Genomic DNA, 66,423 nt, shown 5'->3' with positions numbered 1-66,423 from the left:
TTTCAGAACGAGAACTAAAATATTTCAAATATAACATTTCCGTACTCCGATATTCACCACAAAAATCATTATTGAGGGATCTTAACTACTCACTCACTCTCATTCATTTTCTACCGCTTATCCAAACTTCTTGGGTTACGGGGAGCCTGTGCCTATCTCGGGCGTCATCGGGCATCAAGGCAGGATACACCTTGGATGGAGTGCCAACCCATCGCAGGGCACACACACTCTCATTCACTCACACACTCACACACTACTGATAATTTTCCAGAGATGCCAATCAACCTACCATGCATGTCTTTGGACTGGGGGAGGAACCCGGAGTACCCGGAGGAAACCCCCGAGCCACGGGGAGAACATGCAACCTCCACACACACAAGGCGGAGGCGGTATTCGAACCCCGACCCTGGAGGTGCTAACCACTAAGCCACCGAGCCCCCCGGATCTTAACCAGTGAGAGAAATTAAACTGTTTCGCTTTCATCAAAGCATTACCTCATGAATGTTTTATAAACACAGGATGTCATGCCATTGTGGTATTATTAATAACTCACACACACTCACACACACACACAGAAAGGAACACAGGAAATTTCAAAACAACGGAAGAAAACGATTTGTTTCCCTCGTCATTTCAAACCACAGGGACGCTACATGGACCCGACACAGTTCCCTCTTCACGAAACAATTTTAATTTCGAGGAATCGACTAAATAGACGGGTTTGTCATCATCTGCTCTGTGTTGCTGATGTTAATAAAGACCGACCGACTCAGTAGACAATTCAATTCATCCCAATTCTATTCCCTGCGGATCTGCTCTCACGCTTCATCCTTTATCCTTTGCTCTAATCTAATTCTACATGAAAAACTCATGACAAATTCGTTCATCGGGTTTCGACTCAAGACCTCCGACCAGACATCCGAACTCCTGATTTACTCACCTCTTCTGCTCGAGACTCATTCATCCTAAAGATTAGCCCAAGATTATCAGTTCTCCTGCTGTCAGTTAAAAGACCAGAAAGATCAGATGAGCAGTGCCACGTTTCTTGGGCAGCATCCCAGATACTACAGCTACCTTTCCAGCCCACTGCTGTTTATCTTTTTGTCTACAGAACACACAAATCTCGATGCCAACACAAGCTGCAGCCTTTTCAAATAAAGTGCGTGAATGTAACGCTGTGAAGATAAAATAAAGTTTACACATGTCTGTTTACTGTAAAAGAGTTTAGGCTGAAGCTGGAAGAGATTTTGTTAGCATGAGTAGAACAGACGAGCTCACGTCTTTTGTGTGTGGTACAGGTTTAACTCTTCAGCTTCCAGAACCTGGTTGTGGGTTTAAGACCTACATTCCTCACTGTCATTACTGCAAACATTTCCTGTTATATTCACTTTATTACTAGCTGGCAGTATTTTTCACTACTAAATCATAAGATGGGTTTAAGGTGGTAAATTCATTGTTTTTCTGCCCATCACAGGGCTTCTGTTCATTGAGATTTTGCCCAACACGAGGATGCTGCAGAACTTTTTGTACAGCATGGACATGCCCAACTAACAGTGCTCTACCTGGGGCTTCTGCTCAACATGGAGCTTTGGCCTGCCAGGGTCTTCTATCCAACTTGAGGCTGTTCTGTACATGGAACAATGCCCAACTATGAGCTTTTCCCAGCCAGAGTTTCTGCTCAGTGTCAGGCTTTTATCCAATCTGGCACTTTTGCCTACCAAATAACTTTATACAGAGCATCGAGCAATTAGGGGTTTCTGCCCAATATGAGACTTTGTCTAACCAGAGCTTTCAGAAAATATGAAAATTTTCTCAAACAGGTGCTTCTGCCCAACATGGGACTTTGTCTAATCTGGGGTAACTCTGAAATATGTAGTTATGCCTAACCGGGGGCTTCTGTCCATCATAGCACTTTACTAAAGCAAGAGCTAATGCTCAACAATGGACTTTAACAAACCAGGGGCTTTTGTCCAGTTAGGGGCTTCTGTCTAGTCAGGTGCTTCTGTCCAGTCAGGAGCTTCTGTACAGTCAGGGGCTTCTGTCTAGGCAGGAGCTTCTGTACAGTCATGAGCTTCTGTCCAGTCAGGAGCTTCTGTCTAGGCAGGAGCTTCTGTACAGTCAGGAGCTTCTGTCCAGTCAGGAGCTTCTGTCCAGTCAGGGGCTTCTGTCCAGTCAGGGGCTTCTGTCCAGTCAGAGGCTTGGTCAGCTCGACTCCAGCTGGATTCCACGCTGCAGCTGCTGCGTATAAATCCCGGAGTCTCGCGCTCCTTACACGAAGGCAACGCTGCTAAACACAATAACTTCAAGAAACGCGTTAAAAAGCCGCCACCACGTTCCCTCCTATGTTCTAACCCGAGTGTGGACTTGTTCACGCTCCTTTACACCACAGTGAGTGTTTAAGGCGGTAAAGAAAAGCGTCAGCAGCCTCTTCACACTGTTTACCGTTAATCCACGGCGGAGAGTCAGAGCAAGAACCCCGGCCAGATTGTCTGAAAACACTCACAACTGTAAAACTAGCTGTTTTAAATAAAAATAATAAAAAAATAAGGGATTTTTTTTATTCTTTAATAGAAGAGATGTTTATTTCAATACGACCAAGAATCACTTTTTTCCATCTTATAAAAGTCTCCTGACGTCGTCTCACGTATTAACACGTAAAATTCCACTAACACTTTCCACTCAGAAACACAGAAATGTCACTAAATAAGAAGGAAACGAAGCCAGACTTACTGATCATTCATCTCCGTCATGCGTTTGATCCCAAATCCACACAGAAACACGTCGTTACTTTGTTTCAAACCCACTGTTTGTTCTCCAACACTTCAAAAGGCTCCCAGACCAAAGCGCTCATTATCCTCAAAGCCGCTTCATGCGAGGCTCCGGGACGGAAACCAGTGATAAAAAGGGTATTTTTTACATTAACAGGACATCATTAGTCATTAAATACAGTTACGGTGATGTTCCAACTCCTGAGAATATATGAGGAGAGATGAAGTAGGATTTTTCCCATTTGGGGGTAGAAGTGCTTGGAGGAGGAGTCGACTTTTTTCCAGCCAATCGGAAGCAGGTTTTGTTTACGCCCCGCCTCTTTACAAACCTCTGCCAGCTCAGTAATGTGAAATATTACCTGTATCTCTATAAGGAATGTATACATGCAGGTAGAGCAGAATGTAAATGTTTTTACACTCTTAAAACATTTTTTATTGAATGTGCAGCAGGATCTAAACAATACGCCAAGATAATAGTGAAATGATTCTTCTCGGCAGGGGCGGCGCGCGGCGGCGGCGGCTGTCGGCGTGCGGCGGCGGGGCGTCGGCGCGGCAGAGGCGGCGGCAGCAGCGGCGGCAGCGGCGGCGGCAGCGGCGGCGGCGGGGGCGGCGGCGGCGGGGGCGGCGGCAGCAGAGGCAGCAGCGGCGGCGGCGGAGGCGGCAGAAGCGGCGGAGGCGGCAGCGGCAGGAGCGGCAGCGAGGGGCGGGCGGGGGCGGCGGGGGCGGGGCGGAGCAGCAGCCGGCAGCGGCTGGGGTGTGCTGCGGCATCGTGTGCGGGGCATAATGCTTCTGTCGCTTCTTCATCTTCTTCTTCCTCTACCTCTTTTTTCTTCTTTTTCTTCTTCATCATCTTCTTCTTCTACTACTTCTTCTTCTTCTTCTTCTTCTTCATCATCTTCTTCTTCTACTACTACTTCTTCTTCATCATCTTCTTCTTCTTCTTCTTCTTCTTCTTCATCCTCATCACCTTCTCCTACTTCTTCTTCTTCATCCTTTTCTTCTTCTACTTCTTCCTCTTCTTCAGTAACTTCTTTATCCTGGTTGGGTTCATGTTGGATCTGGAACAATGGAGTGAGCTGAATGTAATGTGAAGTCAATTACAGATCAACGTGTACAACACAACAATGTGCAAATTTGTTAAAATCCACCTATATATTTTATTGGAAGGTGGAAGGAAACTGGAGAACCCAGAAGAAACCCACACAGACATGGAGAAAACATGCACAGTCAGTAAAAATCCAGCTCAGACTGTAACCTGAGTTTAGGATCAAACCGTGAACCCTGGAGCGCCGAGGCAGCAAAGCTACCCACTGTGTCACCGGACACACATGCAGTAAAAGAGGATGTGCATCAAATGGCTTTTACATATGACTCATTCAGACTGTTTGTTAAAGGCAGTGGTATATATGCTTCAGTTGTGGATTTAATTTACCATCCTGCAGGCTACACTTTTAATGAAACCTATATTTTTGGGGAAAATCTCTACTCAAAAAAAAAAGCATGTACATTTACAAATGTAAAGTTACTGTACCAGATATTAACTGATAGTAGTTATATAGAGTCAAAATAATACCTTATTGTAAGGCACATTGTTGTGGGGAAGTCAAGCAATACGTACATGATTAACTCGGTTGGAAAGCTGTGTTAGAAATATTTAATCAGTCCTCTTTATCTGACAAACTACAAGTGCTTCCAGTTCTGGAAAATAACTCATCTTAAAGGAAAATACCCTGCACATGACCGAACAAGTCATACAGTTAATGAGATGCATAGCCATGAACCCAGATGGTTTCGATTAGGAAGCTACTTACATGTGTGATTTTAGATTAGAGGACGTAAAATCAACTCGACAGACGCCGATGCTGCTCTAAGCTTTTGTACAGAACTAGATTATGAAGCATGGTCGTCTTGCTCGTACATTTAGAGTGTGAATTGTAATAAGATGGAAAAGGCAGCTGTTTGGTTAGTTTGGGTCAGTTTGGGATTCTTGTTAAAGTCTCATTTTGGAAATCTACCACAATGGTGTCATATGTAGGATGTGGTGGATCAAAAGAAACGATTTAACCATCATTATTTTTCTATATCTAACACTGCCAAACTAAGTGGAGCAAAGATTTGAACATGCCAGGACACAGACGTCTCCATTCAGACTTTGACAAAACGATTTGTGACCGTACATTTCTCTCTGACACATGAGTTAGTTTTCTCCTTTAATAATCCTTTAACGTGCTTGCAATCTGCTCATCAAATTCACATCAGCACATAAAGATTGTCTCACTCAACAAACAAAAACACCACACACAAGAGACCATACACATCGTTTGAAACATGTTGCTTTTAATTCTCCGGTTTAATTCTTCTGTTCCTGTACACTTTGTATTTGCTTTCCCTTAAGGCTCATTTTTAAACATTGTGAACATGTCGCAACGTGTCATAGAGCTTTCTCCTTTCTAGTTCTAAGCCATATTTTTTAATACATGCAATAAATAGATCTATGAGTCATCTGTGAATACTGCGCTCATGCTTTAGCTTAGTGTAGAGGTAAACGTAACACCTCTTCCTTTTCATTCTGCTCAAACACAGCCTGTGCACTGAGCCATCTGTGGAGCAGATGCTAGGTAGATCATGTTAGGCCTTTCCTTTATCCTTAAGTCTTTAAAATGTTGGTATCCAAAGTGATTTCTTGCAATATACTGTATACAACATGGAAGGAATAAACACAATCAAGCATGCTGTTATATTAACAGAATTAATGACAGAGTGGTGTGATGCTGTTACCACACTTAAGTTGTTTATTTTCCAGCACATCCTGAAGTGTTCAGCAACTTGCCAACAAGAACAACTTTAACATTATTAATGACAACATTTCTATCTGTCTATAGTCACATCCAAGCTGTAAGATAGTTCCTGTCATTACTTATGTTATAAGTAGATCCCAGCAGTTATTCAAATAACCTCAGTGCAAATTGCAAAAAAAATAATATTTATTTATTTATTATCCACAAATATCGGGGGCACGGTGGCTTAGTGGTTAGCAGGTTCGCCTCACACCTCCAGGGTTGGGGGTTCGATTCCCGCCGGTTTCCTCCGGGTACTCCGGTTTCCTCCCCCGGTCCAAAGACATGCAGGGTAGGTTGATTGGCATCGCTGAAAAAATTGTCCGGAGTGTGTGAGTGAATGAATGAGTGTGTGTGTGTACCCTGCGATGGGTTGGCACTCCGTCCAGGGTGTATCTTCATGAAGTGATGGGCTAAAAATATAAAGTCAACTTTATACAACAACAACACTGTATAATTGACAGTTAGACAGTAGATAAAATTACCATTTGGTATCCTTATTATTCTGATTAAAATACTACTAATAAAACTATATGGTGTATGTAGGTGACAAAGGAAAAGTTGACATAAAGTGTAAAAACTCTACAAGTCTTTGTGGAAATGTAGTGGAGCAACGAACACCATTCTTTCAGATGATATTTCTCTCAGTCTGTGTTTTGATGATGATGATGATGATGATGATGATGATGATGATGATGATGATGAAGACTGCAGTGACCATAGCATATGGTTTACAATATTTTTCTCATGTTCCGTGGAGGAAAGTGGGGGATTTCAGAAGAGATCACTCCCATTATCTATACTGTATATAAAACAAATAGATAGATAATGGCAGATTGTGAAAGGGTTAAAAAAATGAAAGAAAGAGCAAAATAAGAAAATGTAGTCTTCATTTCTTTATGAAGTAATAGCATGTTGACTCATGTTGACTCGTTGCACTCGCTTGTTAACTCACCACACAGATTTCATCCTCATTTCGAGTGTCAGTGTGTTCCACCAGAGTAGGAATGCTTAAAGAACACATTTCACATTTAATTCTAATTAGCTTCATTAAACAGAAATGTACGATCCTGTCCAAACATTGCCCTGTTTACATCAACTGGCTTTAAATGGTGACAATCCCAGAACAAACAGGTCTAAAAGACAGTAAATCTAGCACACATGTATTATACTGCAAAAACAGATTAAGGTTCTGCGTTAGTAGTTCTGTTTTTGTGACCAGAAGTTTATGAATTCAAATCTAGAACTAGCCTTAAAGGTGCGGTGCATGATGTTTGAAAAATACTTCAGAAAACCGAGTCGGGCTGACTAACAAAACAAACGTGTAGCCAATGAGCAGAAAGGGGTGTGTCTTGTCAATATGCGGAGGACAGAGTATTCAGTGCGCATGTCTGACATTAGCAGTAAGCGATTGAAACATTGACATGGCGGATACCTGCCGTTACCTCTGCCTCGGGTTCTAGGTGTTGAACGTCGTCTTCCGTGTGAAAGGGAGCTAAACCTTTCAACACACAGTACTACAAAAACATTTGTATTACTATAGTATTTCTCATTGAGTTCATTTATTGATAAAAAATATCCCCTCAGCCAGCTGCCCCAGCAGGTTCCACCATAATAGTTGCGTTAGTTGCGTATATGTGTGGGGACGGAGCTATAAAAACAGGGGTGACACCCATTTGGGTTAGAGGTGTGTTTGTTTTGGTGATTTCAAATGTCAACATTGGCTTTCAAACATCATGCACCCCACCTTTAAGCGCTTAACTCTCAAATGTTGGTTTATACAGGGTGTTTGGACAGCATCAGTCAAACAAATCAACACAACGAACAGTTCTACTTAGTTTAAAGAGATTGTGTAGAAAATAAACACAGTGCTGGTTAGGTGGTGATTTTAGATGGGAGGCTAAACTCTAATATTTATAAATAGCTTGACTCTTAATACTGAGCATGTTGTATTGATGGCATCATAACAATATAGGTTGACCTGAATGTCTTTGAAGAGTATGGCTGCATTTAAGTTATTACTTGTTCGTAATTACTAGTTACGGGCAATTCTATATAAGACAGTTTTGCTTAGAATATTTTCAACACACTCCCTTTGTCGGGGGTGTAACAGTGCATCCCAGGAACATGGGGTATGAGGCAGGAGACCACTCATTGTCTCATTCAACTAAAAACTTTTATCTTAGCCATTAAACGTCTGGCATGTTTTGGGGAATTGATAGGAAACCAGAAGAAACCCACACGGACAAGAGGAGAAGATACGCAGAAGCTCCACCCAGCCAGCAACCCGAGCTCAAGATCGAACCAGGAGCCCTGGAGCTATGCTGAGAGGAGGAAATGCTATCCGCTCCATCAGCCTTCCACCCTGGGATATTGATCTGCCATTTAAAAATCAATATCAGCAGTGTGATACTACTGTGGTCTTTAAAACCCTGCAGGTGATTGACTTCCTTTTAAATATGTAAAAACATGCAGCTTTGCCAGATATTATCACATACAGTATCGGCTCAGCAGTAACACCGACTCGGTAGCGTATGCTGCATTGTCACACACCTCATTGTCACGCAGCTGAGAAACAGTCCAACCGAAAGGGGTCCTGTGGTTAAAGGTCAAACCCTGACATTGATCCGTACACACTGTGCCTGTATAAACTGAGTTATAGGCTGAATGTAGAGCAACAATTCGGTGTGCTTAGAATCCTCAGGTGTGCTACTACAGCCTGAAAGATAATATCTGACTCCGGAGCTGTCTGTAATTGTCACCGTGCCATCAATAACTGTCGTCACAATAAATCTGTACCATCCAAAAGGAAATACATGACTTTAAGCTTGTTTTTATGTTGAATTCAATTCACTTCAATTTAATTTGTATAACATAAAAAATGGAATTGCCACAAAGAAATATCCCTATACAGAATCGCTATACAGATTCAGATCCCTAATAAAAAAAAAAGCTGAGTGAGAGAGGCAAGGAAAAAATTCCCTGAGGCGCAATAAATACCAGCAGTTAAAGGAAACCCGTTGCCTTCTTTGTAAATCCTAACAGTGTTATTATAATATTTTTAAACTATACAGACATAGGAGAAGAAAAGTGTCCTGAAAGGATGTCCAGTATGAGCAGCTTGTGAATAAGAGACGTGTGAGCTTTAGGAATACAGCAGCAGTTTTTAGGTTCATTTCGGGGGAGGCTAGTGAACTATTTTGGGAAGTGCAGATGTTTATAGCGTCCATGTTATTTTCCTACCTTCGCCGTCAACCCCTACTTGAACTGCATCTATTATTTTTAAATCGGCTTCCTGCCTCTTGACTTGACTATCGACTGAAATCCAAACATAATTCATACAACCTCTCAAAGAGTTAGTGATGATCTGAGATCAGCTGATGGTCCAGAACGATCTCTGGATCGTTCAGCATGTGTGACTGGTTAGGAGTACAGCCTCAAGTTAAACACCACAGTCACATCAGTGCAAGTGTTTCACTCAGGATCATATGCTTGTTTATAGCCATTAACGGTTTCCAGGTGTGACATGGCTCCACAATGGTGGTGTAGAGAAAGAAGACTGCATTGAGACTTGGTGGTTAAAGCTGAAGGTTGAGGGCCAGAGCAAGGGGCCCTAAACTGTTATCTAATGCTAGGAGTGTTATTTGCATATACTTACAGAGTTTATACCCCAGTTGTTGTTTTCTTCTTGATTCTGCTTGGCCAGGAGATGTTTATTTTCCATAACGGCAGTACAGTAAATTTATATATTAGCTTATTAATACGTATTGATTTAATTGTAACAATTTAATTGTACAAGCACTCGTATGGTGGACTCTCTACATGAACAGATTTAAGAAGCGTGTAATTGTTGTGGTTTTTGGGGGGAATCTCAGAGTAAACGCTTATAACAATATAACGGATGGACTTCAGAGACAGAGCTTTACTTTCTTAATGGTAAGAGACAAAAAAATCTGGTTAGAAAACAATGTTTAAATTTGTTATAAGTGAGAAATTGCATCAGACAAGATTAAAACATTATTAAATATAATATGGGACATGTCAAGTCAAATAATAATTAGAATCTTTGGCAACAGTGTTGTAATAGCATGAATATAACCTCATCGATAAGTGTTTATAACAGCAAGCCCAATCAAGTATTATTTCGGTATCTAATATATGCACAGGACAGGACATGCAACCTAGTGGAGAATTATTCATGTTTTTACAAAGATTTCTGAAAGGCAGATGAAACACTACATACCGACTGGTGTGCTAATAGAAAAAAATGGAGACAAAAGGGAAAGATGGGCTTTCATGGTGAGCTCATGAAGATGAAAGAAAGAAAGAAAAAAAACAACCACCACACAACAACAAAAAACAGCCCATGCACATACACATTCTCTCACAAAAATGAACGACAGATGAGTGTAATTGAGGCACTCCCAATACCTTCATTTATTTGGTAATAGGAAAAGTGTATACAATATAGGACCCTTCATCGTGGGCTCTAAAGTTACACATGATTTCAAATTTTCTTTGCCCAAAAAGTATTCGCTACATACAGGTACAGAAGTAGCTGCAAAAATAAGCATTAATCACGACGGATAACAAATGAAGCAGAAGCGAGCGTGTAAAATTATTGCTTCCTAAATGAGTAAAAAACATTAATTTGGGAGCAGAAAATAAAAAGGTAATGAAACATGAAGTTCGGCAGAAAAAGGGTTTCATCAAAGGCATCCTCAGTTAACATTAAATGCAAAGTAAAATGTTCACTAAGAGAAAATACAGTACAATGCGGTTACGAATACAGATGCTTACTGGATTACCTGCTAGCGGACACTACAGATTTAGCTGGAATGTGTTGTTAGGCTTCTGTGCAATCTGCCTCTATCATTAAACCAAAAGATACAAACACATTAGCATTAAATATAACAGTTACGAGGACTAAAGTAAAGCATAAACGTGAGTCTCAATCAAAATGTTTGAGTTTTTACTTTATTATTTGTCAATCAGTTTGTAAGAGAGGAATACATAAACATGAAAACTGGGGAAAAGTAGTAAACTTATATAGACCAACTTGGAACATTGATACTGGCATCAAATTTCTCCTTGCATACTCGATTTAAACCCCTCTTTCTGACCGTACAATAAAAACTAACGTTAATATAAAGTAGTTGTGAAGATTTTTTGTGGAAATCTTGGGCTCCTGTCTAAATAAAGACAGTGATCTGTTAAAAGTACTCTACAGAGGCTGGTAGATATCTGATAGCAAAATGAAACAAAGAATCCGTTCTTCACACAGTGTAAGCAAAGGACAGGAAAGAAAAGAAAATTGAAGCCTAAATACCTGACATTCCCCTTACACATAAAATTTAAGATTAGGGACAAATCTAGGATTTTAAAAGCGATTCGCTCAGTGTTCATGAATGTCATGTCGAGGAATAGCTACAGTACGTATCGTAACGTGGAGGTCACAAGTCCTGTAACCGAGATTAGGCACATAACAGTGGTGGCTTCACGTATTTAGAAGAAAACTGTAGAATAACGACGCTAAAGTGACAGAGCCAGAGAGAGGCAGTTAAAACAATAAAGGGTAAAGTGTGAGAGGTAGCGCTCAAAGTATTGGTGAAGTTCATGACGGTGAAAATTACAAACATTTTATGCTACTGCTCAACATAAATTTGGGAAGGTTGATCCCAGGGAACAACTTGGAAAGAATAGCAAGGGCTTTATGTAGTTAAATATTTTCTTCATTCTTTCCCCTGGGAGGATCCACACACAATCATCAAGCTTTGGATTTCCTCCGCATTTGACTGGTCAGATACACTGACGGATTATGATAGTTGGCGAAGCTGCACCGTCCATGAGCTGACTCCATTATCAAACTTAAAAAAAACTCCATTATCCCAAAAACAATACAAAAAAAGCCCCAACCTTACTTCGGGGCTATTACTACCATTGCACTGACGTAACAATACAGGTCTGGAGATAATCTGCTCCCCAACGGGAGTATTTGGTGCTTACTAATCTTGTGGTTTCACTGGAGCTCCACAACATTTGAACCAAGACCGCCAAGTCTGGCAGAGAATAGTAATCCGAAACCATTCGACTTTTTCCATATACATCACAGACTCAAACCCTCCAGTTCTTTTTAATGTCATTCATATTGAGTGTTTGCACTTCTATCCAAATCTCAAAAAAGAACAGTAACACAGCTCTAAAATGGGAAGAGACTCACTTTCTCATCTATAATTTTGAATTTGAATTAATCAGTAAGGGCAGAGTACTGAGAAATAAGGGGAGAAAAAAAGCCCACTTGTCCAATTATGCAAATCGTACAGATTGCTCCTGTGGGATCTTCAGACAGTCCAGAAAGAGGATACCCCTCATGCATTTAACTGGACAACATAAGAATGAAAGAAGGAGGGAAAAGGCAGGCATGCTTTCCTCTGGCCAGATCAAAGCTGTGTAGAGAACATAGAAGGGAAGCAAGTAATCGGCAAGGAAACGGGAGTATGGGGTGGCGTGTGTGACAGACAGCTCTGTAGAGAGTTATCGTTCATTTCAGATACAACCCTTTTAGCCTTTTTTTCAGGAACCAGTCAAATGTTTGTTTTTAGTGCTTTACAAGTGTATCCTCATTTGGTGAAGGCAGCCACGACGGCCCACAGTAGCTCGTTGGCGTTACTCTTCAGGCTCTCGCCCTCTGGCTCGAGGTCAAGCAGCTGTCGCACCCTCTTCATGGCCAGGTCGTACTGCTCGTCCAGCAGAGGTGCGAACGCGTTTTCCAGAACGTCGGACGAATGAGCCAGGAAGATGAGGGCCAACAGACGCTTGTCCATGCGCTGTGGGTCATTTACCCACTTGTCCAGCACGGCTTCTTGCACCTTCTTGATGAGACGCTGCTTGATGTTGCTGTTAGTGAGAGGGTGTGTCGTCATGTCGAACAGCAAGAAGTTCTGCTTCTCTGTGGTGAGCACGCCCTTCTCTACCAGGTTCTTGGCGAGGCGTTCACGCACGTTCCGCAGCTGGTAGTGGAGCTTCAGCGGGTTCCATGTTTCACCTTTGGGAGACAGCATCTCATTAGTAAGAAGTGATCATTTTTTTTAATAAAATAAAATAGGAATGAATGAATGAATGAATGAATGAATAAATGTTCTGCTAAGCCGCACCACATACTGCTACAATAAAATCTGAAAGTTTAGAACACTGACAGCAACATGACTATAATCAGTGAATGACTAAACATTACAGCTTTCTGGTTGATAAGTAAAGCTGCATGAACCGTTTTGCAGACTAGGGTTGGGTATCAAAAGAAATTTTCCGGTTCCGATTCCAGGTTCTGCCTTACGATTCTGATTCCATAATAAAAGAATAATAATAAAATAATGTGAAACATAATGCACAATACTTAAACAATTCCATTTGTGTTTATCACTCTTTAAATATTTTAAACAGAGCATTTCGATTCATATCGATTTAAATTTAAATAAATCCAACATCAAATTTCACATCCAGAATTACAACTTAGCAAAACAGTTAGCAATTTCTCTGAAGAAAAATTAACATGTCCGCTTTCTCTGGGAGAAGACGAGACCTTTCCTGGCTTAATGTATCTCCAGCTGTGGAGAAAACCCTCTCAGAGGAGGTAAATTTGCTTCATTGTTGTAGCTTTGGAAATGAATCCACATTTTAGACTTTTTTTTTTTTATAGACATGTTTAACACAAAGCGTACCTCAGCACAGCAGCACGAGTGACTGATTTCTGTGGTAAGCTGCGTTCATTTGGTTGCAGTGTAAACAATTAATATTCATGAGGTAAGTGATCGGAACCGCGTTTGGAACCAAAACTTCAATTCTGCGCGGTTCTGATTCCTGCTAAAAAACAGAACCGGTTCTGAATAAGAACCGGTTCTCGGTTCCCAACCCTATTGCAGACACGGACATACTTATTTCTTTTTCTCAAATTAACTAGTCCACTTAAAATATGCATAAAATGCCATATATATCAATGCAGTAAACTAAACAATTGTTATTTCATGGCTGAAGCTTCAACACTCCTCAAAAACAAACAGAAATACTCTTAGAAAAGCTGAACACTAAACTGTAAAATACATGAGGTACTAAACAAAAGAAATATTTTTAGTTTAAATGAGTAATCTGTAAGTAATGCATGGTAGGATTTAATCCCTACCACTAAGGAGCTCGATCCAGCTCTGGACGGTCTCCGGAGGCTGGGTCTCTTTAATGTGTTTCAGAGCTTCATCCAGGAGCACATCACCAGTCGGAGCATCAGATTTACAAATGACCTGTTAACGAAAGGTGACAGACTATATGCTATCCATTTCATCATCACATAGAGTTTCACTCAGGTTTCAGTGCACCGGATTACATTAACACGAGCAAAGTCAATAACAAACCAACTTACAATTATAAAGATCTAAACGACACAGCTCAGGTTTTGTAAAAAAGATCGAAATTCAAATGAGAAGGCTTTAGTGCCTTGCTCATACATCCCTAAGCAAAAGTGGAAGAGAAGGTATTAAAGAGCGCCCCCTTGTGACACACCACTATATCTCAACACTGTTTTCTCCTAAAAACCTCGAGAATTTATTTGATAAATTGGATTAAAAAAAGATGATCTCACTATTTCACATGGTAAACTGACACACCTTTCCTGTTTATGAAACTGTTTTGGATTAAGCCGTACCCATTAGACAGCTAACATAACTAAGCAAGAGAAGCCAAGATGACAGAAATCATTATGGAGCTGTATTTACTCCAAGGACCCCACCTTTCTGGCAAGAAGGCTTTTTCTCCTCATGCCACAGGCCTCCAGCTGCAGCCTTCCTCGTAAGGCGAGCTCAATGAGCATGCATCCACGCAGCCCTGAGGATATGCAGTCATTCCAAAATGAGGTGTAGCCCTGTGAGGTAAGACCAGGTTAAATCAACTGTGTTGGGAAATAAACAATTTATCTAGTGAAAACATCTAGTTAAAACACTAAACTATGTATGTTTCTCAAACATGACAGTTAGACAACTCCTTAACAGTGTCATGAACTGAGAGTCCATATAGATAAATATATATCAGATCAATATTCTTTCATTCATGTAATCAGGAGCATTAGAACTATTCATTTCATTGATAAAATGATGCACTTAACATATATGGCTTAAACTTTGTAGACACCTGAAAATAATATGCTTATAAAAGTGCTTATTGAACATCTTTTTCCAGATATCCCCCTCTTTACTGTCATAAAACACTACACACATCTGGGAAGGCTTTCCACTAAATTAAGCAGTGTGTCTGAGGGGATTTACCCATTCAGCCACAAGAGTATTAATGCGATCTGGCACTGATGTTGAATGAGAAAGACTGGACTGCAGTCTGTGTTCCAGTTCATCCCAAAGGTGTTCAGTGCTTTTGAGGTCAGAGCTCTTTGCAGGATACTTGAGTTCTGCTACTCCAATCTTGGCTGACGGTGTTTTTTTGTGCACAGGGGTATAATCATGCCAGAATATGTACAGGCCACTTAATTCTAGCATCACATGCTTAAAATCCTTTATTATAATTCCTTAATCGATATATTAATTTTATAATCTCTAAAAACATTGAATGTTTGATTTCTTATCCGTTTTTAGAACCGCAGCAAAAAAAAAATAAAATTGTTACAGTTTGACAGACATCTTAAAAATGTCTTTGTGCATCACATATTTTCCCAATTGATGTATGACTTATTGTTCTAGCATTAATGAAACAGAGGAGCATGCTATACGTGGTATGGTTTATGGCTCCCATTAACACTAAATTTCAAGTTCTAACACTAAACAGGGCTGTTTAATATTATGTTATATACTGAACAATTAAATGCTACCATACAGAATTAAATCTGATACAATCCCTATACACTTAGAGTACATCAGTACAAGAACTTGCCATGCTCTCAAATCACTTGCACCAACTGGAAAGACTTGTTCCAGGTCATTGAGCTGTTGGATGAAGTCATTATCTTTGTTTCCTTTGCATTCTACCCCTCCTTGCACTTTGCACAGCTATATTACAAACCATTTCATATTCTATTGTAAAAGATTTAGAATTATTTAGTTCATCTAAATTTAATCTGTGTATCTATCACATTTATCGTAATATTTGACATGGACCAAAATTAAGACTTATATAGTCATAAGGATAAAGCCTTTTCTAAAAAGAACTTCCAGTAAAAATGACTTTGTGACCTTGACAAAAACAAAGTTGTTGGCCAGCTTCTGATTATGAGCTGTAGCTGAAGCTGTACAATAGCTGAAGCTGAAGAATAGGAGTCTTTATTTTCAACATGTTTAACCTCAAGCAGCTCTGACTGTGTGTAGTAAGAAGCAGGGACAGTATTATAAATGTAGTCTAGTTAATAAACTATTAACAACTAGGACAACTTATTAAGGCATGGTGGTCACATGAGACACTTCTTATATCATTGTCAGTTATTTCAGTAGTAGTAATAATATTAATAATAATGATAATAATAATAATAATATAAAAAAGTGTAGTAGTCAGATTAAAATGACACTTCAAGTGTTGTACTACAACAATAGCTTTATGTACCAGATGTGGTTCAAACCAAGCATATCTTAAGCCAGTCAGCTGAATCATGTTTGTTCCTTTACATATACTTAGAAAATAAATATAATTTCTCGGTTTGTGCACATTTCAGGGCTGCATTAAGACAGAGTTCAGAAGGAAGGCCCTACTCTTTAAATACAAGTTCACAAGTGAATAAAAAGTTTGTTTTATTGGACCTGGAGCAAACGCTACTGTTCATTTACCAACCGTCTAACTCAGGAAAAAAGTATCATGACCAAAATGTATTGCACAGCACATAATTTACTACATTTATCGGTCTTTAAATCAAATTGCTATATAATAATGTGAATAAAGAGTGTACATTACGTGCCAGATATGTCTCGCCAGAGACAGCAGTACATGTATGCTTGTATACGAGTATATGACAGGATTAAGAGTTGACAAGAACAAAATTTGTGAGGTGAGAATAAGAAAAAGTTTTAGCACAAAGGCCATGCAATTAAATCATTCAAGCCAATCATTCTGATTTGTCACTTTATTGTGTCACACCTACTTTGTAAAAAGTAGAGAAAATCTCATCAGGCATGTTGCGCTGTTGCTGTGATGCTAAAATGTGGCTCTGTGCTGCACAAATTCAGACAACAAATGGTTACCTGTCACTCCTAGCTCTCAAATATACATTTAACAGCATACACAGAGTGAAATTTCGTCTGCCAGTTGATCTGGATTTCTTTAAATTAATGTGATACAGGTTACTATTCTATCAGTTTCAGAGTTGAACAGGACATGAACACTAACCCTTATACACGATACTACTTTAACAACCATCACTGAATAAACATAACTTCCAAGAGGCTTGTTCAAGAGGCCCGAAAGGTTTCTGTGTTCAGATCTAATAAAAGTGAGAGCATACAAGTAGTGATAGATTCAAATAAATTCTTACCCTGATTGATACCAGTCTGAAAACTTTATGAGATCTGTTGATTTAATTGTGCAATTACATTATTGTTTTAATCCCTCAAGCCTGGACAAAACGCCTGGTTTACATTACACAAGAGAGACAATTTGTGCGCATCGACCCTTCAGAAACGAGCGTGTTTAAATCTCTACAAAGTGAACGATGCAAACTTCTGAAATTAAAATGAAAATAAATGACACCCATATTTGTAGATGTCAGAGATATTTAAAAGTCCAAGGTGTTTAAATTACTAAAATTTAAAAAAAAAAAAAACTCCTGAAAAACGCAGCCTTAAAGTCAATACTTTCATACAAACTCAATATTTACTCTGCAGCCGAACAGAAGTGTTTGTCTATTTTACAATCATACTTTCTACATAAAGCGTGAAGTGTGTGTGTTTTACTTTTAATTCAAGTACAAATTAAAGAATATCAAACATATAAATTGTACGATATTAAAGTTATTATAATAACGATTGAATCATTAATTTGGATGACTTATGTCCATGAAATAAATAGAATATGTGCAAAATGTGCAGAAATATTAACAGCCCTTGGTTTAGACTTATATACAATCAGATATATAATGTAATGTAAAATAATAATATAAAAATGTTACATAATATAATGTAATTACATTTTATTATATTAATGTTATATTACATTATATAAGAACATAATATAATGTAATATAATAAAATATAAAATAATATAATGTAATATTATATTATATAACGTAATATAATATAATATGATATATAACACAATCCAAGCGACATTTGCACGGATGTAAAAACTAAATGTTTTAGTGAAGAGTGGTAACAACTGACTGCTAATACAAGTTGATTAAGCTAATTTCTGCTAGCTGGCTAGTTTTTCAGCAAACAATCCCGATAAAAGTTTTCCGTTACACCTTATATACAATAATGACTAATAAATCTGCCGTTGTTGACGTTAACAACCTCACAGATAACAATTGTTGCGTTCAGGAGTCAAACTGACGTCCGTTTCCTCCGAACATTAGCTAGCTAATAAGCGACGGCTAGCTAGTTAGCTGTGTGTCAATATCAAACGTTAGCATTTATGCTATTTATTTAAATAGTAACGGATTATTATTATTATTAGCTGGTTAGCATGTTGTCGTTAGCTCAGTGTGTAAAAGTTAGCCTTGTTTATTATTAAACCCGAGCTCAGTAAACTAACCTCGCGGTCTTTCAAGCCCAGAAGCAGCACTTCCTCCATGAGGGTCAGACGAGTTTCTTTGGAATCGCCGGTGTCGTCGTCTTCCTGCTCGTCTCGGCGGTGCTCATCGTCGTCGTCGCGCGAGCTCTTGTCTTTGTCGGCGGCGGCGGCGGCTGTGGCGGCGCTGCGCGAGGCCTCGGTGCGTCTCTGCACGAGGCCCGAACTCCGCTGAGTCAACGAACTCATAGCGTTAGCCTCACACAGGAAAGAAGAAAAACACGCACACGCACACACACGCCAGCTTCTCAGACAAACTCCTGTCTGAGGTTGGAGTCTTTTGGTTTAAATCTGATACATAAAAGGTCACCGAGCCCTTATTAACATCCGAAAGATGTTCGGTTTGGATAAAGAACACGGTGTAATTCGTTACCGAGTTAGCTTCAGGTCGCACTTTCCCGTCGCCTCAGTCACAGCTGCTAACATGGCGGCCGTCGCTGACGTCAGCAGTGGATGTGGCACTGAGCCTCAGGTAACTCCTGAGAGCACAGGTTTACTTTCCCACCATAAACAAAAATCTGTTAGATTTTATTTCATTCGCGCATTTGTTTAACAGCTCATAAACAAACAGATACGAACTGAATAAAGCGGTTATAGCAGATTCATAATGACATAATGGGAAAAGACTTTATTTGGTCATTTGACATTTTATATACTGTATATTACTTATGTACATTTTTTATACTCCTCATTCTCTACACATTGTGCCTTATATACATCTGCAATATTTTATTTGTGTGTGTGTGTGTATATATATATATATATATACACACCTTACTGTACATTTTGCCCAATATTTCACATTCATATATATACTTGTATATATGCTTGTTGTTCCTTTACAACAGTGTCTGCACATTTGAACCATTTACTTGTACTTTTCAACAGAGATCCACACATCTCTGCAATTTATATGTATTCACCATACGTTTACATTATTTATTTATTTATATATATATATAACATTTGCAGTAATGTGTGCAAATGTAAACATAGTATGTAATATATATTATATAATTTCAGCCGTTTTTGCACATACTGTACAATATCTCAGCCATTTTGCCCATACTATACAATATTTCAGTCATCTGCTGTTTTTTGCACAATTACAAATATTATCCCAAGGACCTGCTGCTAAGAAACTGTGTTCATTATAATGTTACTGCACGAAATATTGTTTGAACATTTAGTATTCACATACAGTATATACACTGGTCGGTCGGCGCTGTTTCTGTTAGTCTTTATTGTATTGCATTTTTTGTACTTTTTGTATTGTCTTGTGACTTTTTGTCTACACTGTCTTTTGTCCTGCACTGTCTTGTCTGTCTTGCCCTGCACTATTTGCAGCAGGTCGCACAGTTGTACTTTATGAGGATACTTACTACTGCTTACATGTCCTTTGACCTGTCTTTGTTTTATGTAGCACCACGATCCTGGAGAAACGTTGTCTCATTTCACTGTGTACTGCAACAGCTATAAATGGTTGAAATTACAATAAAAGCTACTTGACTTGACATATATACCTCTATATATTACATACTATGTTTACATATATACCTCTATATATTACATACTATGTTTACATATATACCTATATATACACACACACATATATATATACACACACACACACATATATATATACACACACACACACACATATATATATATATATATATATATATATATATATATATATATATATATATATATATATATATATATATATATATATATATATACACACACACATATATATATATTACATGCTGTACACATATACCTAAATGTACTTGTCTATTTGCACAGTTGCTACTCTGTGCTTCTGGTAGATGCAATAACAAAGTTCTTTCTTTCTATCCGTCTGTCTTTCTATCTATCCGTCTGTCTGTCTATCTATCTACTCAGATATGTTTCTAAATCAGAAGCGTTTTCTAGTCTAGCTTTTGAAAGACCGTTTTACACCAAAATGGCATTTAAAGTCTAATTTCAACCTTCATTCCAAAGTTTAACTAATCTCCTTCACTCCCTCACTCACCTTCAGTAGCTGCTTTATCCTGGTCAGGTTCATGGTAAAGCTGAACCCTGTCCCGGAAATGCTGGATGTGAGCCAGGAACACAGACTGGATGAGACACCATCCTCAGACAAACAGGGGAATTTAGATCCACCAATCCTTATTCCAGCATGTTTCAAGAGGTGGGAAGAAACCTGAGACCCCATATGTACATGGGGAGAACATTCAAAACAGCATACAGACAGTAACCTGAGCTCAGGATTAAACTGAAAGCCCACAAAATTGCCTACAGCACCACTGTCACCTAATTTACCTTTAAAAAAAACAAAAAAACAAAAAAAAAAATTACTGCTGAAATTATAACAGAATAAGCAGAATTATAAGCAGAATTATAACTTCACAATGAGTTCTCATTCTGATTAACAGCATCATCCGCATCAGTCTCTGTCTCGTCTTAATAAACGGTTCACAGAGCAAGCTAAAATTTTCATCTGCTCAATAATAATAGTCCAGAGTCTTTCATATTGTATAATCATTAATATTAATTTGTACCTAGATTTGCTGTCAACCATTTATTTTGATGAAATCTCCCCTTTAATGTAATTAATTCTTAATTCAGTCTTAATTCACTCAAAATTTTCTTCATAGGAATTCATCTGTAATAATCATCTTTTTGTAAGCTCTTAATATACTAAAATACTGTAAACTCTTATTTCATAGCTTTTTTCCAGAATACGTGATTATATTAAATGCATCATGAAGTAAGCTTTCACTAGCTGGCAGCGTGCATAAAACTGTCTCTGACTGGTCTTCTCTCATCTGTTAATTACTTTTTCTGTTAAAGTTTGTAAGTTTATTGACATTTATTCCAAATTCTTTTAGGTGAAGACTGTGAGACTTTTCTAGTGTTTTGTCTGTTTATGGTGGTTAAATTAATCAGTTTAAAATGCATTTAGCCATTTTCCCCACTGTTTATGAGCTGATTGCCTCATGAGTATATCGTGTATTAAACAAAATTGCTATATAATTCACCAAAAATAAAGATGCATCCTTTACTAACCTTAATGTCATGATATTATTTCAAATCAAAGTACTGAAGTTCAAATACTAAACCAGTGGTAGATAAATTCCTCACTCTGCTTGTAAATTATCTGGCTTTGTATATACAGTACCTTGATATTATACATGCCTTTAAATGACCTACACCAGGAATAACCTCCACTCACAATATTAATAATGTGCATAATAAAGTGTATTGGATGAATATTTATGTAAAGACCGAAGACATATACAGGGATCTGAACTTTCAGTACAGACTTCACATGTTCAGATACAGAGTAAACAAACAGCTCAAAATGATTAGCTTTATGTAACAGTGTTTGAGCACAAACAGGCAGTAGTGCAATGCAGTTCAAAAAAATAGCACAAAACAAAACAGGATCTTTAAAAAAAGCACTTGATTCTAATTAATAAATCATTTTAAAAGGCAGCAGAAATAATATACATGAGGCACCTAATATACACTAGGCATGTATGTGATAGCATACATACATAATATCCATATATCAATAACAAAAGGCCTTATGTATACACACACACACACACACACACACACACACACACACACACACACACACACACACACACACACACACACACACACACAAATGCTTATAGGGAATTTTTAATATTATGCTTTATATAATTTAAGTCCACAATTTTTATGTTCTTTTCTTTGAGGCTTTCCTGGTTTTGGCTCCCTGTGTTTAATAGTCTGTAAACCAGCAGATGGCACCAAAACAGACACGTGTGGGTTTTCTTTTCTGTTTTTTAAATCTTAGGACATTTCATGGTGGCCATAAAGAAAAAAAACACAGCTTAACTAAAGCATTTTAATAAAAGTAAATAAGGCTTTTTTTGGGCATATTTGCAAGATTTGAGGATTTAATTTTTTACTTATTTGGATTTTATCTGTGTGTAAAACCGCAGGCAGTAGTTAAGGCACTAACTGAGGTATGCACCATAAGACTGAGTAAAATTATATGCATTATATACATACATCTAATAATACATATAATAAAATATTCTCTTTTTCGCTCAGATTGATTAATTGTCTAGATCGCATTCAGCTCGATTAAGTTCCTCTGAATTTCCCTGTATTATTAGACAAACAAATCAGGTCAAAATAAATTTTAACTAAAATGTTCACTATTCACCAAATGTTTTTCCCATTGGACATTTACAGACCATTTGATAAAATAAAACACACTGCATTCCTGATATACAACTTGCATATATGCTTCTTTAAAAGCGTAGTTCTTATGGCTCAAACAGGAGTTTTGATACAGTAGGGTTCACCTACAATACAAACAAGACTTTATCCCTGATTTATCACTCAGACCAATTTGAGTTCATTCATCACACAAAGATCTGCTTTTAAACCAAACTTCAGACCTTTTTTGTTCTAATAGCATAGCTACTACTTAAAAGTGTGACCATGCCTATTTACTGTACGGGTTTATTCATGTTCCACTTCTCTGCTAGATTAATAGACATCCAAACAATAAAAATAACATTACATTATATTTAATTTAATTATATATATATATATATTTCAGTAACACAGATTTTCTTTATATTCATGCGTGGGTAACAAAGCACATTAATGCAACAGAGGAGTTGCCTTTAGTGACACTGACAAATAGCATAAACCATAATACACACGCTAGCCTTTCCTCAGTTTTACAGGAAGATGTTTCTTTTATATTTGGTTAAAATTCCTTCAAGTCATTAGTATGAAACAACTGAGTAAATGAAATAAATAGGCAAATTAAATTTGACATTCTAATCCATATATAAAAGAGTGCCTTATACGAACATATCTCTAATTATTTCCACAATTTGAAGCCAATCAAAGTTCACATTGGAATCTTATAATATGTAAGTTTCCACAAAATTGGAAGATCTTGTAGGATCTAAACTTTTTTTCTGAACTGAATTTTTGAAGCCCTTTTGTCAAAGTCTGCATTTACTACCGAATTAAACAATGTGACAGCTTTTTACCTTTTTAGTTTCTTATCTCTTGCCTTCATGACAGCTTAGTATTTTTTCAACCAGCTTCATGATTCATTTTACAAGGTGTGTCAAAACATTTGACTGGGTCTGTGTACATGCATGCATACACACACACAGACACACCTTGAATCTAAATGTAAAGTCACTCCATTGAAGTGACCTATGTCAATCTAAACAGGTCTCCTGCTGCTAAACAAAGCTTATGACTTCACTGCTTTCGTCATCTTGGCTCGCTAGCTTATCGCTTACCATCAGACTATGCAGAAGGCTTATGGGAATGGCTGGCTTGGAGGACCAGCTCCGACCAGCAGCAAAGGGGAAAGAGGACGATAGACGCATAGAGGGCTGTGTCAACGCTATTGGCTTTGGCTGCACGCGGTGGCTTTCAGACCGTGAAACGAAACAGGCCCTGTGCTCTAGCTCACTCCGGAGTTCCTGCACTTGAGCCAGGAGCTCCGTAAGCTTGCTTGTGACAGCCACAGAGCCACCACCCACAATCTGGCTGTCAGGGATCCAGCGGAGGCACCGCTGCATCCACAGACGCATAGCTGGTCCAGACAGACATGGCAGCAGCAGGCCATGTGGATCTGCTGGACGACGCTGCCAAGCATCACAGAACTCACTAGAGGTCCCTGCCACCGTGCTCTCAGGTGACGCCATCCAGCGGCTGAGGCGCTTTACACGAAGCAGCTTCTTCAGGCTGTCTGCTTCATCTTTGAAGAAACCCTTCTTGGGAGGGGTTTTAAATGCAGAGCTTGGCAAGGACATCTGCCGTTGGTGCTGCTGAGCAAAATTTTAAAATCATGTTGTATATCAAAAAGGCTTGTGTTTAATATCACAGGATCATTAACATGAAATAATATCTAGGGATGGAAAAGTGCAGAAAAATTGTACTCTAGATATAATAAATAAATATTCATTCAAAATCTTGTTTTTAAAATTTGTTAAAACTTTTTTTTTCATTTGCCTAGCATCAAATCATATCCAAACACACCATCTTAGTTCATCTCAATTAGTACAAATGTTTTACGAACATTTTTAGTTTTTGTCATTGTAGTGGTGGCTGGTTGTTGTTTGTTAATTGGAAGGTACATAAACAGATATATTAAAATATGTACAGATGGCTAAAAATCACAGAAACAAATGCACAGCACTGTTCACCTTTCCCCGAGGAACTTTGCGTAATACTTTCTCTGGCTTAAGCTTCTCGCTATACAAAGGGTTAAGGAAGAACTGCTGGGCCTTCCAGTCAAACTGCACCGACCAGTCCCACACTGCAGGGAAGGTCAATGGGCCTCTTTGTGAGTACTGCGACTCAGCCTGCCAACAAAATCAAGCAGCATTAGTGAGGAGGAGATGTGTCTGTTAGAGCGTAATATACAGTACGTGCAAACACCCACAAACAAACAATATTAAAAAAAGAGAAGTGTTTGCCTGGTGAAATAGCACTACGAATGCAGCATTATAGTGCATTGTTACAAGTAATAAGTATCATGAGTAATTGATTCTTTGCTCAGCTCACAGAGCGTCTAAAATATGTCAGGTTTCTCGTATGCTGCATCACAGAGGAATGCAAAACAACCGCTTTATAAGCAAGGATAGCCTAGAAAAATGCCACGCTATTCAAATTTCAACACTGACGATACACCTTACATACTCGTTCTATACCTTCATTGTGCTTTCTCTCTGATGGGCAGAGTTAAAGAGAAAAGTGCTGAAGACTGGCACATAGATGCTGTCGGACAGAACGGTCAAGTATGTCTCGGAAAACTGGAAGGCTGCGCTGTGTTGTTGGACCAGCTGCCACACACACTCCAGGAAGAGCAGGAAGACTGGGGATTGACTCTGTGGGGAAAAAAATTAGACGTGAAGTATTCTCGTGTCTCTTCAGTGGCTTCCGGTCCATTATAGGATTCATTTTAAAGTGCTTGTTTTTAAATCTCTTAATGGTTTCAGCGCCAAGTTACATATCAGATCTGATTAATCTGTACGCTCCGTAGTTCTGCTGACCATTTTCTTTTAGCTGTTCCAAGAGTGAAACTGAAGAGCAGGGGGAACCGAGCCTTTGCTGGTGCGGCCCCAAAGCTCTGGAACAATTTGCCTCTCTATATTACACAGGTTCAAACACTTGAGGCCTTTAAATGTGGCCTAAAACCTTATTTTTACAGTCTGGCGTACGATGCCATGTGAGAGCTGCTTTCTTTTATTGTTTTATTGTGTCTTAAGTATTTTTCTTTTATTTGTGTGTTTGTATAATAAAACGTGTGTACGTTCTGTATGTACAGCACTTTGACAAACACTTGTTGTTTAAAAAAGTGCTTTATAAAAAAAACTTGATGACGTGAAAGCGACCTTAAATACCTCACATTTAACAAGGAAGGAAATTTTAGATTTTTGAAAAAAAAAAAAAAGGCACAGTACGCTAAAAATAATGTTCAGACACGGTGATGATTATTTCTGTCATTCGGTCATAGAAAAGGAATGAATACAATAGAATACTTTAATTAATTGAGGTCGAAGATGATCACACTGACTGAACTACAAAGATAATATATTTGAAATGACAGCATGTAAAATCGAATAAAACCTCACAGACTCTTTCACAGGGACAAATTATTGTAGCCAATTCACCTACTGGTATGTTTTTTTTGTTTTTTTTTAGAAAGAGGGAGGAAATGATAGAAAACTGGAGATAAAACCTACATGGTAGCAGGTGTTGAGAGCCTCTAAACATCACTATGGATGATCACATAATGCCGTGCAAAGGTTTTCACCCTGCTTAAACTTTTGTACATTTTGTAATGTGTGAAGCTGGAACTGAAACTGGTTTAGAGAATTACATCTCATGAATCTACTCAAAATAGACAATGTTTAAGTGGGATTAGGGCGTTGTCTGTTTGTCCAGGTATGATTTCTTATCAACTCTGGGGCCTTCCAGAAACAGTATTTATACCATCACGTGCCAATTTAATCGCACATTAAGTGACTTTGACGGCATCTGGTTTCACTAGGAAGAATTGAGTGCTTTTACACTTTTACATTTCAGGTGACAGCTTATGTAATACCAACTTTTAACTAATCGTACATGTACACAAGATGCTGTTAAACATTTGCAAACAAGACAAAATAATGTAAACTAAACATGTGGTTATGGCCTCCTCTGTGACACTTCACATGCAATTCTAACATAAAAAAACAGTGTTTAAATAGATTGTAATAAATGTATGAATTTATCTAAAATATGTTCTTTGCCTTAAACCAATCTTCTACATTATTATACAATAAAGATGTGACACAAGCTTATTATGGCACATGGCTGGTGTCCATAGTCACGGAGACAGTTTAATTAATGCTGGCCTTAATTAACAGTGGACTAAAGCATCTCTTGTTACTCGGTTTTCTTTTCATTCATTCATTCATTCATTTTCTACCGCTTTATCCGAACTACTCGGGTCACGGGGAGCCTGTGCCTATCCCAGGCGTCATCGGGCATCGAGGCAGGATACACCCTGGATGGAGTGCCAACCCATCGCAGGGCACACACACACACACACACACACACTCTCATTCACTCACACATTCACACACTACGGACAATTTTCCAGAGATGCCAATCAACCTACCATGCATGTCTTTGGACCGGGGGAGGAAACCGGAGTACCCGGAGGAAACCCCCGAGGCACGGGGAGAACATGCAAACTCCGCACACACAAGGCGGAGGCGGGAATCGAACCCCGACCCTGGAGGTGTGAGGCGAACGTGCTACCCACTAAGCCACCGTGCCCCCCCTTACTCGGTTTTCTTATTAAATATATTTAATTGTACTTAGCAAGACTGAACTACCTCCTTGTCCTTTTGGTGAAGGTGATTACATCGATCGAGGAAAGCATGGCAGCCAGCCACCCACTCTTTCTGCACCAGGCCCTGAAATCCTGTCAGTGTCCTGTAGTGAGGATCCAGCATGATCTGGACCAGGCTAGAAATAACGCAGCACAGATCTGTACCTTCCTCCTCTGGAGTACAAAAAGTAGTTTTAACATCTGTCCATCATATCAACATCGGTATTAGGATCGACAATAAAATGTCCTTATAGCACCTACCCATTATTAGGACATTGGTATTTTCCTTTTCAAGGCACTCTACAACTTCCACTGCTTTATGGAGACACTGTCTGCAAATAAAACCGATCGGATTTCTCCAATTAGCATTTCAGCCACACACACACACACACACACTCACACACACACTCACACTGGTTTGCTTTAAGGCAAAATAACAAATACCTTATAATGTCTAGCCAGCCTGAGCTTTCAAGAGAGGAGAACCACTTGACATCTGATTCCCAGAAATCAGTTGAATTATCTGTAAAAGGACACAGATTAAAGTATGAGATTTACACCCAGATCAGCTACCAACATTTACGTGTTTGTTTCAGGACCAGGATGTGGCTTTTACGAATTAAAGACTCACCAATGAGAAAATATTGCTTGAACTTGGTGTAAGACTGCTGAATGTCCTGAATGGTGGGGAGTGTTTCTGAAAGATCCTCCGTTTTAACCGAATAAAGGTGGTTTTGAGCCACAGCCTGAAGCATTCTACAACAACGTGAACAAAAAGAAGAAAAGAAAAAAAAATATATATATATTTTTGGTTTGTGAGGGGTTTTATATCCGTTTGAACTGTAGTTAAACATCTACTGATGATCTGTGACCTTCTAAACTGAAATATAATAAATAAATACATTAATTGAACATGCATTGTAATAGAAACTAAGTGAAAACAGTGATATGTACCTCTCCATGTAGGCCTGTACCACCCCATCTTCCTGACTTGTGGGCACAGAGGAGGATTTAAATAAAGCACAGCCGCTATGGTGGGACCAGCACCAAATCTTAAAAATAAGACATATCAGAAAAACAGATCAGAAAATAAATAAATGAATAAATAAAAAAAATATGAATGACAATTACATACAAAAAAGTACAAGAATTGCACTGGTTAAAAATGTTACACGCATATACACTATACGGCGCTATACTTTACTGTAATAATGACCATAATAACTTAAACTATAAGTACTATAATAAGTACAGGACAGTAGTGAGAGCAGCTCTGCTGTATGGGTTAGAGACTGTAGCAGTGAGGAAAAGACATGAGGCAGAGATGGAGGTAGCAGAGATGACGATGAGGTTCTCTTTAGGAGTGACGAGGATGGACAGGATTAGGAACGAGCACATCAGAGGGACAGCTCAGGTTGGCTGTTTTTGTGGACAAGGACAGAGAGACTAGATCGAGATGGTTTGGACATGTACAGAGGGGGGAGATGGTTATATTGGTAGAAGGATGTTAGAGATGGAGCTGCCAGGTAAGGGGTCAGGAGGAAGGCCAGAGAGGAGATATATAGATGTGTTAAATGAGGACATGAAGTTAACTGGTGCGAGAATAGAGGATGCAGAGGGTAGAGTTGGGTGGAAACAGATAATTCGCTGTGGCGACCAACAGGAAAAGCTGAAAGTAGAAGAAGACGATAAACACTATAATAATCTACACTCTTCTTTGCTAAATTTTGGATTGTGGGTGTAGGGAACTGTTCGTTAGTGAGGTCCGGCCCTGATGTCAGGTGAGAAGGCCTGGTCATTAACTTCATAAAACCATGTCTTCACGGACCATGCTTTGTGCACAGGGGCATTGTCGTGCTGGAACAGATTAGTTTCTGACCTCTTAGTTCTTACAAAGGAAATTCTTGCTACAGCATACAGTACAAAGACATCCTATACAACTGTGCTTCTAACTTTGGGTTTCAACATACAAACCTCTAGATACCGGAAAACTCTTACTTAACACAAAGGTTATAGTCATTAGTTACACACCATTTGTCAATTAATCATCTATTTGAAGCGATTGTTTCGTTTTAACACATTTTTTTACTAAAGCCACAAACACTGAACAGATGAGACACAAATTCAGTGAGACTTTAGCAGAGAACAAACGTATACTCTTTTCTCTCTCCAAAAGACAAAAACAGACTCATCAGTTCACTAATCAAACCAGAGATAGAGGGGAAAACTCCGAAACCGCTTCCTTTTTTAAATGAGCTTTCTTTAGAATAATAATTGACATAAATACATATGATTGGCTACAACAAACCTAAAAAAAAAAAAAAAGTCGCTCGACTGTTGTCATGCACTTATGGGTTCTGCTGTGGTATATTTTATGCGTCTGGCTTAATCTACTACTCGCTGGGTCTGAATCTAGACCACATTAGACAAACCACACTGATATATATATAAAAACAAACAGCCTTACTGGTAACCCGTTTCCTGGGAATTTATCTAAATCCTCATCAGTGACTGCCGCTGGGATGATGAAGTACTTTGGTAATCTATGAAGAAATGTGAACATAATGTGAACTGAACTAATAACACATAAGTCATGAATCATTACTGATATTCAGCCAAATTAAGCACATCCTAATGAAGGTCGGTGGTCATGAAACCATCCAGTGTACAACTGTGCTAACGTCAAACGGTGACAGTTTTTAAAGGAATTTCATCACAAAGTCTTTACTTACTTTGTGGAAAGTTCAAAGTTCTCGTTTTTAGTGACTGTTCTACAGTTTCCTTTGGTCCTTTTCATTTCTTGCACCCAGTCATCTGGTGAATCGAACATAACAGTCTTCGGTGCTCTTTGTAATTCTGAAAAGCCAAAATCAGAAAGGACACATCAAGTCACGTGTATATGTCAAGACTAGATGCTTTAGTCAGTGAGTAATTTAGCTACAATTTTAAAGAACTCAAGTATTTCACCTTCCTCTAGTTCTTGAAGTTCTATTTTAGCACTGTTAGCAAAGGCGTGAAAATCAGACAGCTGTCCTGCCAGTTGCTAAGAAGCTATATGACAGTACTTGAGATTAGATCACGGTCGTCAGATGTGACAGCTGCATTAAAGCATCGAGGATTTGGAGCTCCTTATTTCAGTAAAATTGTAAAACGCGCGCGGGGGAAAAAAAAATCTAAATACGCAAAAAGACGAGCAGTGGCGACGATTTCATTTTGGTATAAATCTAACATTTTGTTTTGATTTTAAATGTTTGCTATTTTACTTAAAAACAATTACTAGTAAAGGCAGAAAGTAGATGACTAAGCAATGTATGGATATAAAATGATTAAAATGTATCGCACGTTTGCGTATCATTTCATAGAAATATATAATGAACACCGTTTCACATGAATTGAAAGCACTTGAGATGAAATTCGATACCTGGACGTTTTGCATGAGCATAAGAAAAAGCAAAGACACATTTCAGAGACTTTGGCTCCAGGCAGAGTTGAACGATACCCCGAAAGATCTAGTGAAAAGAAGAAAAAAAAAAAGTAACTTAGGCTGAATTTATGTGAAATCTTTAGTGAATGAGAGATCTTATTACCTTTTTGGCATCCTCTTCTTTGGTATAGTTTAAGCAGAACTGGAAGACACGCAGGTCTTTACAGTGTATGATAATTTTTGATGGATATTTATTTACCGGACTGCCTCCAGTTATCATCTTTTTCTTCTCATCATAAACTGTGGAACAGATGAGGAGTACATTGTTCGGTATTAAGAATTAAATGGAATAAAAATACTAATGGACTATATGTGATGTGTGAGCTTCTGAGATAATAAGGAAAGAAAAGATCTACCTCCATAGACATGGTCCATACACATCAGAGGAATATCATTTTCTCCATAGAGCTTATTCCTGAAGTGTTGGGTCTGCAAGACAAGAGGCACAATAGTATTTACACCCAAGATTTACTTTGTATAAGTTCATAGTTAAGTTTAAACTTCTTTTAATTCCACGTTGGTCTACTGGTTGGCAGATTCCTACACTACCCATGATGCTGCTTTACTAACTGGCACCAGTGGGATTTTGCTGTTGCTTCGGTTCTTCCTAAAGCGACTGATGCAGCAGCGCTTTAGTCTTTAAGTCGGTCCACCTCTCTGACCTCCTGTTCTGTACACTCTCTTTAATCAGATCAGCTTCCAAAGCATCCGTCACACTCGTCATCTCTGCATGACTGTGTTGGAATACACTCTCATATGGCTGCTTTGTATTTTGGTGCTAGTTCTACACTGACTCTCTCACTATGATGACATCATTCCTTACTGGAAACTAGTGCTATTTTATTGTTAAGGAGTTAAAGGCAAAGCCGAGCTGTTGTCATTTTCAGATCTGGGATATTTTTCTCTTATTAAACATCATTTTAACAGTGCAAGCAAACCTCCGACAGTAACAATAACAATACAGCAGCAACCCGAACCAACAACAAACAAACCACCAAACTAGCAACATATGCTAGTCAGCATGTCACTAATATTTCACTATAAACATTGAATGTGTTTGAGTTTGGAGTTTTCCTAGAACATGAGAAATAAGCTGCCTTTTTACCCCCAAGACATATGGATGCAGGAAACAAATCCACAGATACACAATGGGTTAATGCCTCTGACTAGAACAAATACAAGATATACTGAAACAACAGTACAGTGTTTTCTCTCAGTCTGTCATCAAACTGGGTAGACATATCCTGCTGCTTGGCTGAGTAGACGGTTTATTTTCACAGCGCACTGTTGTATTTGAATGCAAACCACCATATGACTCTTTTAGTACTGAACTTCCTACTTTTGCATCAAGTATCAGATCACACTAAACTTCACCCGTGGTCACGTGACCAAGTTTACACCTAGTAGAAATGCCTGTTGGTTTGACACATGTCTTAAACAGATATCAGTCTCTAAATAGTGACCTGGATGAAGCCTTGGTGATATTTCGATGTAGACGTGTTCATGTTTGGACGGTGTCTGTATTTCCATCCAGAGTTACTATCATAATGAATCTCAAAAAAACAAACAAACAAAAAAAAAAAAACTCAAGTTCCCAAAATGGCACTTGAAGTAAAAGTAGTCACCTGACATAGTTCCTCTTTGGCACTCACTTTGTGTACGAAACAGACTTGGTTAGATAAACATAAAAAGTGCACGGCAATATTTATTTAAATCACATGATAGAAAGATCACCTGAATATCACTATATCTATAATAATACAATATGAGCTCCATAGTCCATGAATGGTTAATCCAGCTTTATACAGTATACAATTTTACTACTTGGTTACACCTTAAAATTTAGTTGTGTGGAGTTCAAGACTCTGAATGTGCGGAGATATAAACCTTATTAGATCTGAAAAACCAGAAGGACTGCACATGATGTCAACAAAAAATCAATCAATCAATCTTAACAAATCAAAAGATAAAGTTTCCAGGTTAGTTAGCTTTATAAACTAACATCAGCTAGCTAATCTAAACTACCACTGGTCCTCTTCTCAATGTGTTTGTGCAAAGGAAAGGAGCTTTTGGTTTCTTTGTCCGGTCCACAGCTGTATGAGGTTTTGTTGGTTATTTAAGTGATAGAACACTGTGTGAACACCAGTGCTGCCATCGACACAAACACCAACATCAACACCAGCAGAAAAAACAGCAACCCAACCATGAACAATAGCAAGACCGACATCACAACCATCAACAACAACAGCACAGACAGCACCACCATGTCAAATAGTATATTAATCAGATCTTAAGATATTCAACACACGATGAAGAGTAAGTGGGATGTTGTAGCATAGTGGTTAAGGTGTTGGGCTACCAATCGGAAGGTTGTGAGTTCGATTCCTATGTCCACCATCTGAGCCCCTGAGCAAGGTCCTTATCCCTCAATTGCTCAGTTGCATAAAAATGAGATAATATGTAAGTCGCTCTGGATAAGGGCATCTCCTAAATGATGTAAATGTAAGTCCTTTATCCTTACCGCCTCCTCCAGCGGTGTCTCGTCACTGACAAAAGACACACGGAAATTAGTGCAGAGGAGCGTGCCGAAGATTCCCCGCTGTGAGAGGTCATCCTGTGTGTGTTTGAGAACGGGACTCGCACTGCAGAACACGACTTCCCCTGAGAATCAAGACATTGAGATACATGAGACATTCCAATTGTCAGTAAATATCGTTAATATTGAGACACCAAAAACGTTCCTGCGCAATACTACAGGAGGCACTAGTCTGCATTCAGATAGAAAAGGTTCTGATAAATGTTACGGATAAGTTGTAGGCAAAGAAATGTGTGTTTACCTGGTAGCAAGTCAGGATGCCTCTCTTTCTTCTGTGGTTCTTTCTCAGATTTGATTTCCTGTGCAAGGAGTCGAATCAATTACGTTCTAACAAATTAAAACAGCACTTAGTGGCCAACAGAGGCCTAATGTCTACTGTATCACTGTCATATCCTTTAACTAATCTGTTCTTGTCTAGATTGGAGGATTTCTCCAAGGGAAATGGCTGACCTCTCAGCTGCTATGCATTTGTTATACAAAATACATCTTAGAAATAACATAAAAATAACCAAATAAAATGTATTTCATATCTACGAGATATTAAGCATACTATATTTACCATAACCTAAGATGTACTGGAGGAACAGCACATCAACGGGACTTTTTTCCCCTCTTACAGACTTGAGGAAATGACAAGAAAATGTATATAATATATATATTAGGGTCCTGCACACTCAGCTACTTTTGATTCAGCACCGCTTCTCAACATTCAGATATGATGAAGGAAAAAGATTTTCGCTGCTTCAGCACTGTCTACTCACAGGACACACACACACGAAACACAAGCACTGCACTCATACAAACTCACTCTCTCTAACACACAAACACACATTACACTCACAAACTCTCTCTCTCACTCACACACACATTATACACTCTCTCTCTCTCTCACACATACACACACTCTATACTCTCACTCTCGCTCTCACACACACACACACACACACACACACACACACACACACACACACACACTATACTCTCTCCCTCTCTCTCACACACACACACACACACACTATGCTCGCTCTCTCTCACACCCACACACACACACAACTCTTTCTTCTCTCTCTCTCTCTCTCTCTCTCTCTCTCCCTCTACCTAAAATCAAATTCAGCAAATATCACAGTTAAAACCTAAAACTCGATTACTTTTTTATTAGTAGTAAATCAATTCATTCCAATTATTATCTTTGAAGTGGATACAATGACATGTAAATGCCATGTAAACGACATGTACACCTCCATGTCGTGTTATTGTGTGTGTGTGACACCGCTCCCAGTGTCGTGCTCAATACAAACTTGTTCTTTAACGACATTATCAACTTATTCCTGTGTGTCGTTACACAAACACAACAACAACAACAACAACAACAACACAACTCGTACCTCGGGCGTCACATACGACACAAATGACGGCTTGGCGCTTTTCGCTGCTCCGCTTCCCAAACTCAACATTTCTTCGTTTCCCGAATCAGCCAGGTGACAAACCGGGAGCGCTCGAGCTCCACTTCCCTCGAGCTGCGCGAGTTTCCGCGCGTGAACGCGAAGCCGTGCGAACGTAAACCACGCCCGTGCACTGCTTCTCCTACTGTCCGTCGTGCGTCAACTAAAGTTTGCGAATCTCATTGGCTGCTGTGGCGGTCAATCGAATCTCGACGGAGACGCGCAAGAAGCACGCACACGAACGAACGAGCGCGCGCGCGCGCACACGCGCTTGTGCAAAACTCGCCTATTTTTCTTATACTTATTCATTTCTACACAAACTATATACTTGTATCGCATAAAAACACCGCGATTTACTGTCGAACGCGTCCATTTTTGGTTGAGATTAACGTGCTTTTCCTAATGCATTCAATAGTTCTATTTCTATAATTCTAATTTACTATAGAATTAAAATAGAATTATTAGAATTTTATTAATAATTATTTTCCACATAACGGGATATGTGCAAATATTGTTACAATCTACTGCATTAGTGTATATTAATATTATTAGGTTTGGACCCTGATGTTTATGTTCTGACTGCACTTTTTACTTAATAATCAATTAAATCTAATCCATTAATTTTATCCATTTATGTTTTTTTTCCCTTTTCTTCTCTTGAGATTAGCACCTGAAGATAAACAGTATGTGATGCTCCTGACACACTGGTCACCGTGTAAATAACAACAGAATAGAAAATATAGAAAAACAGAAAATAATCCTATAATAATTTACTATAGAATTAAAATAGAATTATTTTCTGTAGGACCCTGTATGTCAGGAGCATCAAAAACTGCTTATCTTCAATTGCTAATCAAGAGAAGGAAAAAAAAATAAAAACATACAAATGGATAAAACTACTTAATTGATTATTAAGTAAAAAAAGTGTAATCAGAACATAAACCTTGTCTTCCCATGTTTACTAAAATGTAACACGTCAAAATGTCAATCTTCCACTAAAAGTTCTGAAACCTAAGAATTGTGATGAATTCATGTTTGCTTTTGTTACTTGTGAGAAGTCCTATGAGAAGAAGCCCTTTCCAAATTCAAGGCATCCTGCTCACTACAGTAATGTTCCATTAAAATAAAAAAAATGAAAAAGGTTTGATCTCTAAAATTAGAAACTATCCAACTAAACATTTACAATACATTATTTAGTGACCAGAAGGTTACAACAGATTGTTTTTCATCGTTGAAAAAAACGCAACACAGCCACTTCCTGTCTACTAAATATTCAAAACAGGAAGGACGGTTTCTCCATACATCCTTCCTTGCCTTGCAGGATACGCTTAGAATTTAGTCCCTGGTGAATTTCATGGTGTCTAACTAGAGCTCACTTTGCATAATTTTTGGCAGAAAACCAGTATTAAAATGCACATGCAGGGGAAAAAAGAAAAGAAAAAACAAACGAATTCTGTGAAGATTTTTGTTTTTATTGTCTATTGTTATGCAGTAGTACCATGACGGCAAATAACAAGCTATTAAAAGGATAAATCTAAATCTGCAGTTACAAACACAGAAACAACCCCCCCCCCATATGTATAGAATTGAATAGAATCTTTTTCACAAAAGAATGGATAGTTAAACTAAAGTGAAGAGCAAGCAGCTGCTCATCTAAACAGATAAAACAATAAAACAAAACTCAAAACTGGAACACTTCCATGCTGTCATAAAATTATACAATTTCTCGAAGCTCTATTGCAAGATTATATCTCCGCTTTTCAGTGCTCATATATTAAAGATCAAACATAGCCTACACATAGCTACATATGATTATATGCATATGTACACACGATATTTAGAAATTACGGCACTATGAACACAAACGTTAGGCAGACTTGGGCCTACTACAAATAAGTGATCTCTGCATCCTGCTTCAAAATACAGGATTTAACACCTCGCAAAGTGCAGGGGATTTCCTTTGCAAATCTAGAGCCACGGATAAAAGGAACACGCTCGTGTAAATGCTGTGGTTATTTCTAAAAATTGATGCAATCACAGAGCTTAGAAATGAATTATTGACCATTGAGAATGGTGGTAACGCACACATTTGTACAGGACCCAAGTCTGCTCTCAGAGATTGGCATCTTACAGCAACGCAACAGAAGCTCAGTTTTACCCAACTTGCATTATGCATAACAGAATTAGGACATTTTCCAACTTGACGTTACCGTATAGCCAAAGATGTACGTAACGAATGGCTAAAAGGGAACCAGCAGGTTGTATTAGTGCTATGGAACGCAATGCTGTATACTCAAATGCCCAGTCAACATTCATTACAATGTAATGAATATGTTATAGTTTAGCTTAGACTTTGTGGCTAAGAGGAATGTCAATTCAAAACACACACACACACAAAAATAATAATACACACTAAGCTTAAACCAAATTTGTCAATTTTTTACACTGCAATACATAAATGCAGAAATAAAATTTAATGGTTTTTTTTTAAACCTTTAAACTGCCGCCTAAACATGGCTTGAACATGCAACATTAGGATGATTTCAAATTTACTATGAATCTCAACATAGTTCCTTGGTTGCTGAGGGTGACTTAACATTATGCAAAACCTTCTGTATGCAGCAGAACCTGTTTTATTAGTAGTAAATGTTTCATGTTATCTTGAGGGTCCAGAATATCTTGGTACACACCCCCCCTGGACTACAAGAGTGTTTCCGGAGTGTAGAAATATCTTGATAATTACAGTCGGAACAACCAAAACCTTAACATATATAATTTTAGTAACGTATAATTAGAGCACAAATAATAACCTATCCAGTTACAGGATATTTTATATTACCAAAACATTTCTGTGCGTGTTAAATATTTTAGTAAAGCTGTTGAAATGAAGCTTAACATTGACCGAGCTGCCTTCATAGGTCATTTACAGGTACAAGAAGCAAACAAAGCTAGTAAGGTGCTCATCAATGGGCTTCTTACGAGCCATAAAATTCTTTCTGAGCAGCAGTAATGAGCATGCACAGAGACCTATGGAAATCAGCTTTCGCACCACTGGAACACAGAGACTTTGAACAAGAAATAAGTAAGCCTGTGAAGCTTATTTAGAAACCATCAAAGTCCTTCTTGTCCTTCTTCCCCTCACCCTCAAAGCTGTCTGTGCCGTCGCTGTTGTCACGCCTCCTCTTGCGATTGTTCCTCACATTGAATCGTGGGTTCAACTGAGGCAATGGGTCCATACCAAGAACCTTATGGATCTGACGGAATGCCAAGAGCCGTAGGGCGAACTGTCGAGAGGGGTTAGCAGTTAGCAATAAAGCAGAACATGAATTATTGTTCTCAGACTGAGAAGTTCATTCTAGAAGGTTACCTGTGCACTAGACGTTATATCCTCTCTCTGCTGCTCCTCCATAGTACCCAAGGTGTCTGTCGGATTTTTCTCACACGGGTCCATTAACCCTGGGCCACCTGGATCAAAAGCATCAAGTCTTATAAAATGGCTTATAGTCATCCTCAGCACTTCAGGACAGTTCCACATCCTAACATGAATGAAATGAAGGTTCTGCTGTCTGTCACGAAGTTTAAAGTAAACCTCACCTTCTATGCAATACATACTGACATGAAGGCATCCAAATAAATAAAATAAATAAATCTGAAAATGTGCCGACTTAAATGCTTCAAATTTTGAACTTTAAAGTATATTACAATTTTTCTGGGAACCTTGCATGAGTAAACATGCCAAAAAACAAAAACAAACTCCTACATTTCTATTAGCCCTGTGGGGTACATGGTTCCTAAATTCAACAAAGCACGACCCTGCACACTTGCCTGAGGATTTGGCATTGAGCGCTGCATTAAGGCAACCGTTATACAATATGCTGAAATCAGCAGCAAGAAAAGCTTATAACCTTGTAAGGTTACACTGACAAAGTGAAGAAGTTGGTCTGAACACCGTGGTCTTATATTACATTACCTACCTTGAACAGTGGATCTCAAGGAAAGCACTAAATTACTTGTGACAGAACAGGCAATTAAGCCTGCCAAGGATCTCAGTGCTGCCCAAAATGGCAGGGCTTCTGTAATTACAACAGGGTTTGAGCACTTCATATGCGGAAATGGCTCAACCCTTCAATGACCCTCTCAGAGAACACGGTCAACACAAGGCAACACAAGCAGCAGTTCAAAAAAGATGCAGAAGTTGCCATTTCAGTGGATATGGAGTTATTTAAGTCCATGTTCTACTTTATTAAGCAGAATGATCAAGTAGCATGTCCTCATGCAGGACCTTATACATCAGTGTTAAATGGTAGTGATGATGACTGTGTTTATAGGCGATTGTACTGTAACCTTTTTTTTGGGGGAAGTTGCTCATCGAAATCTAATTACCGTACAGTCTTGAAGTTTGCGCCCGTGTACTTTATGCATTCGTGTGCAGATCTTAAGTTTGGTGTACTTGTTTTAACACAATCTTACCATGTAGCAGAATTCCAGAGGCAATACATTCGAAAACTCGTCTCAGCGCATCACCGGGGCTCATCGGTCCAGAGGCGCTGCTGATTGCCTTCTCCACAAGCAGTTCCATGGCCTTGGACAGACAATATCTAGTTACTATAGAACATTTTGTCTTCCTGATCAAATACTTCAGAGGACTCTAAAACCTTTTGGAAATCCTAAAGCCCAGTATGGACCGATATACATCCTATCTTCCTACTCACCCAGCTTGGAAAAGCAGACCAGGTCGGTACTCTCTGACAAAGGTCACGCAGGATACGAATAACAATCACACAGGACTGGAGTCCATTGGCTCTAGCCTTCAGTGCAATAAAGTCAAGTTAAGTGAGTCAATAGGGCATTTCCAACACAGGGCAGATGACATTGTGGGTCTCAGTAAGAGGTACAACACTACTGTTCACAATGGAAGCTTTTTACATGGTTTACACACTCCTTAGCCAATGCTTTTGAGTAAGCTGCCATTCTCAGCAGTATTTTACCTCGTCGTTAGTATGAGAGTTCAAAGTTTGCAAGATGCACATGGAATGTTTCCCTGGTCATCTTGTAAACTCTGACCTCAGATTTCCAAATACTTCACAATCAAAACTCCCATTTACAAAAAAGATCAGTTTGAAAGAGTAGCACAGGAACTGAAACAGTCAAGGAAATCTGCTTTACTTTGCCTGTGTGCGCTTGTGTGGCAGCAGCATCACAGTAAACTAATCAGATATTCCTTTCCTCTCAGTCCCCAAAAGAAAAACAAATAAATAAATAAAAAAAAATCAATCACAAAGAACAAACGGTCAACATGAAAGCTCTTATCGGTGATACTTTTATGCAAAAGGTATTCTGCAGCCTTATGGAATTTTTTTTGCAAACTAATTCAAAGTACTGCTCCATTTTATATGCATTTTAACAAATTCATTGTATGCAAGGATGCTTGAAAAGAACAAAAAAAAAAAAAAAGAGAAATAAAATAACATTTTGTAATTCCCAGTTATTTAATGTAGTTATTGATAGCATCCTTGTAATATTTATTTTTCCAGGGTTAAAAAGGTCAATAACCAAAAATTAAAGACTAAAAGCAAATGAGTACATAAAAGACGACATCTCATAAGGCTACATGAAGAAAGAAAAATGATGTTCCGAACCTGGAACCACTTAGCGTGGCGTAGGGCAGCCAGAGCGTCAAGGCATTTTTGCCTGTCCAAGACGTCCGCTGGGTCTTTCACCATACCCGAGGTTACATCTAAAAATGGATCGAATTGTCAAATGGTGTTGAGGAACGGGTGTTTGACCAGGTCACAGAGATTCTGCCAAGAACACATTGCCACACATACCAAATTGTTCCTCTGACTACAGATCTACCTATAATTGGGATAACCTCTCAAATATGGTTTTAAGCTTATCTGTTTATGTGAATAAATCTCTATTTTTTTGGGGGGGGGGGGTGGAGAAAGAAAAAAAATTAAAAATCAGCTACACACTATCGGTTAGACAAGAGAGTGATGGAACACTGGACTGGGGAATAGTGTTGACAAACATGGAGAATGAAAGGCTGATGATGGCAGGGGAGAAAAGCCTTCAAAGTTTTTTAACCAATCCAAAATACAGCATAGGCTAGAAATCATCTTGAATGTGTTCAGTGATCATCTTGGTTAGCAGATTAAAGATTTTTAAACCCAAACATGGTGTACTACAGTGCTCATACGGAAACAAGTTGTGCTTTCTTCTACAAGTGGGTCTTTTTTGAGGGGCATGACGATAATTCGCTTAATTCCCTCATGCTACTGCCAAAGCAATAGTGTAGCACAATACAACGTTATTTTTCGCCTAGGAAAAATTGCCCTGTTAAAATCAGACAAGATTCCTCTTCTACATATTAGCTTTAATCTTCTCTTGCTCATTGCAGTTGATTACTTTAAACTCAATCTATGTTGTTGCGTGTGCTATCAAAATAAATATAAAATAAATAAACAAATATGTATTGTTAGAACAAATGTAATAGAAAATAAGTTAATTTTAAATGCGTGACACTTGTTACAGATTTCAGGGAAGGAAAATGAAGTTGGACTTTATCCTAAAGTACAAGATGTTGTGGGCCACACTATGGCTTTGCATTTTTAATTTATAAGCATGGTACCAAAAAGGGGAGATGAAGGAGAACACAACGCTTTTATGTGCTGCGTGCTTGGTGTGACCTACTACAGTGGGAATAGTAGGTGTGGCAAAGTGTTTGAGAGGGTTTGGGAAGGGACCTTGGTCAAAAATCCTTCCGGAGCTGGTAGACGTAGCCTCAGATGGGAAACGAGTTACTTAGAACGCAAGTAGGCTTTGGGCTGGACTTGTAAAAGCTTTGGATACATGAAGGCAGCAATGCGTGCTGGAAAGAAAACACAAAGCTCCCAGCGAGAGGGGTTAGGACATCACTGCATGCATACCTGCCTTGAGTGGGTTTGGAAAAACCCCCATAGGTCACTGCAGACCAAAGGCTGTAAAAAAGCCAGGTCCAACCAAAGATTCCTCTAACAAAGCCTTCCTCCCAAAAGCTTACTGATACTCCCCTAAGGACCCAAACAGGAATGGTGACATCTGAGCACAGACTTGGGGCCTGCATTTAACATAATTTCAGCCACATTCCATTGTCAAAAAAACAAGACAAAGGAAGGGTATTTAAACAACTTCGAGCGAAGACATTATGCTTTCTGTTAAAATGTAAAAAGGTATTTGTGTCTAAAGTCAAGCATAATTACGAAGATGTTCTAAAATAAATAAAACCCAATCATTCATTCATCATGCAGTGGATTGATTCACTCAGGGGAGCACTTTCATTTTGGAATAAGGGTCTTCAGAATGGTGAATCTTCTGACCACCAATCGATAGATTTGTTTCCTGTGGGGACATTACAGACTTTCCCACGGCTTAACACTTTTTTTTTTTTTTTTTAAAAAGTCCCTACAATTAATTCTGTTTATTTGATGAAGCCCTAGTCTTTTAAATTAAACATTTCACCCTAAATCCTTGGTTATTTTTAGATACAGTAGAGAATCCCCTGGAACACAGGAAACAAAAATGAATCTTACTTGAGACTAACTAGACTTACACAATGCAAAACACTTATCATGCTTGTTTTGGAGAGAGCTTCAAAAGCACTGAAGAGGTGTTACAGAGAGAGCCCTGAGCAACACTGCTGGCAAGTAGATAAACAAGACAAGTAAAACCTGGAAGTGGTGAACGTCAGTTTGTTAAGTCAAATTCAAGTCCAATGCCTACATCAAATCAGAATGATCACACGTTCAAGTTCGGTGATTTCGCTCTCTCTTTTTTTTCCCCTTCTTTCTGAACATTAAGAATAATTGCCTTCAAAATATCTCTTTCAGGCATGTTCGCAAGTTTAAAGAAACTCAGGTGAGACATCAGGAGTGAAAATCTATTGCAAGAAACAAAGTGAACTAGAATTTTAACGAGGTTTCGTTAAGAACTTCAATTTTAAAAGGCTTTTGAAGGCAGTCGTAGGATTTCTCCAAATTTCCTTTCCATGCATATTATGACCAAGCTCAAGCACATACCAGGTTTTACACTTAATACAAATCTTCAGATAAGCTTTACAAATAAAAACAGAGCAAAAGGTGCTCATTTCACAGGGTAATCAAACTTCTAATTAAAAAAAAAAATTATATATATATAAATAATTAAATAATAAAAAAAATAAAATAAAAAAGATATGAGACCATCTCCTCTGTGCCAGCAGATAGGCTCTTTGGGGTGTCAAATCAATGAATCAAATTAATTTGATAGGTGGCCAAGGTAAGGGTGTAAACATTTTTCCCAACCTCCATCCCGGGAATTCTCCTCTCTGATGACTGGCGAGGTCAGTGTGATCGTCACCTGCATCTTGGGCTCAGCAGAGGAAGTCAGGATGATTGCAGCTTCTTGGACTGAGCCTTTCACCTCATACTTCTCTGGTGTAACAAGCTAAAAAACACATGGGTTTAGGGTATGATCTTGATAGGAAGTAGCGAGAGAAACAAGGAAACTCCCTTACAATGGGACTCAAAATCATGAAACATTTATAGTATGACTAATATGCAGCATGGAACAGGGCTGCGAGGTATAATTTTTAACACCCTTCATGATGGGGGCACAATAATCAGAACAATGTAATTATGCAAACATACTGCAAGTTGTTTGGGGAGGTGCTCTACAATGCGGGACAGCAGACTCTTGCTGGGTTTCTCAGAGCAAAGGAGAACAAGGTTGACGTTCTTATCTCCACGCAAAAGAAGTCCTTTGGCCAGAACACCGACCCTCATTACTCCTTTCAGTGCTCTGAACATGAAAACGTAAAGTGTCAAGACACAACTTACAGGACAAAGACAGTATTACCAACTATAAACAAGCGTCATCTCACCTGTCTTTGGGAGGCTCTTTCTTGTCCTTGTCATTATCCTCTTCTTTGCCCTTGTCTTGGTCAGTAATGATGTCTGATACAAGCTTGAGGGCACGCTCAGTGATAGACACAATCTTCTGAATGGCCTGAAGCTCTTCTTCAGAGGGGTAAATAGCAGCATGTTTTGTCATCACATAACGATCGTCAGAAGAATCAGGGCGTCGTGGGGGCTAAAATGAAACAGCAGTCGAATCATGATGATTATGACACAAAAAGAATACATAACATCCATTCCTGTCCTACTTTACATTAAGAAGCTCTGAAACCAGAATAGTGTTATAAACTACAGTTATAACTATAACTACAGTTATAACGTAACTACTGAGGATGTTGCATTGATGAAGTAAATACACAAATGGATGCATCTGTGCATCAAATCCAGTTTTGGAAAGTACTTCGAGAGAAAAATCTCTATTGTTAGCCAAGGTGCAACTTTGTACAACAATGAAATGTTTAGTTACACAACAATAAAAAAAAAAAAAAAATAAAAAAAAAAAATGATATCAAGATGTGTCGAAACACGTAGAAAACCAACGAGTGCCCATAGTTACTCAAATAGGTTGTTATTTTAAACATATGGGTTTTATGTACAATAAAAGCACTTCTCGTTGATGAAAGACTAACCACAGGGCCTTGCGGCTGTGGGATGGGCATTCCAGGTCTCACCCCAAGAAGACCAGGAGGTCCAGGTGGACCCTGTGGATAGCCACCTTCAGGCATCCGACGCCTTTCTTCCCAGTGGTGTTGCTCTTCCTCCATTCGTCGCCAGTACATATCCTCCTCATAGCGCCTGCAGAAAACAACCGGCAGAAAGCGTGAGACATGCGAGCTGAAATTTGCTGTAAAAACCTGGAGATATGCATAAAACTCCTCTGAACCTCATTTCCATCCTCCAGCGCTCCTCTTCTTCACGTCGTCGCCAGTATTCCTCCTTTTGCATTTGTTTCCTCATCTTTTCCTCTTGGATCTTACGAGCTCTGATGCTGGGCTTCACTTCCACCTGGAGGTCCGGGTTCACTTTTTTCTACAATATGGTGAAAATATGATCAGTATTTCTGAGCAAAACTACATTACTGAGTTAATTTTCTCAAGTGTCAATAATCAACAACAGAGAATTATGAATTCAGCATCGCTGTGGTATAATATGGGAAAAAATATAATACATTTTTATGAAGTACAAACATATTGCATATTTTGGCAATTAAAAGAAGGTTTACACAGATTTCCCCACAGAAGATTTACAGTATTTTCCGCACTATAAGGCACACCTAAGAGCCTAAAATCTTCTCAAAAATCGGCCGTGCACCTAATAATCCGGTGCGCCTTATGTGTGCACCGAGTTCCAATAATCTGTAAAAATTCTGTGTGACTTTGGTAAGCGCTCCGCTCGATTGACTATCCGACACTTTCCCGCTGACACGGGGACATAATACATACACTACGTACGCTGGCAGCGATAAACCAATCAGAGAACATTACGTACAGTATGTACGCTTACCTTCGCCACGCCTCCGGTAGGTATAACTACCGGTATGTTGCAAAACAACATTTGTTTCTTCCTAACCATTACATGCTCCACAGTCCGGTCCAGTAGGTGGCGGTAAATCCACCTTAAGTTGGTTTGTCATCTGGCAATAAAAATCAGATGCTTACGAGGCACAATTCAAACTACAGGCTATCAGTTACGCGGTTGTAAATGGGAATAGAGCAGCTGAAAGAATTCAACATCAATGTATCTATGGTTCGGAAGTGGAGGAAGCAAGAAAATGTACTGTGCCAAGTTAAGAAGACACAGTACATGAGGACTTTGATGGATTTGTGGGAGAAGATTGATTAAAAAAAATAGTGTGTGTGTATTGTTAAATAGTAGAATAAAGTTCAACTAAACTCACTGTTTTGCTTCCGTTACCTTTTTTGTAGACCGTATGTTCTAGCACGCGCCTTATGTATGGGTTAAGTACAGAAAAAGACACCATAATTGAGACTGCGCCTTATGGTGCGGAAAATACTGTACACAGATTTTTAGGTTGAATAAATAAAAAGAACCTTTAGCCTCCATGTCATCAAAACAATCCATATCCACCCACCTTATATTGCAAACGATGTCTCCTCCCTTTAAGATGCATTTCCTTCGCATTGGGATCGTTAAAACTGCATTCACACAGCTTGCAGTGGAACCGGATTACTTTCCCTTCGTCATTTCGAACCTGTAGAGGCAGAAGTCTCTTTATTAGTACTTCATAACTATTAGACGGTGTTTTGGGAATAGGTGGACAACGTGCACTACTGCTTATGGATAAGTCGTTCTACCTCTTCAACATAGTCGTGACCGACAGGCTGAACGTCACTCTGTAAAGCTGCCAGAGCTGACTGAGGGGACAGAGGATCAGGGGTGTCGTTTTTAACTTCCTGCGACGGTGCTCCTAATGAGGTCTGTACAGGTTTGGATGCCTCAACTTTTGACTCATCCATCTTAACACCAGTGGTCTGTAATTTGTTTCCTCCTGTAGAAAAAAAATGAAAGCTCAAATTTAGACCAGCATAAGATATTTGTAAATTACAAGCGTTGAGGCTAAACTAGGTAAAAACGTATGCAAAACAGCAAGTACCAACGAAGTTTATCTTGGGTGTGTTGACTTTCTTGATCGTTGCTGCAGTTGAGGAAATGCCGCTGGAGGCAGGACTTTTGCCCTGCATAACTGAGGCAGCAGTGTTGTTAACCATGCCTAGGGGTTTCAGGTAGGAGGAACTGGAGCCGGTGGAGGAGGAGACATTCATGGCAGATGCAGTACTACTGGTGGAACTGCTGATGGCAGCACTGACTGGTTTACTGGGAGCTGCCGTGGTGGACGTCGATGTCTGAGTCACCATGCTCGGCTCCGTGGAAGGAATGGGTTTCCCGAGCTTGGTGTGTAGTTTCACAACCTTTCAATAACAATATGAAATAAACTTGCAGTTAATTACAAGTATAATTTAGATAATCATGCAAAAATGTTAAAAAACAAAAAAACAAAAACTAAATTAAATTAATTAAAAATTAAAATGATAAAAATAAATAATGTAAAAAATTTCTGTGGGTGTTACTATTATTAATAATAATTTCCATTACAATTATTTCATTATTTATTTTAAAAATCTTTGTATCCTCTAGCTTTTCAACTTTGTAAATAATCCATGGTATACAACCAACCTGAATTTTTAAACGATTGGAATGAATATGCTCGTAGATTACGTGAAAGATAAATTAGCTGGTAAAAAAAATGCAACACTTCACAAGGGAGTGATGAAATGAAAAGAAGCTTGATAAAAATAAATTGATGTGTAATGATGCATATGCAAAAATTACTATAGGAAGGACTTTGTATTCCATGCTATTTGTGCAATTTCTCTCTGCGTGAGAGCTATTATTAATATGAACGCTCAAATAGTATTTAAATAAGGATAATAAATTTAAATAAGGAGTTTTGCCTAAAATATCCATCCTGAATTCATTCCCAGATTTTTGTTTGTTGGAGCTACATAAGCCTCTGCTGGTTTAGCAGTCAAAGTTACATCAGTCCTTCTAAAGATGATTAATTTACCTTCTGATGTTTAGCGCCGCGGATGTGGGCAGCATAGGCATCGGCCCCGGTGCAGGCAACATCGCACAGCTCACAGCGAAGCTGGTTTTGTGTGTTTCGGGCCGAGCTGCTGCCACTACTGCTGCTATTACTGCTCTGAGAGACCTTCAGCGCTGCCTCCTTTTTTTTGTGCTTTTGACCCTCTAGATGTTCTTTGTACGTCTAAAACAATGAACGGAAATGATAAACAACATATCTGCTTGAGCAAAAGTATAAGACGGAAATATTGAGTAGACCTGAAATTCTATAAAATATCAATACATCAAGACTCAGCAACCCAAACAGAAAATGACCAGTGTCCTACAGGGTTAATATATTAAGGTAAGACTACTTTTGTGTGACCCACCCTGTATAACGGAATATAAAAGCTGCACAGCCATATCTCCGAAAAAATACTGTAACCTAGCTCATGTCTAAATCTAGACCCTAAAACTAAGAGACAGGGGTAAAAAGGAAGAGGACCTACCTGTGGCCCTGCGCAGCTAATCTTGCACACATCACAGTAGTGTATTTGTGGTGGTTTTGGTGGCTGTTTGGGTTTGAGTGTTTTGTTCTGGAATGGTGTTTTCTTGGTAAAAGTGCTTCCTGTCCAGGCAGCAGTGGCTGCTGCAGCAGCGACGGCTTGTTTCTGTTGCTGCTGCTGTTGCTGGTAGTAAGAGGATGCTGCAGAGTACACAGCTGCCTCATAACCTGAATATGATGTGCCTATAAACAAATTCAAGATAGCAACGTTCAAAATGGTGTTGAAACAAAGAAGGTCGTTTGATAACTTCAAATAAAAGTTAAATTCTTTTAAATGATGCATTAGTAATAAACTAGTCTCAAAACATTGTGCATCTCACGCAAAAGTGGGTTTGTAATGAAAAAAAAAAAAAAAAGGAAGACTGAGGGGGAAAAAAAAAAGTCAGCAAATAAGTAAGCAAACAATTTCACAGCTGGGATTTTTACCTGAATACGTAACAGCATTAGTGCTGTATGTAGGGCTCTGGGAGTAAGATGGGACCACGGAGGATGCAGCAGCTGCTGCAGCTGCCACTGGCTGCACTGCAGAGGACACTGGGTAGATGGAGAAAGTGGAGGTGGCCGGACTCTGTGTGGCTGGCTTTATGGCTGTAACTTGGCGGGTTTGCTGGGCCTGTGTATATGGTGTAGCACCCTGGCTGTATCCTGTTTTTTGAGCTGTTTGGTAGTAGGACTCTGCCACTGTGGGCTGTGGCTGGGCAGCTGCTGCTACAGCTGCTGTAGCCGTGGGTTGCTGGTAGTATTGTTTACTGTCATAGGCTACAACAGGAGCTGAAGACCTAACATAAGAATAGGAATCCTGCAAGAGAAAACAGAAACTTGGTTAAAGACGAGCGTCACTTATTTGGACTCTTTCAGGAGAATTGCATTTTGACTTCAAATGATTAGCAACTGTGGTTTTAAAAAGCTATTTTAAAAAGACATCTCTGGGCACCAAAGTGTGAACCAGGTCTGGTTAGACATTCCTTGAATAAAAAAAAAAATCCCTGCTAATAAAATCTCACTTACCTGGTAGTTCTGTGAGGTGACTGGTGGAGGTGGTGGGGGAACTTCAGGCTGACGTTGGGCATAGCCGTAGTCTGTGGTAGCGTGGGCAGGCTGGTATCCTCCATAAGCTGCCGCAGTGGCCGCTGCTGCGACAGCGACAGGTGCAGGTCTGGCGACAGCAACGGTAGCAGCTGTGGGGGCGAAGGCCGCAGCTACGGTGTGAGCAGCCACTGGCGCCTGATGCACGGTGTAGCTGGCTACCGTCGTAGGATGGGTGTAGGCTACTCCAGCGGTCGGCTGCTGACTGCAAAGCAAGTGAAGCAAAATCTCTGATCAAAAAAAATGATCATAGCAGCAAAATTGTTTTATTGCCTTGAATGAGATTTCTTGACCCGTGAAAATTAGTACTTTTTCCAGACTTGCAGCTGACTGCAGTAGTTTAAATCCAGCTTGAAACCCAGGATTACAGGTTTATTTTGTATGTATTAAAAATGAATTCACTATTAGGCAACATGCAGGTGTTTCAGCATAATTATCCAAAGGGATAAACAGGGAGATAAAAACAAACAAATTTGAACTACAATAATGCAGCAATACGGGCTATTTTGACCATGTGCCATGTTTTGGTTAGCTGAAACATAAACGGAATGGGGGATGTAGTAATATATGGGAAAGGTCAATGAAGAACATGCTGCTCTACATTCAACTACATGTTAAGCTAAACAGATTTTTCCTAAACATTAAAACATGTACCCAACAGCAACAACTGCCTGTAAAACATTTTTTTTTCAGAAATGCTGATATTCCTTTAGATGTAAATAAAACCATTCATACCAGAGATCAACATTCATCAAAAGATTGAAGTGTGGTGGAGATTATTGAAAGATTAACTAAAACCATTTCTCTGCTTTGTAATGCAATTAGCACTCATGTTCCAGTATGTGTGTAAAATACACTTTAGGTCAGGGGTGCCCAACCCAGCTCTTACGTTCATATCAAAGTTTGTATTTGTGTCTTTTTAATGTGCGCGTTCGCTTTGCATGAGTTCAATACAGTATTTTAGCCAAACGCACATGTGAGTGGAATGAAAATACCTCAAAGTTTCCCAGTAGGAGCAAGATCATTTGAGTAAACAATTTGTGTCAAGTTCGCTCTCAAAATAGCAGGGAAAAAAAAAAAGGTGATGTTCATGTGTGCCCATGTGTATGATGTGGCTCTTTGAGGTAACACAGTAAAAAATGTGGCTCTTGGTCTCTGACTGATTGGACATCCCTGCTTTTTGGTGATTTAAGGAAGTGCATAAAAAGGTATTGAAGATGTACTATTGTCACGGACATTTACTTCAAGATATAACAAAATACTTAGTACTGTGCTAGCACAAAGAGCTGTAAACATGGGTTTCAAGTGACCCATTAAGTGTTCCTGGTAAAACCTGTCTCAATTCTACTGACAAAGCGGACCCATTTTGAAAACCACAATTTTATGGAACTCATTAAATTTTCCCCTTAGTTGTGCATTTATTATTTAATAAATAAATTCATAAAACATTATTTAATAATTAAAAAAAAAAAAAGACTTTATTCATCAAACATGCACTACAAGGTGAAGGTATGTGAACCACTGCCTATCATACTTGTATATGCTTGTTGGACATCCGATACAACACGTGATCTTTACTGTTATCGGGACCTCCACTCCTATGGTAAGGCTTTCCACTAGACGTTGGATGTGGATGTTGGGAATTTGTGTTCATTCAGCCACAAGACTCTTTTGCGATTTAGCTCAACAACGCAAAATACAACTAATATACATAAAACATAGCTACATTTTCCCCCAAATGAGTAACAAAAACACCATTCCTGGTCATTCATACAAGATTCAGCAAAAGGTGCTTTTAGTTTTACTATGACAAAGTCAACAGCAAAAGGTTAAGCAAATAAGATAACCACCACCACCACCATTACAGCCTGTAAATCCAGCTGCCTCAGGGTCATAGCTGTTACACAAGCTGCACAACGCTAAAAGAAATGTGGTCTCAATCTGCCCTTTGTGTTTTTATTTCTACCATTCATCTGCTGGTTCATGCTCCAACACACCTGATTTTATACATTTAGATCAGAGCATGATTCAGTGATATTCAGACTCATATCTGTTGGTGTCTTCTTGATCGATAGATTTTAAAGAGTCCACCACGATATTGTGGCGTGTTGTTAACGATCCCCACCGCACACTACCTGGCATGACAATAACAACAGACTCGCGTATAAACATGACTGCAGTGAAAGAAAAACTAATCCCGTTCTTTAAAGTATAACATCGGCGTGAAGAAATAATTGGGATTTGCCTTAGCGTGTGAGAACAAGGCCAGAATTTTTCTGAAGTAGAACATAACATGAAGTTGATACTCCCAAAAAGTTTTCCAATAACAGAATGTCCTAAAGAGTATTATTCATGCTTATACCATAATATCCCAATTTTTATAATCATTAACAAACATGATGCGTTTGAATTTAACAGTTTATTTAATGCGGCGGAAGAGAGCCATAAAACATGCAAGTTCCTGTTATCATAAATGTTAATGGTTATAAACATTCATTCTCTACTTATGTAACTAAAGAACTAAAGCTCTCTTCACCCCAATGTCTCTCTCGAATGAAAGCACGAACATAACGAGCCCAAACGGTCGTCTATATCATGCAACTTATTAGGCTTAGATTAAGCATATTATTCTAGTTTTATTTATAGTTCTATATGCTCGTAATCTAAAATCCTGTAAACACATTCTGACCAGAAGCCAGTACAAAGACCGATGACATAAAACGCACAGAGCTTTTATAGCCGTTCACAGTCAATCTAATTAAATTTTCCTCCCTTGAAACAAGGTGTAAAGATAGTCCTATAGTGTTGGGGTATAAATACACAGAGCAGGACATCAGACACACCGCAGTGCTGCAGCTGCTTGTTATGTCCTGCAACAAGACACACTGACATTCAGGGAGTCCTTGAAAACCGCCTGTTTTAAACACGTGCAAATATAGAAACCGGTTTATTCCGAGTGTGACCCGATCACTCACTGGATCTGTAATGCACTGTGTGTAATAAGGTGTGTAGATTTAAAAACAAGGTCTGAGATGAATGGTGCATGATGACAGCTGTGTAGGAAACACAGAAACAGGCCTGGACCTAGCCATAACACACACACACACACACACACACACACACACACACACACACACCCCCGAGGCTGACCAGATGCATCAGTGTTGGTGTTGAATAATTTATCCAAATCTCCAGGAATGGGAAAAAAACAGGGTCATGTTTCAGTTAACACGACCATATTATATAGCGCACGCGTGTGCATCGTCGAGCAATAGATCCCGGTATCTGTAATTAACGGCCGTTAATTCGCCGGTTCAACGATTACACAAACATCATTCTGGTTTATTGTTTTTATTATTTCAATTATTATTATTACCTGAAATTAATTAAAGCGTAACACACATGAGGATTTAAATGGAGCGCTCGCGCACAACCCCTACGCCCTTCCCCCACCCTCTGAACAATGCCGATGGATATAACGTAAAGCGCACGAGACGGAGGATCCCTTCGCACCCGTTTACGATTCACACCCGTCTTGCGGATCAACGTCTTACCTGTATTGCGCAGCAGCACCGTGTGTAAATCCAAAATAATTGCCGCCGGTAGCCATTTTGGCATCTTCACCTAGCCGGCTGGGCACTGAAACGACAAACACAGCGAGGGGTTAAAGCGTAATGTGACTATAGCTTAACTAGCATCGGCTAGCAAACAACCCAATGTTAGCTTAGCAACCTCGGAAACCCCGCAGTATCTCTACGGCTTATTATTACACACTAATAACAAACAACGAGTCGTGCGTTTATGCACCCAGATGTCGTGAATATATAGTTATAACGTCCCCCAGCCCACCCGTGTCCATGTATAGCCCTAAAGCGTCGTGTTTTCATCGTTAGTTTCCCCCTTACCATAGGTGAAGGAGACCACTGGACATATGGGAATCATTGGCTTCCACTTCTCTGACGAACTCTGACTGCGAACGCTGCTGTCTTTATATGAGCGTGTCGTAACCGGATAGAGAATCTGTTATAGGCCCAGAGGCATTATGGGTAATGTAGGTTCTGTCCTAAAATACTGTACTACGGACTACAAAAGATAGTAAATTATAGTTCTGTGTAATAATCTGTCTCAGTGCAAAGGGCTTCGATCAGGTCGTACAACACGATTTAATTCTGAAATTATGTCGTTAAAGCTTAAAAAGAATAAAAAAGCTTTTTGGAAAGCATCAACATAACGGTACAGTTACTATATAATAAAAAACACGTTTCTGAGAGGTAGAGTAGTTTAAATATTTAACTTTATATATTCTTATTTATTTAAATACGTTAAATAATTTAAAAAATCTTTTAAAATTTTAATTTTGGGTAAGAATAGGAATAAGAAATTATTAAAAAAAAATACTCAGCAATTATAAGATTATTAGAAACACAGTACTAAATGTATATTTTTTAATGTTTGATTCCTTTCTTGGTTATAAATGCCTGACGTTTTAAATTCAGCTGAACTCCAAATTCAATTTCAGTCATTAAACGTGCATTTCAATAAAAGTTCCCCTTCTAAAATGGCGGCGCAGTTAACGTGTTTCTCATAAACGTTCCGTAGCCGACGCACGTCAAGCGTCTGATACGATTGGTCAAAAACAGTCACGTGATCTAAACTGGGCGTTACATTTCCAATGTGAGCTTTCGTCTTGCGTGTGAGAGGTGAAGCTACGACTCGGTGTCGATTCCCAGGGTTTAGTGAACATCCGGCTAGCTGACTACATCATCTAACGTAAGTCAGCTATGCACCCGAAAGCGAATGTTATATACTGTAACGTTAATATCAACGTGCTGAAAAGCATGTATATATATATATATATATATATGTGTATATATACATATATATATATAATATATATAATAATAATATATATATAATATATAATGTGTATATATTTTAATTTCCAGGCCTCGTGCCCACGTTGGCGTGATATTCATTGTGCTATAGCTATGCACCAGTTCCTCATTACTGTTGCATGGAATGGCACATGATCACACGATTCGTCTTCTTTTTCCCATACATGCAAATTATTGATTCATTTCGTTTTAAACAGTTCAAGGCTTGGGCCCTGATCATCCATTAATTCTTATTCCCTACCACTACCAAGGGCACTTGTGACGTCACGAATGTACTTGGTGTGCTACCTTATCAGAACCAGTGCCCTACGACATGTCACGTGTTGTCATGTGTCGTGGCCTGGATTAAGGTGAAAAGAGGTCGCTTGTATGTCGCTTGACATGTTGGATAGATTAGACTAAAGCCTAGATTAGATTTTTGTAGCACGCATAGGCACTTTGGGATGACAAACCTGTGCTACTCACCAGTCACCCTGAAACACCACTGTGTATAATGAGTGCATTTAAAGCAATGCATTGTTGGTTATTATCAGTGGTCTGAATGTTCTCCAACATGATTGACTTTTAAATATAGTAGCAATAATAATAGCAATGTTGTTGTAGCACAGCTCCAAGGTTTTAGGGGTTCCTAACTTCAGGTTCTTGTCTGAGCAGAATTTCGTGTGAGCTCGTCTCTGATTTAGTTCCATCTCCCGAAAACATGCCAATACGCATCTCCGTTAACTTGGTAGGTATTGAACAGGCCTCGCTGTGATGAACACAACCGGTGTTTCTGGGACAGGTTCTGGATCGACAGCAACCCAGGTTAGGATAAAGCTTCTAGTAAAGATGAGTGAACGATTATAATACACTATATAGTAGAAAATGGGGCGTGTGGCAGTTTACTGGTTAAGGTGTAAGATTAATGATTGAAAGGTTGTGAGATCGAATCCCTAGTCCACAAAGTCCACTGCTGGAATCCTGAGCAAGGCCCTTAACCCTGAATTGCTCATTTGTATAAAAATGAGCTTCATTGTCAGTCGCTCCGGATGAAGGCTTTCGCCCAATGTCGTACATGTAAAATAGGGCGTGATTTAGGACATACATCAGGTCTGTCAGTATAACTTGGCTTGACAGCTGGTTTGAATAAATTTGGCTTCCTCCATACATACAATACATGCAAGCTTTCTGTTTGATCAGTGCTGTGGTCAGACACTGTTGAGAAGAAAAGGTGATTTTAGCACAAAAAGCTCACAGAATCTACAGAACTTGCCACACATCCCAACATTCTTTCCATAACTAAAGTACGAACAGTTAGATCCTCTTTTTTTTTTCCTCAGTACATTTCTAATTTGACAATAACTAGCAACCTGTATTTCGAGTCAAGTCTCTTAATAAATAAAATAAAAACCTTTTGAATTCTGATGTCCTGTGTGCTTGTCAGACCAAAGTGAGATTCTGTGAACACGCCACTTCCACCATTGGCTGAAAACACATCAGCTCCACCCTTCCACTTTACCAAAAGTCTCCTTGTTGCTAGTAAGGACCCTCTGTGTTGGTAATAAATGACCCTGTATAAGTGAATGCATTCTGGCTCTTACGACAAACGGCGATCCACAAACTGAATCTGAAGGGAAAATAGCAGTAAACACAGAGCGATTTAAATGCATTTCAGTGAAGGATAATGAAAATGGCAGGCATTAGTACAGAGTCTGTTATGGATTTAGGACAAGTCATCTTTATATCCTTACATCTAGGCTTGTGACCCAATGCACATTTTGTATTTAGCCATCACATGTTCTACATTGTACTATATCTGACCATATATATGGTGCATTGCTGCAATTTTTTCCTGTATGAAGGAACATTATTAGCAATGGGTAGATAAGTGTTTCTGACAAGCAGCAGATTCTGAAATCTGTATGTTTACTAAAGCCAGATCAGTAACGGATTTTGTAGCTTGGCCAACTATGCAGCAAGTCAACAAGACGTTCGTCGTTTACGACATTCGGTTATGAAGTTCACGGCGCTTACGCATGCGTAGCATACAGTACCTACTCTTTCAGTATCACGGCAATAGTGCTTTTTTAATCTCTAATTCTTCTAATGGTGTCTGACCCTGACGCACCTGCCTCAGACCTGACTTTCATCCTAATTCTCTTCTGCTTGGGGTTTCTAAATTTATAATTCTTGTGGATGATCCTGCTTGAATATCTTAAAGATTTCCCCCAAACATCACACCTTTGCTTCGGTGGAAAATCTATCCTGGATACTGTAGATTCGCACCTTTTAACACAAGACTGTCCATTGTTTATCACTTATTCACATCATGCTCAGTAGTCACCATCTAGTCAACATTGTTTACATTTTAGGAAGCCAAAGAAAAAAATGATTAAACAAGAAAAAAAAATCTCTCTACACTGTGCCACCTAGAAGAGGAGCGGTTCGCTTTTGAATCTGGTTCCCGTCACGGTTTCCTCCTCACCTCGTCTCAGGGTGTTTTTCCTTGGCTTGGTCATTAAAAGCTCTAAATGTACGTCTTGATTTCTGTCAAATTGCTTACATCTGAAAATGTCTTTTATTTACAGCTCTGTACGGATGAAATGGAATTGATCTGATGCACGCTGCCTATTTATGGTCATTCTTAATAGTCACCATGTGGTGGCAGTGTTGGCTTACATTTTGTTTTAACAACAGCTTCATGCTTGTCTTCCCCAGCATGCCAAAAGCAAAAGAGGCGTTGTCTTCCTCATCAGCAAGTGAGTCTGACAGTGAAGCTGAAACAAAGGTAGGACCACTAATATTTTTTACATATAAAAATACACTGTACTTTTACGTCTGCTGGACGTTTATACAGCTTTTGACAACGCAGAACAATTTGTCACAGGCCAAGAGGAAGAAGGCAACTAAAGTGGAGAAACCTGCTAAAAAGCAGAAGGGTGGAGAGAGCTCCAAGCCGAGCGGCTCTTCCAAGAGCGATAACGATGCTGGTGACAACATGTTTCAGGTTAAGACCATTTTTTCCCCCACATATTCACATCCTCAAGCTGTGTTTTAGTGCTCTGGAGTAAATATACTGTTCAGGAAGTCTGTAAGTTTGCTTTGTAGAAGGTGTGAAATGTTCAAGGCATTTAGAGACGGCTAAGAACGTGCTGGAGCTTCTACGCCCACTGTTCCAGTACGTGTTTAGTTTTTAAAAGAATAGTACTGTTTGAATTGTGCAAAGCCAGATCTATAACGTCACAGACGTTAACACACGGCGTAAAAGTTCTGTGTGTATTCTTGTCGTGACTTTTGAGCACGGCCGAACACGTAACGCTTCGTACACGCGACGGCAAACGGCTTACAGCGAACGTTTTCACCCCGATTTGGCCGTTTGCCAATTTCCGTTCACAAGCCAGGTGAAGGTTAACACATTTTGCTCAGAGACACACGATCCCAACCAATCGCATCTGAGAAGAGCTTTCCACCTTCTGCCACATGCATGCATATGCCGATGACTGTGAATGACGGGTGGAGAGAGTGTATGCCATCTCTCCCACCCCACCACCCATAGTTCCCTCTCTGATTAGCCACAGACAGCTGTGACCTCGTCAGGATTCGTACTCAAGATCTAGCGATGATGGCACAAGATTCCTTGTTGCGCTACTCAGGAGTAGCTACATTAATTTCTAGTTAATATCTAACTTCTGCTGCATGACTTGTCTAAAAGCCATGATAAGATTTCAACAAATCTCATGGATATGTACACTAATGAAGCCTTACTACCTCAAGCTGCTACTAGTATCCTTACTACCTGTTCTCATATAATCTGCATTCTCACCTGGTGTAACAGTGCTAATCTTTTAAGACCTCTGAAATCATGCTGTTTAAGATGGTAAGGCTTGAAGTTGAAGGCTTTCCCCAGACCTTGACTTATTCTAGTCCAGGTACAGTGTCTGTTTTGATTAACCCAGAAAATAAAACTATACTATTGTTGTACTAAATGTTTGATGGCTGAATCTGAGTAATATGTGTTTCAGATTGGGAAGTTACGATATGTCACAGTCAGAGATTTCAGAGGAAAGGTGCTAATTGACGTTAGAGAATACTGGATGGACCAAGCAGGTGAAATGAAACCTGGCAAAAAAGGTAACTGTGGAATAAAAATTGCGACGATGTGAGCGATTTTGTCTGTTTGTCTGTCTTTGTGTGTCTGTCTTTGTGTGTCTGTGTGTCTGTCTGTCTTTGTGTGTCTGTCTGTCTTTGTGTGTCTGTCTGTCTTTGTGTGTCTGTCTATGTCTTTGTGTGTCTGTCTATGTCTTTGTGTGTCTGTCTATGTCTTTGTGTGTCTGTCTATGTCTTTGTGTGTCTGTCTATGTCTTTGTGTGTCTGTCTGTCTTTGTGTGTCTTTGTGTGTCTGTCTGTGTCTTTGTGTGTGTGTCTGTGTGTGTGTCTGTGTGTGTGTGTCTCTGTCTGTGTCTCTGTCTGTGTGTGTCTCTGTGTCTGCCTGCCTGCCTGTGTGCCTGCCTGTCCATCTGTGTCCGCCCATACGTGAGCAGGTGTCCGTGCGCACGTGTGTGTTTTGCACACTCGCATATATAAAAACGAATTCTGAACACTGAACCTTATAAAACTAATGAGATGATCTCTTTTCTTTCTCAATAATAGTGACTCCATATTTAGCCCTTTAAATGAAGGATTACTTGAAATGAATGCTTAATAAAATCCATTTTGGTTATTAATTGTAATGACTCACTCTAAGGTATCTCACTGAACCCAGAGCAGTGGAACCAGCTGAAGGAACAAATGTCGGACATCGACGATGCAATAAGAAGATTCTAAAATTTATCAGTGTTATGTTGGGAGGGCTGGGTGTTTTTAAGAGTTCTTTGGCTTCTGGACTCTGGGTTAAAAAAAAAAAAGTTTTGTGAAAAAAATGATTGCTTTGTTTTTGTAGGGTTGTTTCTTCAAATTGCCAGGGATACACCGATCCTAATCCTTGTATTATTATTATTATTATTATTATTATTATTATTTTTGCTATTTATTTTCAATGTGAGATCAATATGCTCTCAAAAGCATCAGATGATACACAACCACTCAGTTGATGATTTAAAAAATAATAATAAATTATTATTTAATTATTTTTTTCGGTAAGCGCCTGTTGCCAGGTTATGCAAGACATTACATACACAGTATTCGAGTATGAAACATGTGTGTGTCAATCAGTGTAACATTCTTTATGGCATAAAATACATCAGTGGCTCAGACTGAGAAATATCAGATCCATACCCAGTGTTTTAAACCAGTATGGGAGCGATAGCACTTTGGGTTGGTGTATCTCTGGTGAATGCAGTTTAGTTGAAGTGAAGTGTTGTTGTTTTTTTTTTTTTTCCTTTTGGTGATTCATATGTTCACAATACAAACCTGCTGCTTATTGTTTGTAATAGATAGTTGAAAGTCCACCACAGATAAACACTGCTTTGGGAATGAAATTTGTTCTACTGTTCTTTATACTTTTATTTAATATATGTAATAAAACACACACTGTGTACTTGGGTGGTTTCACAAGCAAGCTTGTTTTATTGTTACTTCAATTATGTGCTAGATAAATAGCAACTACTAACCTGGCTTCAAATCGGCAAATCTTAGATGCATGGCTGTCAGGTTTTTTTTTGTTTGTTTTTTTACTGAACATAGTGAGGTGTTTTGCCATTTGTTTTAACGTTTAACAGCTAACCGAGGAATCCAAATGAAAATTTGTTCTTCTGTATTGCTCAATGCATTCAGTGCTAAGTCTCTCTCCTTCTGTGTGTGTGTGTGTGTGTATGTATGATTTTGCTTGCCTTTGCGTGGGAGCAGGAATTATAATTGTCCATACACCCACTCAGACATAGACCAGACTCCAGTGCAACAACAGCCCTTTCAGAGAACTGTCCAGAAGAGCCATCTTGCATCAATTGCATTTGCTGACCAAAATTAAATCAGGCTTGTAAATCACAGTAGCCACTGTATTGCCAGCGCCGGTTTTTGTGACAACATGGTTTATGATGTTGCGTGCAAAGGCTGATATTATTTAGGATTATGCGAGGAGTAACTGCAGTGTGAAAATGTTATTTTATCACTCTTTCTAATCCTGGGTTAAAATGTGTACTTTAAAATGCATGATCATCAGCATTACAATATACAGCAGTGGATCAGAGTTTTACTTTAGATATATTACTTGAAAACCACACTATCAAGTTGATGCTTTGAAAATTTCTCATAATATATAGTGTCTGTACCCCCAGTGAGATGTTGCATACTGGAAAACATAATTACTACATTTCTCCCCGTCACTATTGCTAACCCAGATGCTAGTTACTATGGAGATGTTTTGTCGCTATGGAGGTCTAACGTATTTCTAGAGAAAAGGACGTGATTAGCATTAAAGCTAACGTCTATAATACTGTACCTGTAAATCTGTACACCAAATCCCAGACTACAATACTTGTACAAAAACACACAGCTGAACGATCAAACGACATGACGAGATGATTGAAGGACGGGTGAAGGCACGAATACTCGTAGGAAATTCTTACTGATGTTGCTTACAAAACAGGTACATTTACAACACAAAATAGATTTAAGAAAGCATATTTTCTACATATTGCCCAGAAGTGGAAGATGGACAAAATGAGCAAAGTTATGCATTGCATCACTAGATGGCGCTGGTGCTCTTTTTTTTTTTTGACTTGCCATATCAGACAGTACCAACACTCAGACTTTTATTTATTTATTTATTTATTTATTTATTTAGAGCATTGCTTGTATTTCTGATTCTGATAAATAATTTCAGCTTTTTGCTTTTAGTTTATCTGTCAGAAGATTGAATGAAATTGGTTAAAAAGAGAAAAGTCAGATCTTTTCTTCTTCTTTCCAAACTTGATTCATTTGTTGAAGACTGCCTTGTTTGTGTGCTCTCTAGTACCTTAGAGTTTGCTTATTTCCACTGAAAATAGGAGCGGAGTCTTGTTCCGTGAAAAACATGACTCTGACCCGATAGTGGATTTCCTTGCATGATAACTAGCTAGCCATAGATAAAAAAGGAATTCCTTTCAAAACCCTTGGCTGTAACACAGACACACAGCACATGAGCTGCCATTTCTTTGATTTTTAAAACCATCTCAAAGTGATTCATGATGAATACAATATCTAAATGGATTATATGGGTAATTGTCCTTCGGAGTCACAGCTGGAGAATCATTCAGTGGAACAAGGGCTTGTTCAAATGATGGATGTTAAAAGTTGTGCTGTGGTCTGCACGCATTTTAGTGGAAAAAATGTCCTTCATCCCATACACGCACGCGAGGCATGTCCTCCCCCATCCTCCTACTAAAAGGCACGCTCCCTGACTGCTGTAAGTGGTTTGGAGTGCCTGTGCAACCTGCACCTGGAAACAAGGCAATGTAGGCTGAGACTTGGCTGCTCAGGAAACGCCGCATTTCTTCCCCTGCAATACTTTATACTTTGATGGTTTTATGATGGATTGAGGGGAGAGTATCCTGGAAAAGATGGGGGGGGGGAGAAGGGGTGAAAATGGGTGTGCGCAGCTAGCTCAGGTCACCAATGCCTCTGTAGTCCAACATCTGCTTCCATTTGAGGTGTCTGCAATAAGCCCAGTGACTGAACATCAGAGGCTGCGGTTCTTCGCCTGACGCTTGTGTCACCAGTATCTGGGGTGCTGTGTTGCCAGTCATAGCATGTCAGAATCCTGTTCTACAAACCTAAGGAGAATGGAAACTTAGAACCGAATATAGCTCATCATTAGACGAATATCAGACAATCAGTGGTTTTAAAGGGCAGGGAGTAAGTAAAACATGAGGAAATGTCCTCAGTTCACTTTTTGATGAATGTATCTGTCCCTCTTGTTTCGCTCCATGGTGGCTAATATAACGGATCCCATTTCTTGGAAGGAATGTACTCTTCCATAGAGATGTGAAATTCATATTGATTATGGAGCGTCTTGAGTTTCCTGTCCGTGACAGGGATGATATTGGCTAAAGCCTGCCTTGGCTGTAAAGTGCAGCCAAATCTTTTCAATTATCTGTACAACGGATAGATCATATTGAAAGGTTTATAGGCCAGAATTGCCGTATTTGACCTTCTGTTGGGAATGAAATCATTCAGTGTGAAAAAATGAGTGACATCTACACAGACACAAGGCAATTAACTGAACATTTGCTTGTGACTGGGACGATTCCACACAGGAAACCCACCTGTTTGCATGTGATTGGATTTTTTTTTAATTGCATATGACTGAAATCTTTAAAACAGCCCTGATAACTGTCCATAACTGTCCATAATCATGCGCTTAACCTTTTTTAGCTTTTTATTATGGCTTTCTTTATGAATTTGCAGGTGTGAGACCATGTTTTTTTGACTGTATGTCAAAAAGGTGTAACTCTGTAAATTCCTTAGAAATGTCTGCAGGTACAGACTTACATTGTCATTTTCATTACTACATACCTTTCTTATTAGTTTCATAGAATAACTGAGTAATAATCAAAGAATTTAAGGGTTTACCCCTCTATGTTCTAAACCCATTATTCAGTTATTCGTTGTAAATCATATTATTCAATAATGTCTATGAATTATTCAGCAACTAGAGAGAAAGTTATATAAAAGGTATGTAATTACAGGACTGAGGAACGCAAGTCTGGAGCTGTGGACAAACCCTGGCCATTTCGGAGGCACACGCATTTCGTTTGTTCAGCATTGTCTATCCTGCCACTAAACCTGCTGTAACTACCGCCGCCTCCAATCCTGTCTTAAATTTGAGTGGAACATGTGCAGATTGGTGGAAGCTTCAGCCACAGTGTGACCTTTCGCACCAGGAAGGTTTCATCGTCAGCATGCTATCGAGCCGACAGGCAAGGTGAGCAGCAGCAGGGGCTTGGCGCTGCCCACAGCTGTTGACATTGGCTGGGGTGCACTGAGGAATGCAGCAGGCCTTGCTGATGACTGCTTCCCCCTTCACTGTTGGGCCTGAGCCACTTCATTGCGCCAGCTGTGAGACCCCACTGAGCCATTTCTCCTCGAGGTCAGCTGGAGGTGCCCTCGACCTGCCCGATTGTCTACACTCATAAATATCTTATAAAATATGCCTGTGGTTAAATGCTGATAGAAAAATACTTGATTTGACTAGTTTGTCACAGCCAGCTTTAGGAGTTAGGAAAAAATAATGAGTATGCATGAGGGCTCTGGGATCTCCCACCTAATGAGCTGGATTTTCTTTACCTTTGGCTCAACAGAGCATGCGGTATAACAATGTGAAGCAGCCCAGCTGCCTGGGGTGAAGTAGCCTGGAAGGTCAGAGCATATCCTCAGTGCCTCGTAGAGCCGAATTCCTGTGTGGCAAAGCAGTATGCAACAAGTTGCACAATACATTCCAGATAACTCCAGCCAGTTCCTTTAATTTCGCTGGGGACACAATTAAGATCGTAAGTGAAAATTTTATTCTCACTCTCTATGTCATTCAAAGTGTGTGAACCAATAAGAAAACAGTGTGTTTGTCTACATGCCTGTCGACAATAATCGCTGTGGTTTCGTTGCATTTCCAGTGGAATATCTTATCAAGGGAAAATCCTTAGCGTATATAATTTGATTGCATTATTAGTAAATAAACCATGCAGATATTGAGCAATAACATCACACATCTCTCATTTATGCAGTAACAGTGGAAAATGCATCCAACCATACGATTCCAGGTAACAGTGGAAGAAAATTGTGTGATTAATGGAAAAAATGGGCATGTTGGAATTGGGCTGTCATTAAGTACTCATGGTCGTGTTTCCCTTGTTTGTGCTCTTCGAGGTTTTGTCTAACCACAGTGGGATGGAGGGCTTTCCACTAGGAATGCACTGTGCTTTGTTCACATCTCTGCAGCTGGAGATTTTAGATATATGGAAATAACCTTCACTGGCAATTACTAATTTGTCCGATAATATAGCTGTGCACCATTGCTTATAACGACATACAGTAAAGACCAAAAGTTTGGACACACCTTCTCATTCAAAGAGTTTTCTTTATTTTCATGACTAGGAAAATTGTAGATTCACATTGAAGGCATCAAAACTATGAATTAACACACGTGGAATTATATACGTACATAACAAAAAAGTGTGAAAATATGTCATATTCTAGGTTCTTCAAAGTAGCCACCTTTTGCTTTGATTACTTCTTTGCACACTCTTGGCATTCTCTTGATGAGCTTCAAGAGGTAGTCACCTTCCAACAGTCTTGAAGGAGTTCCCAGAGATGCTTAGCACTTGTTGGCCCTTTTGCCTTCACTCTGCGCTCCAGCTCACCCCAAACCATCTCGATTGGGTTCAGGTCCGGTGACTGTGGAGGCCAGGTCATCTGGCGCAGCACCCCATCACTCTCCTTCATGGTCAAATAGCCCTTACACAGCCTGGAGGTGTGTTTGGGATCACTGTCCTGTTGAAAAGGTGGTGTGTCCAAACTTTTGGAAGGTGTGTCCAAACTTTTGGTCTGTACTGTAGATACTGTATAAGTGGACGTGTCTACGGTGCACTTTCCTCCAAAGACAGCTTCAAGGCGGATGCGGCTCTGTTGTACTACCCAAATGAGATAAGGTATCTGAGCAGGATTAGAGTTGATGGACTTACAGTTATGTTTGAATTCATTATAATAGAATTATAATTAATTATAAATAGAATTAATATAGGATGAGTGATCTCTGATAAATCACAGTGATGAGAATGCCTTCATGATATACGCATGGATCCCTGGATAAACATTTCTAATTATTACATAATTTACTTTTTTTTTCCTAATACAAAGCTAATGGCTTCGATCCTGCTTGTGGCTGTTCAAATTGTATTAGTAGGTCACATGACCATACATGTATTTAAGCTACCTGTGTTAGGAACTCAATAACTTACAGTACGTTCAAATCCCCAGGAAAATGACTGAATCTATCTCTAAAAAAATCTAAAATCTCTTTTCCCAAACATTTTCATCAGTATATCAATTTAGACAGGACACATATTACCAGGTGCTCTCTCTCCAGACCGTTAAATAGATTGTAATATAGATTGTAATAGATCTTTCCACATGCACAGTCCATAAAAAAATCAGACAAATTCCACCGGAATAAGATACACCGGAAATAAATACTTTATCCAACCTATCCATGTAAAAGAATACTTCCAGCCTGAATAGGACTTTTGTTGTGTATCCTTTGTATATTCTGCACTACAAATAACAGGTCAGAGTCAGTAACGCCTTTCTCCATTGTATATACAAACCTATTACTTTTTCTTGCCAGCATATGCAACCGTTTGCAGTTGTTGGCCTTATGGTGTTTTCTTAGTAAAACCTGATTGTTTCGCTTAGCTTTCAGCTCCCTGAACCGAGGCCTGTGTCTATTTCTTTAACTTCTTTAACCTCACACCACTGTCTACCCACCATCTTCCCACCATTTGTCACAGGAACAGAATGTAGACAGAACCAGACAATGGAAAGCAGAAATATACTGAATGATCTGAAGTTTGCAGGGTAAAAGGGGGGGGGGGGGGAGAATCAGGGGAATCTCTGACGTACAAATGTCTGCCACACACACAATGTCAACAGGTAGTGTTTCTTTTTGACAGAAGGACGTCAGAGACGGCTGAAGGGCGGATGTTTAAACAGAGATCAGTTCATCTCTTTGTAAGTCTGCTTAATGCTATTTGCTGTCAAAACCATAGCCATTCCTGACATTCTTTGCAGGGACACACTGTCTTGATTTGAAGTTTGTGATGTTATAATCTTTAGATTCTGGTGTAATTCCATACATTTTGTTGGTTTAACCACGTGCTTATTGTTCAGTTATCCATCTTAATTCGGGGTATTCGGGAACTAAAGTGTAACTAATAGGAAAAGGTAAAGAGTTATAAGTCTGGACCTGCAGATGGGTTGAAGGGGTTAAACAGGCAGCAGTCATTATGCAAACATGTTACAGCTCTTAGTGGCCAGGTGTTGTATGTAAAATGTGTCTTGGAGAATTGAATTCTTTCCTTTAATTCATTGCATTGTTCAGTGCTCTGTCTCTCCTGGGCTTAATCATTTGTAGTGCAGTTTTACTGAATGAGTGATTGCCACAATTCTATTCAAAGTATACCCTGAATGTATGTATGTATGTATGTATGTATGTATGTATGAAAAATAACAAGCTGCTATCTATTTGCTATCTCTCCTATGACATACTGTTTAAATGAATTAGCAGTGAGAAAAAAAATGCACACAGTCACACTCCCATGCTTGCTGTTAAATCATTCATTCAGCGTTTGCCCCAAGGCGAACATCACTTCACTAATTAAGTCACAAGCCTCATTTACAGTGTTATTCTACAGTTCACATTTCCATCTCATTTAAGAGGTTTAATAAATGGAATATTTTGGATTTAAACAAACACCTAATGACGTGGAGGGATTTTTAATGTGTCCTCTAGGGAGCAGAGGCTGTGTTTGCACTTTGGAGGTAAAGGAAAGTTTAATGGAATGTCTGCAGCACAATTTGGAGTAATAACATCTGTCTG

The 66,423-nt window shown here is 39.1% G+C and overlaps 5 protein-coding genes and 1 long non-coding RNA gene across 16 annotated transcripts in view; 2 read left to right on the top strand and 4 right to left on the bottom strand.

Annotated features, from left to right (window-relative positions):
- Nucleotides 1–2,989, bottom strand: part of pdzd2 (PDZ domain containing 2) — an 84,682-nt gene extending 81,693 nt beyond the window's left edge. For 2 of the 3 annotated variants that reach the window (XM_047818662.1, XM_027162803.2), the window contains exon 1: nucleotides 2,731–2,986. The gene's annotated coding sequence lies outside the window, so the exon portion shown is untranslated. Of the gene's footprint in view, nucleotides 1–2,730 lie in introns of all 3 variants that reach the window. The other variant, XM_047818663.1, reaches the window with a different exon arrangement.
- Nucleotides 2,990–10,013: 7,024 nt separating this feature from the next.
- Nucleotides 10,014–18,860, bottom strand: golph3a (golgi phosphoprotein 3a). Of its 2 annotated transcripts, XM_027162773.2 has the most exons (4): nucleotides 18,332–18,845; nucleotides 14,382–14,513; nucleotides 13,782–13,896; nucleotides 10,014–12,650 (listed from the first exon to the last, which is right to left on the bottom strand). In XM_027162773.2, the coding sequence occupies exons 1-4, from the start codon at nucleotides 18,554–18,556 to the stop codon at nucleotides 12,226–12,228; spliced, it is 897 nt and encodes a 298-aa protein (XP_027018574.1). In that variant the 5' UTR covers nucleotides 18,557–18,845; the 3' UTR covers nucleotides 10,014–12,225. The 2 variants fall into 2 exon arrangements, with proteins under 2 accessions (XP_027018574.1, XP_027018575.1); XM_027162774.2 differs by lacking the exon at nucleotides 14,382–14,513 and having other exon boundaries at nucleotides 18,332–18,860.
- Nucleotides 18,861–21,616: 2,756 nt separating this feature from the next.
- Nucleotides 21,617–35,157, bottom strand: mtmr12 (myotubularin related protein 12). 2 transcript variants are annotated; one of them, XM_027162770.2, is made up of 16 exons: nucleotides 34,762–35,157; nucleotides 33,618–33,675; nucleotides 33,302–33,441; nucleotides 31,137–31,209; nucleotides 30,884–31,020; nucleotides 30,718–30,805; nucleotides 30,029–30,152; nucleotides 29,764–29,839; nucleotides 28,251–28,348; nucleotides 27,928–28,052; nucleotides 27,741–27,819; nucleotides 27,558–27,628; nucleotides 27,301–27,470; nucleotides 25,126–25,302; nucleotides 24,619–24,777; nucleotides 21,617–24,240 (listed from the first exon to the last, which is right to left on the bottom strand). In XM_027162770.2, the coding sequence occupies exons 1-16, from the start codon at nucleotides 34,828–34,830 to the stop codon at nucleotides 23,647–23,649; spliced, it is 2,238 nt and encodes a 745-aa protein (XP_027018571.1). In that variant the 5' UTR covers nucleotides 34,831–35,157; the 3' UTR covers nucleotides 21,617–23,646. The 2 variants fall into 2 exon arrangements, with proteins under 2 accessions (XP_027018571.1, XP_027018572.1); XM_027162771.2 differs by having other exon boundaries at nucleotides 21,617–24,237; nucleotides 34,762–35,141.
- A 1,112-nt stretch (nucleotides 35,158–36,269) lies between these two features.
- zfr (zinc finger RNA binding protein) lies at nucleotides 36,270–53,029 on the bottom strand. Of its 3 annotated transcripts, none has more exons than XM_027162776.2 (19): nucleotides 52,890–53,029; nucleotides 52,539–52,623; nucleotides 48,907–49,189; nucleotides 48,325–48,697; nucleotides 47,843–48,081; nucleotides 47,338–47,538; nucleotides 46,366–46,681; nucleotides 46,067–46,260; nucleotides 45,844–45,963; nucleotides 44,635–44,780; nucleotides 44,381–44,546; nucleotides 43,718–43,926; nucleotides 43,485–43,635; nucleotides 43,140–43,281; nucleotides 40,458–40,555; nucleotides 39,531–39,626; nucleotides 39,289–39,400; nucleotides 38,186–38,283; nucleotides 36,270–38,102 (listed from the first exon to the last, which is right to left on the bottom strand). In XM_027162776.2, exons 1-19 carry the CDS (start codon nucleotides 52,924–52,926, stop codon nucleotides 37,920–37,922), a joined length of 3,249 nt encoding a protein of 1,082 aa, XP_027018577.1. In that variant the 5' UTR covers nucleotides 52,927–53,029; the 3' UTR covers nucleotides 36,270–37,919. The 3 variants fall into 3 exon arrangements, 2 of the variants coding, with proteins under 2 accessions (XP_027018577.1, XP_027018578.1); XM_027162777.2 differs by having other exon boundaries at nucleotides 44,423–44,546; XR_007143793.1 differs by lacking the exon at nucleotides 40,458–40,555 and having other exon boundaries at nucleotides 37,951–38,102.
- A 569-nt stretch (nucleotides 53,030–53,598) lies between these two features.
- Nucleotides 53,599–59,394, top strand: sub1b (SUB1 regulator of transcription b). Of its 4 annotated transcripts, none has more exons than XM_047818066.1 (5): nucleotides 53,599–53,754; nucleotides 56,577–56,646; nucleotides 56,731–56,865; nucleotides 57,881–57,989; nucleotides 58,603–59,394. In XM_047818066.1, the coding sequence occupies exons 2-5, from the start codon at nucleotides 56,578–56,580 to the stop codon at nucleotides 58,680–58,682; spliced, it is 393 nt and encodes a 130-aa protein (XP_047674022.1). In that variant the 5' UTR covers nucleotides 53,599–53,754; nucleotide 56,577; the 3' UTR covers nucleotides 58,683–59,394. The 4 variants fall into 4 exon arrangements, with proteins under 4 accessions (XP_047674022.1, XP_027018579.1, XP_047674021.1 ...); XM_027162778.2 differs by having other exon boundaries at nucleotides 53,602–53,754; nucleotides 56,746–56,865; XM_047818065.1 differs by lacking the exon at nucleotides 53,599–53,754 and adding an exon at nucleotides 54,135–54,229 and having other exon boundaries at nucleotides 56,746–56,865.
- A 1,294-nt stretch (nucleotides 59,395–60,688) lies between these two features.
- Nucleotides 60,689–66,034, top strand: LOC113653279. 2 transcript variants are annotated; one of them, XR_003443061.2, is made up of 3 exons: nucleotides 60,689–62,922; nucleotides 63,134–63,322; nucleotides 65,498–66,034. It is a non-coding gene; the product is annotated as an uncharacterized LOC113653279 (long non-coding RNA). The 2 variants fall into 2 exon arrangements; XR_007143782.1 differs by having other exon boundaries at nucleotides 60,689–63,322.
- The last annotated feature ends 389 nt before the right edge of the window (nucleotides 66,035–66,423 follow it).

This window comes from Tachysurus fulvidraco, chromosome 9, assembly GCF_022655615.1.
Source record: "Tachysurus fulvidraco isolate hzauxx_2018 chromosome 9, HZAU_PFXX_2.0, whole genome shotgun sequence".
Taxonomy (NCBI): domain Eukaryota; kingdom Metazoa; phylum Chordata; class Actinopteri; order Siluriformes; family Bagridae; genus Tachysurus; species Tachysurus fulvidraco.
Note: the sequence above shows the minus strand (reverse complement) of the source record. Positions and strands in the feature narration are given on the sequence as shown.

Excerpts from the sequence above, each read along its gene's own strand:
- zfr (XM_027162776.2), bottom strand. The coding sequence starts at position 52,926 with ATGATTCCCATATGTCCAGTGGTCTCCTTCACCTATG. Across the intron at positions 49,190-52,538 it reads GGTGCTGCTGCGCAATACAG|TCAGCAGCCGACCGCTGGAG; the intron begins GTAAGACGTTGA and ends CTTGCTTTGCAG. Across the intron at positions 45,964-46,066 it reads GTCACGACTATGTTGAAGAG|GTTCGAAATGACGAAGGGAA; the intron begins GTAGAACGACTT and ends CTGCCTCTACAG.
- sub1b (XM_047818065.1), top strand. The coding sequence starts at position 54,150 with ATGTACTTGGTGTGCTACCTTATCAGAACCAGTGCCCTACGACATGTC. Across the intron at positions 56,866-57,880 it reads CTGGTGACAACATGTTTCAG|ATTGGGAAGTTACGATATGT; the intron begins GTTAAGACCATT and ends TATGTGTTTCAG. Across the intron at positions 57,990-58,602 it reads AATGAAACCTGGCAAAAAAG|GTATCTCACTGAACCCAGAG; the intron begins GTAACTGTGGAA and ends ACTCACTCTAAG.
- mtmr12 (XM_027162770.2), bottom strand. The coding sequence starts at position 34,830 with ATGTTGAGTTTGGGAAGCGGAGCAGCGAAAAGCGCCAAGCCGTCATTT. Across the intron at positions 30,806-30,883 it reads AAGAAGAGGATGCCAAAAAG|ATCTTTCGGGGTATCGTTCA; the intron begins GTAATAAGATCT and ends TCTTTTCACTAG. Across the intron at positions 28,349-29,763 it reads TCCCAGGAAACGGGTTACCA|ATTTGGTGCTGGTCCCACCA; the intron begins GTAAGGCTGTTT and ends CTTATTTTTAAG.
- golph3a (XM_027162773.2), bottom strand. The coding sequence starts at position 18,556 with ATGAGTTCGTTGACTCAGCGGAGTTCGGGCCTCGTGCAGAGACGCACC. Across the intron at positions 14,514-18,331 it reads TGGGCTTGAAAGACCGCGAG|GGCTACACCTCATTTTGGAA; the intron begins GTTAGTTTACTG and ends CTTACCTCACAG. Across the intron at positions 12,651-13,781 it reads CTGGATCGAGCTCCTTAGTG|GTGAAACATGGAACCCGCTG; the intron begins GTAGGGATTAAA and ends TGTCTCCCAAAG.